This window comes from Camelus bactrianus, chromosome 11 (assembly GCF_048773025.1).
Source record: "Camelus bactrianus isolate YW-2024 breed Bactrian camel chromosome 11, ASM4877302v1, whole genome shotgun sequence".
In the NCBI taxonomy this organism is placed as follows: Eukaryota; Metazoa; Chordata; class Mammalia; order Artiodactyla; family Camelidae; genus Camelus; species Camelus bactrianus.
In genome coordinates this window covers 80,154,120-80,221,285 of record NC_133549.1, presented here as the reverse complement: position 1 = coordinate 80,221,285, position 67,166 = coordinate 80,154,120, and the positions used below count along the sequence as shown (strand labels likewise).

The following is a 67,166-nucleotide window of genomic DNA, read 5'->3' as shown; positions in this document are numbered from 1 at the left end:
TGACAATAATTATTAACTTTTTTTTACTGCATTATGAAAAGAATGATGCTAAAGAATTTTTTATAATCAATTAGTAAGAAAAAAAAATCTCAAACATGCTAGAGGAGACTTTCCCTTATCTCTTAAAGGAATTGTCATATGAAGAGATATCAAAAGGTATATAGCAGAAAATTGGAGGGAAAAAGTTAATTAAAAATATTTTGTTTTTCTAGATTTTTTAGGTTTGTAGTATTTTTAGCTTTTATAAATTTATAATTTTCTGTTATTTCTTCTGTCATTCTAAATAAATATTCATTACTGAACCTAATTTTGTATTTTTTAAAAAATAAGTACTCCTGAATTTTATAAGCTTAAGACTAGATAAAATCTGGATCTTCTGTTATTGGTAGCTGACTTTTAAACAAAAATAATAAAAGTCAATAATATTTTAAATGGTTCAGAAAAATTATTACTTACCTTAAACTCCAGCAATATCCAGCAAAGAATAGCCTATATAAATGAAAGTGAAATGAATGCTTTTTCAGGGGGGAAAAAAACCAACATTTATCACCAGTAGACCCACACTGAAAAATATACAGAGGGTGTACTTTCAGCTGAAGAAAAATGATCCCAGATGGAAGTTAAGAGATGCAGTAAGGAATAGAGAGTGATGAAAAAGTTATTTGATTGTATAAAGGAATCATCATCATCATCATCATCTTCATCATTATCTTTTCATTATTCTCACTGTCACTTAGTAAGTATTAATATTATTAGGGCAAGTTCCCCTCCATCAGAAACCCTCATCCTTGCCCTACCCTCATTCTCTCCTTTTTTCAAAATCCTCTTAGTCATTCTTGGTCTTTTATTTCTCCATATAACTTTTTAAATCAGTATGAGAAGCTCCTAAAAGTTCACTTGGAATTTTTGTCATTATATTAAATGTATATATTAATTTGCAGGCATCTGTCATCTTTGTAATGTTAACTTGTACCGTATATAAGCATAGTGTTCTTCGTATTTATTTGGTCTTTAAAGTATTTTGTCAGAGATACACGTCTCCAAAAATGATTTGTGCGTTCTTCATTAAGTGGATTTCTAGATAACCTACAATTTATGTTACCATTGTGAATGGTATCTTAATATTTGAAAAGAAAGCTATTGTTTTTTACAGTTGCCTTGTAATCAAGTACCTGGCTTAGTTTCTCTTCTTTTTCCCCTTTAATGAAGGTACTGGGGATTGAACCCAGGACCTCACACATGCTAAGCATACACTCTACCACTGAGCTATTACTGCCTCCCTTCCTTTTTTAATTTTCACAACTTTATCTTCTGTCGAGGTGTCTATTCAGATAGTCATTTCATTTAGAAGTATTAAGAGTTTTGCTTCTTCCATTTCAATACAAATCACTCTTTTTGTTTGTTTTTAAAAATCATAACCAGGGATTGGACTTTATTAAATGTATTTTCTGTATCTATTCAGATGATCATGTAATTTTCCTCCTTTGATCCACAAATAGAGTGATTCCACAGCAAGATTTTTCTGATTTTAAACCATTCTTGAATTCCTTGGATAAACCCTATTTGGTCACAGTTTATCGGTTGTTTTAAAAGTAAACAGTTGACATGATTTGTTAACACTTCATGTAGAAATTCTACATCTATATTCACATGTGGATGTCGTTTTTATATTGCCCTTATCTGGTTTTGGCATGAGTAGTATGAGTTTTTATTAAAATGAGTAGGACAGATTTTACTCAATTATTTTCTGTAAATATTGATGTAAGAATTATTTGTTTCCATTGAATTTGGCAGAATTCACTTATAAGATCATATAAACACGGGCTCCTTAAAGATGGAATGTCTTTGATCACCTTTTCAATTTTTGGATTGCTATTGGTATCTTTAATTTGTCTATTTTTGGGGTGCCAATTTTGGCATTTTATATTTTTTCCAATTTTTGTTCATTCTTTGAGGTTTTTAATTTGCTCATGCAGATCTTTATAACATTTTAAAAACTCTCAATTATATCGTAGTATCTTATTTATTTTTGTGTTATTTCTCTTTAACTCTTAGGTAAATCTTGCTAGAGGTCTACTGCATTAGTACTTGCAGAGAATCAGTGTTTTATTAATCATTGGTATTGTGTGGGTTTTTCTCCCTTTCTACCTTAACAATAAATCCTTCAATTTGATGCAGGGCACATAAATGAAAGACTTTACTTCCCAGCCTCTTTGAAGTTAAGTCTGGTCATGTGATTAATTTTGGCCAATGAGATGTGAGAGGAAATGAGCTACAAAATTCATATTCTTTCTTTGTTGACTGTAAGTGTGTTAGTATGAGCTTATTTACATGTTATTCAAACTGTTTACTTCTTGCTTATTTTTGTCTACTTGATATTCCAGTCTCTAAAATAGATGTATGGCAGTCTCCAACTATAATTATTTATTTCTCTCTGTAATTCTTTAGCTGTTCCCTTATATATTTTGAGATTATATTTTTTGGTGCCTACATGTTCATGATTATTACATTTTCTTCCTTTCTTCTTACCCCTATGTATAACTTCCATCTTTCCCCTCATGTTATTTGGCACCTTAAATTCTGTTTTATGCAATATTAAAATCACTACCCTGTTTTTTTGTATTTGTCTACTATATTTTTTAAAATATATGTTTTATTGAAGTATAGTCAGTTTACAATGTTGTGTCAATTTCTGGTGTACAGCACAATGCTTCAGTCATATGGCAACATACATATATATTCGTTTTCATATTCTTTTTCACTATTAATTACTACAAGATATTGAATATAGTTCCCTGTGCAATACAGTATGAACTTGTTTTTCTATTTTATATATAATAGTATCTGCAAATCTTGAACTCCCGATTTGTCCCTTCCCACCTCCTTCCCCCAAGTCTGCTGTATTTTTTGTTTCTTATTTTCAATTTTATGAATTTCTTTCTGAAGTAATGTCTTTGTTTAACAACATGAACTACATAATGCAGAATTTTAAAAAATTCAGTATATTTGTCTTATAGTTACTCTATTTACATATTTAAATTTTTATTGAAGTTCAATAGGCATACAGAAAATGTATATACGTAAATAGAGAGCTAAGAGAATTTTTTTAAAAGCCTAGCTCATCCCCAACACTGTTTCTCCCTCCAAAATCTTTGGCTTCTTCCTTATCTCAAGTCTTACTGTTTTGTAAGCAATATCCTGGCAGGAATATTACCCATGTATTTAGGTCTTTGGGCTTGTGTAAGGAAAGAGACATTCCATTTTCAGGATATTTATTTATATGATAACATTTACTAACACAAAGGAATTGGTGTTTATACTAAGTTCTTGTGATTTCAGGGCAGAATCTTATCTGTCAATTGAAAATTTGTAGGTGACTCAAGGCTTACTTCCTAGGCAGAGAAGCCAGGAAAGATTTTAATTCCTCCTGAGAAAATAAGGTGGAGGGTAAGACTTCCAAAGTTTGTCTAGCATTCTCTAAGCAGCTTCTTGCATCACCTGAGATGCCCAGATAGCAGACAGACCTTTACTCAAGACTGAAGTTAAGAAACAGGCACCGGGGTGGTTTGCATTTTTGCTGGTCTTCAAATTTGATAAATGCCAACTTCTGATACCTTCTAAGAAATATGGGCTGAAAGTGAAATCCTTTTTTAAAGTGAAGGAAACACTGCATACACCATATTTTCTTAATTCTCACACAGCTTTCAGATGGCCAAGTATGGATGAAATTGGATGCCCAGCCTGAGAAAGATGTCTCTGTCCCCAGATCTCCTTTGAACTGGGCTTTTAGCAAGCATGTCTAGGTTTCTTTGGCCGGGATCCCCTGAGCCACAGAGGTTTTGTCTGTCGAACATGGTGCACGTGGCTTCTCCAAAGTCACACCAGTGGATGCCCAGCTCCTTAGCTTTCCTGGGGCCCTGGAAAAAACTTGAGAGTGAAAGTTGCTTTTCGGTTTTGGTGGTTTCATTATTTCAAAATTGATTACTTTAATAATGAATTTTGCATCAGTACCTGGCCATATTTGGGAAAATTTAGAATTGTAATATTATTCTTGGGTCAGCAACAGAACTCTGTATAGCTATACAGAGATAGGGGAAGAAATTAAGCCATATGTATGTTAAGGCTAAATATAATTTTTATAATCAGGAAATAATATTAAAACAATACCATATATATGTATTGATGGTAAGATTGGATCACATTTATGTGATAAGATTCCCTGTGGCTTGCCCCCAAATGCACATATATCCTTACTTTACCTTATTACTTCTGCTAACCGCATTCCAACGTTGCAACGTTCTTTAACTGCAAAAGATTTTGGACAAGAGTGCTGCACCACTGACCATGTGTGCCTACAACTTTTCCCTGTCTTCCTTCCCTTGAAACAGGTATCTACACCAATTTGCTTATTGAAATTCAAGTGAGATGCTGAAGGTGAAGGCACACATTCGCTGATGTATGTCCTTCTGTCTCTTTACTGTTTCATTAAAGACATGTGCTAATTTAGATTGGTCCCTGGCTTTAACTTATCGTTCTGATTTTTAATTTTCAAAAATAGTATGGTGAGCATCCTTAGATATACATACTTCATCCTAGGCACTCTAGGATGCCTCAGCTATACATCTGCCTTATTTATACATTTGTTCAATTCTTGCTTTAAACTGTGTTTCTAAAAGTGGGATTCATGGGTCAAAGCTTGTGTAAACTTTTAAAGCTGTTGATACTTCTGACCAGAATGGTTGAAATGATTTCAGTTTCTATCAGCACAACCATGCTAGTATTCACAGTTATTTTAATTACATTTTATATGTGATCTTTAACCAACATCAAATTCTACATAACATATGTGGATTATGAATAAGAAGATAAATAACTGTTATCGAGTCCAAACTCATTTTGCTCGCTACACAAAAGGCCAATAAATCGGGAGACAGGGTGTTAGGGCAAGGAATAAGGACTTTATTCAGAAAGTGAGCAGATCCAGAAGATGGAAGACTAATGTCCCAGAGAGCCATCTGAGACGCATTCAGTCTCCTAAAAAGAGGAGGGGGTGTGGTTTGTTGTAAATTTCTTGGTGTCGGAATTCTTTGTTCTTGCCGGAATTCTTTGTTCTTGCAGCTGTTCACTTAAGTCAGGTCATGATGCTCCTGTAAACCTCTAACAAGACAGATGTTATTCTCTGTTCTGCAACTTTTTATCTCTATATGAGTGAAAAAGTGTTATACTGTTTTTTGTTTGTTGTTTGGTTTTTGTTTTTTTTTCCTCCCATCAAAAGAAAAAGTGTTATACTCTTAAAGGTCAGAGTCTTGAGAATGCGCTATCCTGTGTATTTCAGGTTATAGGCAACATTCTTTTACAAAAAATGCAGAATCAGCATGACAAAAGCACAGAAAATAGAGCACAGTGTGAGAGATAAAGGAAGAGATCTAAGATGAAGTCAGAGTTGTTCTTCCCTATTATGTAATTACAATCCAAATCTTTTGGCCTTTGTCAAACTTTTGGGAGTGAAAGTGATGCTATTATAATTACACAAAGATAATGGATATAAAGCAGGACTTACCTGGGAAAAACTTGGCATACGATCTTCCTACTAATGAAGCGTAATAACAACACAGATACCCATGCGCCAGCTCAAAATGAAACAGCTGGAACCTTACCTCTGCTGCCAACCTGTGTGTTCCTTCCCTTACCCTTCTCTCTCCTGAATTTTGTGTTTATCATTCCAATGATTTTTAAAGTATTATTCAATGAAAAATATGTCTGTATTCTCTAGATTTTTTGTTGTTTGGTTTTGCTTGTTTCTGTGTTTTATGAAAATGGCATGATTCTGCTTGTCATCTTTTGCAATTTGACTTTCCACACATTGTGTATGATTTATCCAAGTTGTCTCTGTTGCTGTAATTCATTTATAGTTACATAATATTCCATTGGAAAATTCATCATGAATTATTTCTCTGTTCTCCTATTGATGGATTTTATAGTCCTTTCAAGGTCTATTTGCTATTACAAACCAGGCTCTATGAATATTCGTCTCTGTGTCTCTGAATGTACAGGTGTAAAAGTATCCCTGGTTTTAGCTCCAGGAGTAGAATGGTTGGATCACATGATAAATATTCAGCTCTACCAGAGAATTAAAAATTGTCTTCAGAGATGTTACAGCATATTTTCTCACCTTCTCAATGTAACTTCAGCATTACCCAAGAGTTTCCCCTCATCTTCACTGAACGATAATCGACAAATAAAACTCTGAGACATTTAAGGTGTGCAACTTGGTGTTTTGATATATGTATACACTGTGAAATAATTCCAGTCAAGCTAATGAACATATCCAGCACCTCCCATAGTTACCATTGTGTGTGTGTGTGCTTGTTGAATCCACTTAAAATTTACCCTCTTAGCAAATTTTAAGCACACACTACAGTACTGTTAACTCTATTCACACTGCTGTACATCAGAGCTCCAGAACTTATCCATCTTGCATAACTGAGACTTTGTACCTCTAAACCACCATCTCCCCATGTCCCTTTCCTGTCCATTCCTAATTTTAATTAGATTTTTTTTTATCATGAATGGAAATGGGTAATAGATTTTACCAAATATTTTTCTGCATCATTGAGATAATTGTATTTCTTTTTATTTAATATTAAAATATACGTCCCCTATTTATCCTTTTTTTTTATTATTGAAGTATAGTCAGTTTACAATGTTGTGTCAATTTCTAGTGTACAGCAAAGTGTTTCAGTCATACATGTACATACATATGTTCCTTTTCATAATCTTTTTCATTATAGGTTACTACAAGATATTGAATATAGTTCCTTGCGTTATACAGAAGAAACTTGTTTATTTTATATGTAGTAGTTAATATCTGCAAATCTTGAACTCCCAATTTATCCCTTTCTACTCTCTTCCCCCCAACCCCAGTAACCATAAGTTTGTCTTCTATGCCTGTGAGTCTGTTTCTGTTTTGGAAATAAGCCCCCTATTTATTCTTAATTTTATTTTTGGCCTCTCTTTTTCTTATCTACTCAATGAGAATCTTGTCATATTACTAGTGCTTTAAAGATAAACTTTAAGACTTGTTGACCTCCCTGTTGAATCTTTGCTTTCTGGTCACTCATTTCTGCTCTCAGATTGATTTTCTTCTCTTGCTTTTTTAAAGTTTTATTCTTTTGCCACTTCTCAGTGGTTGCTTAGCTCATTTCTTTTTTAGTGCTTCTTTTTTAAGTATTTACATCTGTAATTTCCGTTTGTTATTTTACTTGCAAGCCACAGTCTGATAGGAGACATTTTCATTATCATTCAGTTCTAGCTATTTTTAATTTTCACTGTAATTGACTTATAAGTTGATTTATGAGTTAATCAAAAGTGCATGTTTGACTTAAGAGTTACTTAGAAGTGCATTTTTAAGTTTCCAAACAGATGGAAATTTAAACTATTTTTGGCTACTGTTAACCTGATTCAGTTGCACTGTGGTATGACACGTGATCTACATGTCACTTCTTTTGTGAAATTTTTGAGTTACTTCGTGGCCCAGATGTGTTTTTTATTTTTCTGTAAACATTGTATGAATGTCTGAGAAGATTATTTTCTATCTGTTGGGTGCAGCATTCTATTGAAGTGTTATCCATCAATTTATGTTTAAAATTTTCCCTAGCTTTGATTTTTTAGAAAGTCTCCTGTAACGGTGGTGGATTTGACAGTTTCTCCCAACTTGCAGACACATTAGGCAAGAATCCTGCACTCTGAGGCTGGTGCTGAGGTGCTAGGGGAGGACTGAGGCTTCCAAGATTTGACCTTGACCGTGCTGGGGGAGGGGCAGCAGCCTGCAGAATACCAGAGCATCTGGCTTCTTCTCTTCTGATTGGCAGAGTCACCTCCCAACCACAGGTAAGGTTCACAACCTTCTCGCTCAAACCTGGAGGCTGAGCTGGCTCAGCCTGAGTGTGAGCTAAGTCAGCCAACTGATTTCTTTATTTAATACAAGCTATTGAGACTTTGTGCTGTATCAGGCACAAGGTTGGGTGCTCTGGTCTCCGACCTCACAGGCTCGCAGTCTCTTGGGAGTCATCCCAATGCCTGTGAAGGAGCAGCCTCAGGTTACCAACGTGGCATTTATTACAGGGACATGGAGTAGGGCACACATCCTGGCTGGGGTCACCATATCACACTGAGACAGCCAATCGCACCCAGGTACACTGGCTAGATAGCAGGCTGTCTTTTCAGATTCTAGCTTATGGGACCATTTTGAGCTTCTGTATTTCCCCCTTCTCCACTCAAGTAGGTAGCAGATGCTGCATTTTCTGGTCTCAGGAGGTTGTGGTGGGATGAAAAGCAGAAGTTGCTGCAGAAACTTCCCTTCCTAGGTTTATATATGAAAGTCTGAGCCCTGGAACAGGTCTCGAGAGGTATTCTAGAGCAGAATACACACGGTTGTTTGGTTTGACCTGCCACATGTGAAAACATTTTGAAAGTAGTTGCCAAAAATTAGAAAATCAGTGGTTTCACGTCAACCTGGGACCTCTTTGTGCACCTGAACGCTCCGGGCTTGCCCGCAGCTCCCCTGGTGTGTTTCCCGCGGTCCCCAGCCACTGCCCACAGATTGTGGCACCTGCACTGGCGTTTTCTTACAGTTCACTTAGGGGCAAGTGAAATATTTCTCCTACAAACGTCCCCACCTTGTGGGATAAAAATTTGAAAAGTCCATGTGTTTTGAGAGAAGCACGACAGAGTATGTTTCCTGGTGAAGACTGACCCAAAGTGTTTAATATGAAATAAAGTGGGTCTGGGTAAAAGTAAGAGAGGTGATTAGACAGGCTTACTGACCCTGACCAGCTTCTGACAAGAGGGAGAGAGTGCCAGGCTGATGAAAGGCAGGACATTTCTCTTATCCCACAGCTGGCTCTTTGGTTCCAAGGACATAGCCATACAGTGGGACATTTTCTGTCCTGCAGCTGCTGCATTAGTTCCAAGGGCATCCCCCAGTATTTCTTTCTTTGTTCTCTTCCCCCTTCACCCCCTGAAGTTCCTATTTTAGGGCTGAGCTCCACGGGAGAAAAGAGCCAACAGTAAATGACTGGCACCACCAGAATGAAGGTCACATTGGCAGAGCCTTCCAGTAAAAGACCCCGAAGCCCAGTCACAGGTTGGATCTGTCTCTACCTAGCTGATGGCTCCCTGCTTGAATGTTTTCTTTCCTTTCTCTCTCTCTGAGCAATAAAGGCAGGTCTTTTTAAAACTCTTCCTCTATTGAGAATTCTTTCTCGGTCAGCGGGCAAGGACCCACACATTTGGTGGGCTTTCCAATTTGGAGGGTCCTTCTATCTGCTAACAAAAGGATGAAACCTTAAGACACCAAAATGTAGCAAACCGCTTTCCCCAGAAACAGGCATCTCCATTCAGGTCTGTCCTTTACATGAGACGCAGGAGCAAAATGGCCATTCTGAAGGGACCCAGTCAGTGGGTGTCAGTGGCCACCAGGGCAACCTAACGGCCTCTGGCTGGATGCCTGGACCTCGGCAGTAAGTGGTACCCACCCACAGAGGGCACAGCACAGTATGAGGGGCACAGGCTGTCAGCTAATGGCCTGGGCTCAATGCCCAGCTGAGTGGACCTAGGGGTGCCACATCCCCCTGCCACGTAGCTTTCTCCTCTGTCTAAAGAAGGTGGTGCTAACCCTTAACTTGTAGGGCTGGGATGGAAGACCAAATAAACTCCCATTCTACGGGAGGGCTGGGCCTGGTAGGAGGTGCTCAGTGAGTGAGCTGTGTTAGGGATTTGGCTGAGGGAGTGCAAGGATACAAAGAGTTCTGGTTCTGCCAGCTCATTTAGATGGGGCTCAACCTTTGTCATTAAGTTGATTTCTGTTTTTACAAAGTGATGTTTCTTGCACACTGAGGTCGATGGTTTGACAGTCAAACGGGTGTCAAGGAGAACCATGGAAACACGTGGCCCCAGTTCTGCAGTTGGAGCCTGGAACCCAGGGTCCTCCGGGGTAGGGCACTTGATCTGGAATCTGTGAATTTTGGCTGGGACATATTACAGCTCTGCCCTCAAACCTCTAATGGAAACTTAGCATTTCCTTCTAACTGTGAGTGCAGCCAACCAACCACAGCGCCATTGCCACATGGATGATCTGATTACTGGTAGGAACTGCATTTCCATCTATATCCCAGTTGCTAGAGATATCGCTAAATACCGTTTATATTCATCACGACGTCAAGATGGTGGTAGGATTTTCACCTGCTGCTAATCTTGCTATTTCCTGTGTGGGTAAAGGAGCCCATGTGTTTCTGTATCACAAGGCTGTTTTTTAAATATTTTTATAACTGTATTTCAAAATAACTAGTTTCTTTTATAACCCCTATGTACTTTATTCTGGACATTTAACAATGTTATTCTGAGAAGAGAGTCATAGGCTGCCCCAGATGTAAAGGAGTCTATGGCACAAAAACAGTGATGGGGCAGTGCTGTGGGCTCGGGGGCACTTCCTGTCTCTGCCCCACAAAGCCATGGGGGCCACTGTAGGAGTTAGACATCCCAGCAAACAAAATTTGCCCACATCCCTTTCTGAGACTTACGGGCTGGGGTCTTTGGGCAAGGAACTGCACCCAGCCCCACTTGGGTTTGGCGCTGAGTGAGGAAGATTACAGGAGATAATGTTGAGTGAGGACCAGCACCCATCCCCCTTCCCCCTGCCCCACCACACCACGGTGAACCCTCATTGTGGGCCAGCTCCCTCCTGCCACTTCACAGACGAGGGTGACAGGGCAGAGAGGAACTGAGCAGTGTTGGGCTGTGGTGGCAGCTTCCTTCCCCATCTGTCATGTGAGGCTTGGCTTCTGTCCCCACCGAGGCGGGCCACTCAGCCCGCCCTGCCTGCCCTGCCCTCCCTTTCAAGAAGCCAGGAGCAGACAGGCAGCATGGGCTTGGGGATCCGCATGCTGAGAGCCCTTGTCCTCCTCCTGGGTAAGTGAAGCATGCGGGAAGAGGGGTGCACGTTCCTGTTGCGTGGCAGGGGGTGCCTCGGTGACTGGGATACTGGGGCACGTTAGCTCATCGGGGCTCAGTCTCTAAGACATGCGTGTGTCCCTTTGGACAGATGGCTTTCCTTACTTTGACCAGACAGTAAGCAGCACTCCTGTCTGTCACATTCCAGCTGCAACTTACAAATGCTTCTGGGCCATTGGAGAACAGGAAGTTTCCTGTGGCAGAAAGATCTCTGGGCTCAGGACCTAGACAAATCTGGCTTTAAGCCATGGCTCCATTGCTGGCAAACAGAGCAAGCTTCCTTGAATCTCAGTTTCTGAGCCAATAAAAGAGAGGATGGTAATACTTACCTTGTAGGATCATGCGAAAATTAAGCTAAATTTAATTCAGTCAAATCAAAATAATTACATAAAATGAGAAAATGTAGCTACGTAGATGCCTCTCTGTCATTAATGGTGAATCCATCTTATTATGGAGTAAAGCAGGCTGGGAGTTACCCAGAAGAATCTTTATTTTTTAAAGTCATCTTTAATCCTGTGATCAAAAGAAGGAAGGAGGGAGAGAGGCAGAGACCAACAGAAAAGTAGGGCCAGATATAGCAGAAGAAATATCAGGTCAGAAAGGCAGAGAGGAAGAAGCCAAGACAGATAGAGATCAAGGTAGAGTGATGGTTAGAAATATGCATAGAGACAGATAGAAAAGGCAAAAGATCTTTGCAAAATCTCCTTTTAACATCAACCATTATTTCTTAAAAAGGCAATGGACATCTGTTGTATACACAGAGATGCTCTTTCCAAGAATTTGCACTGAGTCAAGGCTCAGAGGCCAGCAGGCTGTCTCTAGAATTAATGTTCTGTCTCTGGAGTGATAGCCTGTATCTTGGACATGGGTCAAATGATTCAGGACTCTGAAGCCTTTACCAAGCCCAGAGAGCTAGTATGTCAGACGGACAGCAGCCTCGGCGTCTATCAGTTTACATCCAGAAATGGGCATGTGTAACAAATGACGGAGGCAGTGAGGGGATGGCAAGAACTGGCAAGCAAGAACTAAGGACATGCAGGACAGATAATGCAAAGTGTACCTGGTAAGGTGGCAGATGTTCTAACAATTAATTCTGCTTTTGACCCATGTAAATACACAAACCACTCTGTCCTGGAAGAAAAAGTTTAAATTTATGAAACCTGATGAAAAAAAATGTGCAAATTATTTGAACAGACAATTCATCGAAGAATTGCAAATAGACAGTAAACCTATAAAGTGCTCAGGCTCACAAGTAATAAAAGAAATAGTAACAGCCAACATTTCTGAGTGCTTATGATACGCTGCATGTTCTGCTAAATAAACACTTCACATTAGCTCATGCAGTCCCCATGACGACTCTATGAAATAGGTCCCCCTATTATCTGCATTTTGTAGACAAGGTTTTAATCACTTGGTCAAGGTATCATAGCTAGTTAGTGTTTTGGATATTATTAGTAGAGATAGTAGTGGTTAAGCATGTGTAGTCTTCCTTCCAGTGCTCAGTTTTCCCATCTGTACCTTGGGTATAAAGATAGTACCAACCATGTGGAAAACAAACTATGGTTACCAAAGGGGAAAGAGATGGGGAGGGCTAATGTTCTGTACACCAGAAGTTGAGGCAACATTGTAGACTGACAAGACTTCAATTTAAAAAATAAAACAAAATAACCAAGACAGAAATAACCTGTGTATCCAACAACAGATGAAGGGCTAAAGATGTGGTATAAATATTACAATGGACTATTAGTCAGCCCTAAAAGAACAGAATGTTGCCATTTGCAACAATATGGATGGATGTGGAGGGTATTATGCTAAGTGAAATAAGTTAGACAGAGAAAGACAAACAGTGTGTGCTATCATTTACATGTCAACTCTAAGAAATAAAATAAATGGATGAATATAACAAATCTGAAACTATTTTTAAAGCCGAGATCCATGTAACAAATGTCCATTGACCCAATAGCCTGACTGTTAACACATTTAAAAATTTGGTTCTTTTTAAAGACACCTGTACATAAAAGGAGATAGAAAAATCAGCACATCCGTCAAAAACAGAGCATCAGAGATGGAGCTGGCTCGCCTCCTCTGTCTTGTTTTCCTCCCTCCCTCTCCAGAGGAAGCAGCACCCCTGCTTTGACTGTACTTACTTCCTGTGTTGCTTTCTAGGTGTTAAAATGTTGACCTGAGTACCACCATCGCATGGGTAACATCTGTGTCTTCTCCTCATTCTGAGCCTGTGAATCAAGCGTATTCATTTTAACCACCTCTGTGATTCTGCTGAAACACCACATCATAATTTCATTATCTATTCCAGTTTGACCAAATTTAGGTTGTTTCTTACTTTTTGCATGACCACGGAAGCTGCAGTGAGCCTTCTCAGTCCTACCTCCTAGAACCCACATGCATCTGTTTGCTTCCCTAGGAGGCACACCTGGAAGAGGAGTTACTGTGTCATTTGTATGTACGACTCTCTTATGGGAATTGCTCCCCATCAGTGCACTCTGGACTGTCTGTCTCCCTACTGATTCAGTAATCCTCGAAATTGTCAGACTTCTCTCTCTCTCTTTTTCTTTTGGTAGTCAGAGTTATAAAATATCACCTCCAAGTTTTTAGGCTCTGTGTTGCAGATGGCTAGTGAGAATAACCATTTCTCCTGTACTTACCAAACAGTCAGATTTCTTTTTCTGTAAACTTCCTGTTAGTTTCACTTGGTTATTGGTCTTTTCTGGATATTAGTTATTTGTGTCATGCATCGCAAATATTTTTCTCAGTTTGTTACTTATCTTTGATGTTTGCTCTGCAGAAGTCTCTAAATGTGATATAATCAAATTGATTGATCTTTTCCTTTTTGTGTGTTTTGTTTTCCTGTCTTGTCTAAGAAACTCTTTTTCTTTTAACTTGAAAGTGGTCGCATTTTTCATGACTAGGTCTTTAATTTATTTGGAAATTATTTTCGTGTATGGGCTAATTTTAGTTACGGAACATTCATTGTCCTATCATTTATTTAATAAGCTTTCCTTTGTCTCCTGCTTTGCAATGCTTCTTCTATTCTATACCTACTTAACACATGTTTGAACTGTTAATGGGCTTCCTATTCTGTGCTGCTTTTTGTATCCGTTTACACTGGGTTCATGTCACACTGTTTTATTTACTACAGCTTAGGAACCTTGTTTTCCTGTAGGTAAGATCCCTCCTCCTCCCCCTACTCCCCCCTCCCGCTCTCTCCCCATCCTACCCCCTCCCCCTCTCCCCCCTCTCTCCCCTCCCCCTCCCCTCCCTCCTCTCCTCCTCTCCTTCTTTTTCTTTTGTGCCTTAGATTCATCTTGGCTCTTTCCACACCCTTACTGTTGCATGTAGAGTAATTGTGTGCATTCCTTGACAAGCATCATAAAAGTCTGCTTCCTGTGACTCTGGTTTGGTGCTGCTCTCAGCATTTCTATGTAGACCTCGATCATTTCTCACAAACAGCCCACAAGGTAGACGTGCTTATCAATAACTAACTAGCCTCATCATTATGCCCATTTCACAGATCAGGAGACTGAGAGAAAGAGCAACAGAGTCGCTTACCAGAGATCCTGTAACCCAAAAGTGAGAATGCTGGGATTCAAATGGAAGCACCTGTTGCAGCAAAGTGTGTTACAGCTCAGTGCTACAGCTCAGTTGTGACAGCAACCTGGATCCAGGTGAAAGGCCAAGCAGCATTCGGAGGGTTGGAGAACTCAGGTTTATTACACCAGCAGGCCCAGAGGAGTTAACACTCCAAGCTCTGGACCCCATCTGTAGGATTACACAGGTTTTTATAGGCTACCAGTCTATACTTTGCAACATCATATATAAATAAGGTGTCACAAAATTGACTAATTAGGAATGAGCTTTATAGAAATGGACCAATCAGGAGTGATAGAAATGGACCAATCAGGAGTGAGCTCCATGCAAATGAGGCACTACAAATGGACCAATCAGGAGTTAGCTCAGGGAACCAATAGAACCTTAGGAGTAAGTCCCGCTTTCCTAGAAGTGAGCCTTTTCATAGTTAAAAACTGAGATAGTGCTTCTGGGCCAGGGAACTGAATGGTGCTGGCAACAGAGTAGTGGCCCTGCCCCTGGGTCCTGCCATCTTTTTCATGGGGTTTCCCACCCCTCTACCTGGATGCCCAAAGCCTATATTTTTAGCCCTAACACCAAACTGCCTCTCAGTGAGACTAGAAAGTGATATCAGCATGCAAAACTGATGTGACTTTTCAAACTCTTCATTCAGTTTATTTCTAAGTAATTTCAAATTGCAAGTTGCAAGAATAGGAATAGTAAAAAGCATGTTCGTGTGAGTTGCTGATTTCTTAAACAAATTCCCTCATATTCCTTATCTTATGTTCTCTGTCTCACCATCTTTCTCTCTAGGTATGTTCATATAATAAAGCAAATGTAGATATTTATATCTATAACTTATATCTATCTATATAGAGATATATAGGGAAAATATAGAGATATATTTATATAAAACAAATCTCTCCATATATAGAGTTTTTTTCTGAGCCATTTACAATTAACTTGTACCCATCACTTTTTTTTAAACCCCTAAATACATTAATGTGCATTTCTTCAGCATAAAGAGAATCTCTCACATAATCACAGTCCCAGGACAGTTATCAACTTCAGGAAATTTAATGTTGACAAAATGTTTTCACATAATCTATCATAGCCCAATGTTTTCAGCGGCCCCAACAATGCCCTTTGCAGTTTTCATTGCATCTAAGCCAAGGAGCCAGGGGTGGGGAGGAGCAGGTGCTGTGTTTGGTAACCGTGTCTCTTCAGCCTTCTTTAACCTGGAACACCCCCACAGCTTTTGTTCAGCATTTATGACACTGATGTTTGAGAAGCTTCCATCTCCCTTTTCTCGTGGAACATCCCTCATTTCGGGGTTTGCCTGATATCCTACTGACCAGATTCTGGGGGTCCATTTCCCACCAGAAAACTCTAGAACTGAACTTCTGTCCTCAGGGTTCACATTGGGAGGCCCAGGACAGCTTCCTGGGGAAGGCTGATGTACTTTTGACATAATGATAAAAACTTCAGGACCGGGATTTGGATTATGATTGTCACAATTCTAAATAAATTATTTGCCACTTAACCGCCAACTGATCAATATTTTAAAATTTTGCTAAAATACTGCTCTAACAAGAGCTATTGAAAATATCTGGTGAAATTTCAAAGCATTTTATTAGAGGTTTGCATTTTCCTTTTTAAGAAGCTGCCATGCAAAATATTCCTGTGGACTCTAATTCTAACCAAAATGTCGGCCATCTGTCTTCGTTTTAATTCCATTGGAAAGCACCCGCTGAAATCTATGTATTATTATAATACAATATCACTTTAATTATGTTCCAGGGCCTAAAACATTCTTCACTGAAGGAGCCAGAGTTATTGAAGAGAGATTTCTCCTCCCCTTAATTTATAATGAAAAGATGGCAGAGGCCGGGGTAAAGAGAATTAAATTCGTTTTTATCTTACAAGTCAAAGTCATCACTTTATTCCTTGGCACTTAGTCCCTGAGATCTTTGTAAAAATCTTTCCTGACAGCTTTTCCTCAGCCCTAGATTCCTGCCAAGACGATATTTCAGAATCATGTGGTGTGTGGATTCCAGGGAAAAAGAATTCCTGCTGTCTTCGTTTTCTTTGGCTGTGTAACAAGTTACCACAAATACAGCAAAAGAAAACGTGCACGAGGGTCTCTCAGAAAGTCAGCGGAGGGTAAAGGAAGAGGCTAAGGACCCTGGGAGGCAAGCAGAAATTTCCTGATAGAGTCGCAATTCTCTTTATGATTTTTCACCCATTTCCTAATTTGATTGCTTGTCTTTTGTTTTGTTTTGTTTTGTTTGTTTGTTTGTTTTTGCTGTTGAATTTTAAGAGTTCTTAATATATTTTGGACTTGAGTTCTTTGTCAATTATGTGTTTTGCAGGTAGTTTCTCTCAGTCTTCAGCTTGTCTGTTCCTCATCACAGGGCCTCTCACAGAGCAAGTTACTTAATTTTAACTAAGTCTAATTTACTGATCTTTTTCTTGTATGGATCATGCTTTTAATATTGTGTCTGAGGAGTTTTCACCAAGCCCTAATTCGCAAAGATTTTATCTGACATGTTCTCCTGAAAGTTACATAGATTTATATTTTGCACTTAAATCTGATCTTCATTTGTGAATTTAGATCTGGGTAATATTTTTTTCTTTTCCTTTCCTTTTTTCCTTCCGTCCATCCATCCTTCCTTCCTTCCTCTTTTTCTCGCTCTTTCTTTCTTTGCCTAAGGATACTCAATTGCTCCTGCACCATGGGTTGATAAAACTATTCTTCTATTGAATTGATTTTGCTCCCTCATCAAAATATCAGTTGACCATACCTGTGTGGACATTTTTCTGGGTTATCTTTTCTTTCCATTGATGTACGTGTTCACCCCTTTGCCAACACCACAGAGTCTTGATTTCTGTTCGTATATAGGTTTCACCGTGGTAGAGCAACCCTTCCTACTGCAGTCTTAGCTTTCAAAAAAAAGTTTCTAGCAAGTCTGGTTCCTTTACCTTTCTGTGTAAATTGTGGAATAATCTTATCTCTATCAATAAAAAATCTTGCTGGACTTTTGCTAGGAATTACGTTAAATCTATAGGTCAATTTGGGGAGATTTGACATCTTTATTATGCTGAGTTTTCCATGAACTCAGTGTGTATTTCTATTTATTAAGGTGCTTTTTTATTTCTTTCAGTGTTGCGGTGTTTTTAAGATGAGACCTGTACGTGTGTTGTTAGATTTTCACCTAAGTATTTTTTGAGCAATTATAAATTGTATGATATTTAAATTTTATCTTTCTAGGTGTAACTTTTAGTGTATAGGAGTGGAATTGACTTGTGTGTGTAGATCTTGTTATCCTGCCCCTTCGCCGAACTCACTTATTAGTTCTAGGAGTTAATTTTTAGATCCCTTGAGATTTTCCACATAGACCATGATAACATCTGCAAATGGGGACAGTTTTATTTCTTCCTTTCTGAAAAGCATGCCTTTTATTTCCTTTTCTTGCCTTACTGGACTGGCAGGAGCTTCCAGTACTGTGTTACACAGGTATGTTCTCCATCTTAGTGGGAAAACATCCCGTTTTTCACCATTATGATATTAGCTGTAGGGTTTTTTTGGTAAATGTATTTTGGTAGATTTTTTTTTTTTATCAAGCTGAAGGAACTTCCCTCTATTCCTCCATTCTGAGAGTGTATGAGTGGGTGTAGAATTCTGTCAAATGCTTTTCTTGCATCACTTGATATGGTCATTGATTCCTTCTTCGTTAGCTTGTTAATGTGATGGATTACATCGATGGATTTTTTAATATCAAACCAGCCTTATATCCCTAAATAAACTCTATTTAATCATAATATATAATCCTTTTAACTTGCGGATTCTACCTGATAATATTTTAGTAAGAATTTTTGAATCTTTCTTCATGAGGGACACTGGTGTGTAGTTTCTTTTTATTTTATTTTCTTTAAAAAATTTTTTCTTTAAAAAAATTTTATCTGGTTTTAATGTCACAGTAATGCTGGCTTCATAAAATCAATTAGGAAGTGTTTCCTCCCATTCTATTTTCTGGGTGGGATTGTGTAGAATTGGTGCTGATTTTTCTTTACGCATTAGCTAGGCTTCTCCCATGGAACTGAACCTGGAGATTTCTTTTTTGGGAGTTTGTAGATTATGAATTCAATTTCCTTAATAAGCTAAGGGCTATTTCAAAGGAAAGGACTTAACAGGAAAAGGCTATTCAAAGTATTCTTTTGTGTTGAGTAAGTCATGATATTTGTAATTGTTGAGGAATTTGTCCATTTTATCTAAGTCATCAGGATTTTACATGTGAAGTTTTTTGTGGCATTCTCATTATCTTTCTCGTGTCTGTAGGATCTGTGATACTGTTTCATTTCTGTTATTGGTAATTGATGTTTTCCCTCTTTTTTCCTTTGTCAGTCTGGTTAGAGGTCTGTCAACTTTATTGGTCTTTTCAAAGAACCAGGTTTTTGTTTCACTGTTTTTCTCTATTATTTTTGTTTTCAATCTCATTGATTTCTGCTCTAATCTTTATTGTTTATTTCCTTCTGCTGGATTTGGCTTTATTTTGATGTTTTTTTTCTGGTTTCTTCAAGAGGGATATTAGATTATTGACTTATGACGAGAGGTTCTCATCTTTTCCAATGTAAGCATTTTAGTGCTATCAATTGCCCTCTCAGCACTGCTTTAGCTGTGTCCTACAAATTTTGATATGCATGTTTTCATTTTCATTTAGTTAATACATTTGTAACTTTCCTTTCAGACTTGCTTTTTGACCCATGAATTATTTAGAAGTGTTGTTAGTTTCTTAGTGTTTGGCAATTTTCCTGTTATCTTTCTATTATTATTTTTAGTTGAGTCCATTATGATCAGAGAACACTCTTTGTATGATGTAAATTCTTCTAAATTTGTTGAGGTTTGACCCAGAGTATAGACTATCTTAGTATATCTTGTCTGAGCACTTAAAGAGGATGTGCATTCTGCTGGTGTTGGGTCTTACTGCTTGATAGTATGGTTGAATTTTTTTTTTTAAATATTATTGTTGATTTTCTGTCTAGCTATTTGATCAATTATTGAGAGAGGGTTGTTAAAGCCTTCAGCTATAATTGTACATTTGTCTATTTTTTTCTTTCAGTTTTATCAGTTTTTGTTTTATACATTTTGCAACTTTGTTGTCCGATCTATAGACATTTATGATTACTGTGTCTATTTGGTGGATGGACTCTTTCATCACTTTGTAATGTAGCATATAATCACTCCTTCTTTCTGTTTATTAATGCTTGCATGACATCTATTTTTCTATCCTTTTAATTTCAACCTACCTGTGTAACATTTGGAGGGAGTTTCTTGTAGAGAGCCTCTAGCTCAGTTGTTTTTTAAATTGACCTTGAAAATTTGTTTTTTTCTCTTTTTTCTTTTATGAGGTGGGGGTAATTGGGCTTATTTATTTATATTTGGAGGAGGTACTGGGAATTGAACCCAGGACCTCATGCCTGCTAAGCATGCATTCTACCACTTGAGCTATACCCTCTGCCCCAAAATCTGTTTTTTAATTGGCAAATTTAGGCAATTTACTCTTAATGTTGTTATCAATATGTCTGAGCATTCAGTCCGCCATTTTATATTTTGACTTCTAATCACTCTCTGTTTTTCATTTACTTTTCTCCAGTGTGTTACTGGACCATTTTTTAAGAATTCCGTTTTGATTTGTCTGTAGTGTTTTTGAGTATATTGCTTTTCATAGCTTTTTGAGTGGTTGCTCTGGATATTACATTATATATATACATATTTATGTAAAATGTATTACCATCTACTGGTGTCAACATTTTATCATTTCATGTGAAGTGTAGAAATTGTGCCTCTGTATCCCTTTACTCTCTTAAATATTTCTTCTACATATATTGAGAACTATATAAGACATGTGTCAGTTTTTAGCTTTAACTGTCAAACAGTTTAGAAATCTTAGAGGAGAATAAAAATCTGGTTGATTGACTAATATTTTTAAGAGTCAGACACTATGAGACAGACATCAATGACTCAGCCACACACGACCTCTGGCCACATGCTACTTCCAGGGGACTCCCCCAAGGTCCTCAGCCAGTTTGCCTTCCCGTCTCCCCCTTTCAGGATAGATCTTCTTATGTGGATTTTTAATATACTATCTAGGGTTTTTTGCTCTACTTAGTGAGAAGACACGGGAAGAGTAAGCTTAGCCCATTTTCTCAGGAAAGGAAGTCTGAAAGGAGTTTGTAAGAGCCCAGAGGATGGGTGATTCAGAAGGATGCTCTTTGGGAAGGGGCTCTGGGCCACCTAACATCTCTCAGACACACGTTCCTGATCCAAGAGACTCCTGAAGGGGTGAAATGCCCCTTGAGGTGAAGGCAGGAGGGGCGACCCTGTACCCTGGGTGGGAGCTACCGCCGAGAGGCTCAGAACCAGAGCTGATCTGGCTGACACACTTTTCAGCAGACTTTTTCACTCTCTCCCAAATTAAACCACCATGCTTCCTCTTTAAAGTCCTGTAAGCATCTCTGTCACACCCAGACCCTCATTTATCCACCAGAATTGCTTGAACTGCTCCTTTTATTAAATTTGATTCCATTAAATAACTGGCTAATGGTTCTCAGTAAGATGAACTGGGCTCTCTCTTCCCGCTTGTCTGAATGAAACAGATGAGCAGCTGGGGAATTTCTGCCTGGAACCTGGCTGCACCCACCTCAGAGACCTGTGCAAACCCTTGGGCCATGTCATTGAGGAGTTGATGTCCAGGGGACGAAGTGAAGATCCTAGAGATGGGCCCATAGGCTATGCCAGAAGACTGAGACACATGGACATCACTGCTTTCTCTTAAGTTAAGCAAATAGTGATTTTCACCAGACTCTGCTGAGACAAAAAAATAAGTGAGTCGGGTCCCAAGGAGTTGACGGTCTCTGGGGAAGATAGTTGCAGTGTGGTGTGTTAAGTACTGAGATGAGGCAACATGGACGGAAACAGAGGAGGAGCCCTTGATTCAAACTAGGGTATCCGGGAGGGCTTCTTGGAGGAGGAGTTTTGTTGAGAGCAAATTGATTATGCCTCTGCCTGGCTGACTCCTTCAGCAGCTTCCCACTGCTGCCAGGACAGATAAGCATTTACTGGGGCTACAGGGCCTCCCCAGCCCTGCTACAGGGCCCACCCCAGAGTTCTTGCTACCCAAATCTGATGGACACAGGAGGGATGCAGGGAGGGCAGCACAGGCTGGAGGGGAGTGTGGGATCAGGCTGGCAGGTGAGCGGAGGAGGGTGGGTGAGCCATGGGGAGGAAGATGGTCTTATCCTGAAGGGCATATCGAAGGAAGGAGAGCCCCCTGCATCTCAGTGTGGCCGACATCAGGCTGGCGATTAAGAGATTTCTTAGGAGAGGGAAGACAGCCTGGATTTGTCTAGGGCCATGCCAGCAGGGTCTAGGCTGGCTTCTGAGCCACACCACATGCTCGCCACTGGCAGCAGCACGTGGCCTGAGGTCGGGGCTGTGGGTGAAGAGGCGCGTCTGTCTCAGCCTGTCCCCAGGCTCCGCCCCACAGAAGACAACGCTGGACAGGGCCAGCCCGGGGCTGTGTGTTCACAGCCCGGGGCAGCTAAGCTGACCCAGGGAAGGCTCTGGAGATACTCAGAGAGGGTCCCTGAGGTGATCTTGGGTTACAAAGAGCTGAGGTCCTCCCGAGCCGGAGATGTGCACTAGTCACGTGACACGTTAAGAACCTGTGGTCCACTTAGGGCCCCTGTCCTCCCTGTGTGCTGGCGTGAGACTCTTCTGTGGAGCCTGGCTGGCCCAGCTTCAGACCCCGCAGCTCTCCTACTCGGTATGTGACCCTACAGGACACATCACCTGCCAGTACTTCCCAGTGAAATGAGGACTGTGTTCCCCGAGAGGGGCCCCGCCCCTCCCTGGCTTTGGAGGTTCCCCCCAGGTCACACACACCCAACCAAATGCAAAGATGGTTTTTCTTCTTGGTCTTCTCAGAAAGTCTCTGAGAGTTTGGGAGCTGGGTCAGGACACAGATGTAAGGGAGAGGGACTCAGATGTGGCTTGAGCAGCTGAAAGCGAGGGGAGGGGAAGTGCAGCTTGGTCGGGGGCTGGGAACTAGAGGGGGGTGGGGACAGCTTTTATTTCAATGATCAACGGGCATTCCTACGCAGACCCAGCTCCCAGATAACCACACTGCACTGCCTCCCTCCACTTGGCGGGCTAGTTTGAGGGCATCTCAACTCTGCCCAGGAGTCCAGTGGGAAAGTGAGGTGTTGGTGGGAGGCCCATCAGGGGCGTCAGACTGAGCCAGTCCCATCCCGAATCTGGAAGGGTCCGGTCTTTCCAGGAGGCCCAGGCCAGACCTGACTTGCCCCTACTCTGTTCAGAAGATCCTGGCAGGAGGAAGTGGGGAGAGTCCCCCTCCCGAAGGTGACCCCTGGGGAGTGGACTGCAGGGACCCCGCCAGTTGGGGGCCTTGGGGAGGGGTGGGGTCCTGTGTGTGGCTTGATCTCTAACTTTTAAATATTTAGATTGGTGATGCCCTGGGCTCTGTGAATGTTGGAAGCGGCCTTTAAAAAGATGACTAGGGTGGAAATGCCTGGCACAGACCTTGGCACACAGTAGGGCTCAGTGATGGAGGCAGATGGCTCTGTGTGGCCAAGGTTTCCGGGCTCTCGTTGGCCGGGTGTGGCTGTTTTCACTGCAGCATCACGGCCCCTTCCCCGAGGGCCAGGCCAGCTGTCATCCCACAGCCCCGCCCTCTGGGCACATGCGCTGCTCTGCCAGGTCCCCGAGGACTTTGGAGCGAAGCTTCACAGAGGCTGAAGAGCTCAGTATGAATATTGCATGAATAATAATAACCCCACCACTTAGCGGTTATGCAACGCTTTCCTCTTCCACAATACTTTACCATCATTAATTAGTTATTCTGCACTGCTTCCAGCCTCCCCTGCTCTCTCTGCAAAGGCAAGCCCAGAGACTCGCTCCTGAAAATGGCTCTTTGGTCTGAAGCCCCTGTGTTGAGTGGGTGGGCTGTCCCCCACCTGGAATTCCACAGCCTTCTAGAGGCAAGAACAGAGACCTGAGTCCTCGGCGGGGAGGACGTAAGTGCCTCCCCAGAGCCAGCTCCTGGTATGCTCTGCCCCCACCTATCCTGTGGCCCCCTGGAAAGCTGAGGCCCTGTGTCAAGTGGTGGCTGAGTGCCCTTGGAGGATGGCTCCTGCCTGCACCTCAGTCTGCTTCCACCCACCTGGGAGGGGGTCCCCGGAGCCACACTCTGTCGGTGGCCAGCAGGCTTCCGGTGGCCAGCCCCATCGCACAGGGGCCACTGAGCCAGAGGCCATGTCCCATCTGGCCCAAGGCCACGGGCTGAGCAGTGGCAGAGTGCGGACTCAGATGTTCTGGTTCCAAGTATCACTCCTGCCCACCCGCTGCGGGGGCAGAGGTGGGTTTCGCAACTCCGCAGAGACATTCATAGGTGGAGCAAAGCCCTCCAAGGGTGAGTGTAGTCAGCTGGGTGTCCCGGCTGCGGGTCCTCTGGCCGGGGCCTCCCTGGACATCATATCCACCCCACCAGGGCATCTCAGGCTACCTCTGGCTTCCACGCACTTCTAGCTCCCTTGAGGTTTCAGCAGCTCCCTGGCGAGGCATGATAGTGTGTACATGTCACCAGCTTCTGGCCAGCGTGGACCTGGGACTCCCGGGGTGGGGGGTGGGGGGGGCTTGCTGCTTTGGAAGCCCTCCCCGTGCCTGGAGCAGCCTTGGATCCACCTTGGGCCGGAGCCTGCTCTCTGCCTCCAGCCCCTCCATTAGCCTGGAAGGGTATTGATCAGTTCGGCTTCTGGAGCTGAGTGTTTTAATCCCAGTGTGTGAATCTTTAAGAATTAATTAGCAAAGGCTGCTCCGGAAAAACAAAGTGGGCAAAGGTTTTGATACCGTCTGGTCACCCACCATTATTGTCTTCCTCTTCATTATGAGGCTATTTCTGGAAGCTGCAGGCATTTCCCCTTGGTGTTTCGCTGTCTCAGGTCAGCACTCCATCCCTCCTGGTGGCCTCCTGTGGCCTCCTGCCTCCAGCTCCTGCCCGGGGCGGCCAGGTCCTGGCTGTCTGTCCTGTCCCCATCCTCTGCAAGGCTCTGAGGGCCTCAGCTTACCTGTGCCCCTTTGCCTCTCCGACCCACGGAGCCACCTTCTTGATTCCCAAGCCCTCACGCCCCCTCAGGCCTCCTGGCCTTGGCTGGTGTCTCTTTCTCTGCCTGGGCACCTTCCCCGCATGCCCCCATTCCCCACTCCCCCGCCATCTTCACTAACTCCTACTTGTCCCTTTGTTTTAATTTATATAGTGCTGCTGACTCCAGGAGACCTTCTCTGATGGCCCCAGGCTGGACTAGGTCTCCCTTGGTCCTCCTGGACAGCTGATGGCTGTGCGCTTCCGGGTATTAGCAGGGACCCCATGTGTGCAATCCCTTACTCACTACCCATCTCCCAGGAGTCAGGGCCCACTGCGGGCCAGGATCTGCGTGGTCCTGAGCTAGGTTTGGGAGCGAGCAATCTGTGTGGCTCCGGATGCTCTCTTGCCACGGATGGGGATCCATGGAAGCCAAGGAGGTGTCCCCAAGCTCCCACCCCATTGTGGAGGCATCTCTGCTTTGTTCCCCTGGCTCCTCTGTTGCCCTTCTGCTGTCCCTCGCAAACCTGCACAGCTTCGGGGTGGCTTCTGTCCCATGTCTAGGCACTCTCACAGGAAGAAAGGAATGCTGGTGCCCATGGGAGAGGCGCAGCAGTGTCCTGTTTACGTGAAGTTTGGCACCTGCAGCCTCTTTAATGAGACCGGAAGAGGGTATCGGGGAAGTGCAACTTCAGATGGTTTCTTAGCTTCTGAGCAGGAAGCATGAGGTCCTTGCAAGTCACAGCCGAGTCACAGGAAGGTTCTAGACCCCAGAACAAATATAGCAGCTGCTGGGAGCAGGGGTGCTGTATAACCCAGGCCAACTCAGAGTCCTCCGGCATCCTGCTCAGAATAGGACTGAAGTCTTCTTGCCATATCTGGACTTCATGTCCCTAATTTACAGCATCAAATAGCCCCAGGAGGAGCGACAGGGCCAGGGCCACTGACCTTGTTTTTCTGAGAAGCGGACCCATTGTGAGCTCTCAGGAGGAAAGGGGCCACCAGCACCCACAGCCCCCAAACCAGCCCAATTAGAAAAGGCTGCCCTGGGTTCTGCTGGGACTCCAAGGTCAGCTTCCATTGCAGAGAGGCTGGGGACAAACGGGCAAAAGAAAGAGCTTTCTCAGTACGTCCCTTCAACATGTCAGGGTCTGAAGGCCCCATTTTCAGGTGAGAAGAGTGAGGCCCAGGCTCAGACCATACTGTGAGGCATCACCGGCCTGTCCCCTTTCGCTCTGCACTTCCAGTCCCCTTTCTGATCCTCCCCTACAGTGGGGGCGGGCTGTGCTGTTCTTGGACCTGGTACGTCCGCAGCAATGGCAGCCACACGTGTCCATCTGTGTTCCACACGTGTTGCATGGGTGTCCCTGGTCTCAGAGTCACAGGAGCAATGCTGTCACTCAATTTCTCTATGGCTGAACTCCACTTCCTCCCGAGCCCTCATCATCGCTCAGCGCTACAAACTTGATCTTATCACCTCAAGCCACTTCCAGTTTAACAGTAATGCAGGGGGTACTTTCCCATCAGTTCAGGATGCTCCCCTTTCACCTTCTGCTTGAATCTGCCAGGAGGAGAAACTAACCTCCAAAGAAGTCTCACTTATCAGCCTGGGCCTGGGGAGAAACAGCTCACTTGGGGACTACCTGAAGTGTTTCCTTTGAGCCGGAGAACATTCTGTGGGGCTGGTGGCGGGAGGGTGGAGATCTTGAGCCAACAGAGACGAAGGGGAGTTCCAGAGGAGGTGGGTTTGTGCTAAGTCTTGAAGAGTAAGTAAGAGCTTTCTGTGGAGACAGGAGAGGCATTGCATCAACAAGAGCAGCGTGTGCAAAGGCCCAGTGGTACACAGGCTTGCTTAGCTTGTGGATCCCAGTTGGGTTTCTTTGAGACTGTGCTGTGACAGCTTCTCTTTGGCAGCCAGCACTCTCTGCTGTGTGAAGGACCTGCCACCTAAGTCATTAGGACTCTCTTGAATGTAGGTGACACTTACCTAGCTCAGATAAAACGAAGATAAAGAAGGTGTTTCCTTACTGAGCTGGCTGAAAAGTCAAGAAGGGATGCTTCAGGCAAGGCTGGATTCAGGGGCTCAAAAGCTATCTCAGACTTGATCTCTGCCTGACCCTCTTCTTTCCATGGGGGCTTCAGTCTCAGTGGGTTCCCTCCACCTCATGGACCATCCTCAGCCCCACAGTTACCAGTTCCAGAAGACACTCTTCTTTCTCAGTATTTGCTCCAAAGTCCCAGAGCTGAGTCTTACTGGCCTGTATTGGATCACCTGCCCCAACTCAACCAGTCACTGCTGACAGGAAGAAGTAATATCTCATTAACCAGGTGTGGTTCACACATTCATCCTGGAGCCAGCCTTGGGACCCAACGGAGATGGTTCCCCAAAGGAAAGCCAAGGTGCTGCCTGCAGCTGAGGGGTCAGGGGAGGTGGGTGGGCCACACAGCGAGTGTTCACCCCTCACACCCCCGTTCAGACTCCCTCCAGCTCTTGGAGACTGGGTTTGCAGGAAGATGCTGGACATTACCCATGACACTGATCTCTTCAGTGTAAATCTTGTCTCCCCATCACTCTGTAAGCTCCTTCACGGGGGACTGGGGTCCTGGGTGGCTCTTGGATCCCCCGAGGCACGAGGGCCACGCACACCGCAGGTACCTCATCCCTATGTGCAGACTCTGTTACGAGAAGTTGGATGCTGGTTCTAGACATTTGAAACCCCTTCCTCAAGCTGAGAATGTTGGAATGTATGCGATCTAAAGTTAGGAGCCATTCTGCAATATTTAAGTTCCAAGATGGAAATGGCCAGGCAGCAATTGACAAACACTTAGGGCGGCCTCTCCCTATTTTTAGGTCAGATACTTATAGAATGACATCTGCGGGCACGCACGCCCACTGCCCCACAACGGGAAACACACAGCCTGATTCTGCCCAAATAAGGGTGGTGAAGAGGGCTAGCCCCCATGGAGGGTGGGCCCAACAGGTGTGGACAGCACAGGAAGGCTGAACGTCAGGGATGGGCTCTCAGCGGGTCAGATTCCAACCCAGACGGGGCAGGCCACCCTGCGCTGTCCGCTTGCTCTCTACAGCAGCCCTGCCCATCTTCTCTGAAGGCTGCTCCCTCAGGACAGGGGGAGGGTGGCCCAGAGACCCTCCAGGCCTCAGGACGATTTACCCGTGCAGGAGATTCCTTCCTGGTGGGACATGACTTGCAGAGAGCAGACCCTGCTCTGCAGGACTGAGTGGGGAGGGGCTGCAGAGAGGTGGGACAGGAGCCTGGCTATTTTGCAGGGAGGGGTGGAGTGTCTGGGCAGTCAGCACATGGTCCAAACAGGACATGAGGAAGCAGCAGAGAGTCTAGACTCGGAGCCGTGATGGTGTCTTTGTGCATCTTAGAAAAAGGCACCATCCCCTAGGCAGGTGTAGCCTCAGGTATGTGGCTTGATGAGAGCTCCTGGGTGCAGGGACCCACCTGGGCACACGGAGACTGTGTGGGTGGAGGCTGCCCTGGACCCTCAGTGGTCCACCCAGAGGCAGTCCCCAAGCTTTCTGCTCTTGGCAGCGGCAAGGGCTGTGCCCCAGGACTTTGGCTTCTGCCCTCTGTGCCTGCCCGGCTCAGTGTGGACAGTCTGAGCGAGGAGTGCCAGTGATCAAGCCAGACTTGGGCAGCACTGTACCTACTACAGCTTTCTGAATCTACTGGTCAACAGGGTCCCTGACCCCCAGGACCCCTGCCTTGGTACTGTCCCCCGGGTCTGAGAGCCCCCTTGGACTGGCCCCCGGGTCTGAGAGACTGTCGTCTGGATGCTAAGTTCCTACTTCATGTCTGCATGAGAGAACACGGAGAATTCCAGCAAAGAGAGCGCAGCGTGGCCTCCTCCTGGGGCTCTCACAGACCTGAAGGCAGGAGCGCTCCGCAGGCCTCTGGCTGCTCCTGCAGACCAGCTCTGCTCGGGCCATCCATCTCCAGCTACTTTGCAGAGTCAGGGGAGATCGGTGCTGGGGGCTCACAGGGATCTATGGTCCAGGAGGGACTCCCCCAGCCCATGACCCTGGCAGGAGACAAAGATGGGGGTGGCTGGGGCATAAGTGTGTTTATGACGGATTCTCACCCGGGGGCTCCTTAGAGCTCAGGGCGGAGACGCAGAGCTCAGTGGGGAGGGCGGTGGAGGATTTCCCTCCCCGAGGAGGGGAAAGGCTGCCGCCGAGTGGCCGTCTGGCTGGCTAGCAGGAATTACCGGGATGGGATATGGCCTGGTGGAGCACACAGCATGGCCCATGCCCCAGGTTTGTCACTTACAGCTGTGAGAACAGTGCCCCCATGGAGAGCACTCTCTCAGTCCCTGACCTGGGGCAGGAGAGCCCCTCTGGGGCCAGGGACTGGGGCAGCCTCCCGGCTAGGAGCGTGGAGGGTGGTATCTAAGGAGTCGATGCATTTGGTGGGCGAGGCTGATGAAGGATGCTGGCAGCCTGGTGATGACTGGGGCCTGGTGCTGTCAGGGAGGGCAGGGCCAGGCATTTTTGGATGCTAGACATCCAAAATCTTTCTCCCCTTTCCTCCCCAGCCCTCCTGCCAGCAGTCTGAGCTTCTCAGAGCCGAGAAGCGGTGTGTGTCCCTCTGTCCGCATGTCTCCTTGTGTCTCTCTGGTTCTCCAGCTCTTTCCATCTTGCTCTTTCTGACCTGTGTCCTTTCTGTTTCCTCTGTTCAAGTTTCATCTTGGGCTCATATAAAGCTTTTATGCTGCAAGATGGTCAAGGTGATGGTCATCAGGGGAAAGATCCCCAAGGAGGGGACCGAAGAACGATGTCTGTGTGTGAGTGGGGCAGGGGAAAAGACTGTCCCTTAGTGGGCCTGGCTCCATGCACCGGTGCCCTGCTCTGCCCTGTCCCCTGCCTTCTGCCTGATAAAGGCACTGAGGGGCCAGACAAGTCAGAAAGGCCCCAGTGAGAGCGTGTAGCTCACGTAGCTCAGACTTTCTGGCATCAGCCCGGAAGTCAGCTCCGTTCAGTGGCGGGAGCAGTCCAGCCCTACCATGTGCAAAGTACCTTGTCCCACCCTTGAAATGGTTTTCAACCTAGCTGGAGCGGCGGGATTAATGTAAGAATTAATGTAAAGAAACAATGGATCTCATTCAAAGAACTGACAAAACCAGGATCATATCTGTGGTGTGTGGGTGGGTGGACGGGCCCCACGTGGGCCCATGGGGGACAGAGGTCACCAGATCTCCAAGAAGACTTGGAATTAGAACAAGGTTTGGCCCCTGACCCCCTGGCCTGATCACGGCCAGCAGCTCTGTTCTAACCAGACTCTGGGTTTTCGGTCTTCGCAGATGTTGCAGGAGCTCAAGTGTTAGCAACGGGCAAGTCTGCTGGGACCGAAACTGGTAGGTGGCTGCCTGGCTGATTCTGGGTGCAGGGCTGAGGGGCGGGAGGAGGCACTCTGGTGGGGTGTCCTGATATGCGTCTCCTGCCAGTCATCACAAAACCAGAGCAGTGCCCCCTCCAGGGCTGCCTGAGTGGCTAACACAGCTTCATCCCGGGGGCATGCTGCAAGAGAGACTGCCCTCAAAGGGGACATGAGTCATCAGGGCCACCTCCGTCCACTCTCTATGAGATGATTTTTTTTTAATTTGTTGAAAGACGTTTTATTTGCACCTACAGTGCCCTGCACTGCAGCCGTGAGCCCCTAGGCAGTGGGCTCTGCCTGGCTTCCATGCCCTCGCCAGCCCCTCCCTCCACCTCAGGGATCAGCTCACCTAGCACAGTGCAGCTTGCCGGTCACCCTCTCTGGGAAGGCTCCTGGCTCCCACACCGGCCCACCCCTGTCACCTGGCATTAGAGTGAGCTCTTGTCCTCTGCCTCTGAAGGCAGGCTCCTCAAGATGGACTCGAAGGCTTAGTCTCTTGCCTTCAGTGTTCACTACAGAGCAAGCCATCAAAACATACTCCATAAATGAACTGATGCAGAGATAAGTGAGGACGGCTAAAGGAGGCCAGAGAAATGAGGCATCAGCCACTCAGGAATGGTTTCCTCAGCTAAGGGATCAGAGATGGGGTTCCAGGAAGAGGAGACAGGGTGCAGGTGGAAGGGCAGGGAGGCAGTGTGCTCCCAGGAGAGTGGAAAATGAGGCTGGCCTCAGCGGGTTGGAGCATGGAATGTTAAGGTGCATGAATCTGAACTCCATCCTAGCATAAGAGGAGCCGTAGAAGACATTTGCAAGGTGGTGACTGATCGCAGCCCCTGGTTCATTTCCTCCCTGCCCATCAGATATCAAATACGCCCTCATCGGGACTGCTCTGGGCATCGCCATCTTGGCCAGCTTCCTGGCCCTGAAGATTTGCATGATCAGGAAGCACCTGTTTGATAACGATTCCTCAGACTTGAGAAGCACAAACGTGGGCTTCAACGGTAAGGAAACGGTGGTGGTCAACCCCAGCTCCACTCCTGCCCGACACAAGATGTATCCCGGGCAACCGCCCAGCGGGAGGCTCCCAGGGCCATGCCAGCTGGAGAGAGATTAAGAAACATGGGTTGAAAAGAAATGCAGTGACCTCTCTGTGTCTCTGTCTGTCTGCCCACCATCCCCCCTTCTCCCGTATTTTTCCATTTAGTCACTCTTGTTCTTCCTAAGAATCAGCTTTCCTGGAGAAAGGTGGAGAAGAGAGCTGAGTTGGCTTCAGACAGAAATGTCTATTCTTTTATGCAAATAGTGTGATCAGATGAAATTGATGGCAGGAGGTGACTAGGCTGATCCTAGCATGGCTGGGTGGTGGTGGGTGCAGCCGGCGCCGATGGTGTGGGCTAAGCTGCATTTTTCTTCGTAAACTGAGCAAGCCTACTCCGAGCAGTGCTGAGTGTATCCTCATGATCCAGACACTCAGTTTCTGAGTTTTGAAAGTAAAATGTGACATTGATTCACACCCTCTTTCTCTGAAAGTGTGACCCACAAAAACCATTCCCCGTAGTCGGGTGGTGTATAGCTCAAGTGGTAGAGCGCGTGCTTAGCATGCATGAGGTTCTGGGTTCAGTCCCTGGTACCTCCTCTAAGAATAAATTAAAAACCTAATTGCCTCCCCACACCAAAAAAAAAGAAAGATTCCCTGTGTAAGACTGCTTCATGGTATGATGAGGCAGTTTGCTGTGAGGTTTTCCTGAAGATGAGGAGGAAGGAGCCTCACCACATCTCTGGAAAATGTGATTATCATCTGCAAAGATGTGCAGAAGGGAATGGGGCAGGGAGAGGAGGAGACACAGCACTTAGGGGCCTGTCCAATTGCACAAGGAGTTTGATTGGTCGTAGGGGCTTGTTCGCCGTTGATTCTGTATCTCTAGGAATAAGCAGGGAGAAGAAACAGCCTCTCCATCACACAGCAGGACACGTTCTGGGTCTCCTAAGGGCAAGAGAGCCCAGGATCTGCAAGGAGGCGGGAGGAGAGGAGCAACTGGAGTTGGGGGTGGATGCACATTGTTACCTGTGTGCTGAGCCAGGGGCTCAGTGATCGGACCCAGAGAGAGAAGCGCCAACAGTGCCAAAGGGGAGGGGGTAGAGCACTGAGCCCAGGACTGTTCCTCCAGTGGCCCCAACCCAGGGAGCCTCTCAGCGCGACAGGTGGGATGGGCTCTGACCCTCTCCTGCTTGCCTGGCACTGAGCGAGCTGCACCACCGTCACAGCGCCCCCTGGCTGTCCCCAAACAAAAGTTTGTGTTCCCGATGCACTATGAGGCTAAACAAACCTAAATGTCAGTTTGGAGCAGAGGAAAGTTTATGGCAGAGCCAAGCAAGGAGGATGGAGTGGCTCATGCCCCAGAAAACCCCGAACTCCCTGACAGGTTTCAGCAAAGTTTACTTGAAGGCCAGGTAAGGGAGGGGGTCACAGGGCATGTGATCAGCTTGTGCACAATTCTTTGGTTGATGTAAAGGTAACAGGGTGACCAACACTGTCAACTCCTAGGCGCCAGGAGGTCTGGGGGCCATGTGCTCTCGATCATCAAGTAGTTAATTTCTTCCCTTTGGTGGTGGTTTTTGGCTACTGAAAAACTCAGGAAATGTACATGAGATACTCTTATCTGAGTACTTCAAAGAGAAGCAACAGCAGAGGATATAGGGGAGGGGGTCTGTCCTGGGAAGTCACCACAGGGTCCTGTTCAGTTACCTGCCTAATATCCTGCTTTCTCTGTTTAGACACCATCTCGCTAAAGAAGAGAACCCCAAGGTAAGGTCACCGCTGTCTTGTGACTGGTACCATTTTCCCTCCTGTTTTATCTATATTCTCTCACCTGACATCCTAGCCCCTTTCTCCACTTTGAAATGTTTCCTAGGGGACTAGAATGCACCCTGGGTCCCCTCCTTTGGGCAGTAGGCAGGTGTCATGAGCACGAGACCCACAGGGTACAGTAACCAAAGGGAGCTTGGGCTGGCTTCTGCACACCAAGAGTTAGGATCTCCCCTCCCCCTCAGATTCCACCCCCCTCCCCCGCCACCAGTGCATCCCTGACTCTCAGGGTGACATCTTCAGCTCCTGCCATGACCCAGTTAGGAAGCCACATGTGTTCTGCTCCAGGCTACCTGGCTTGCCTGCTGCCACCCAGCCTCAGTGCTCTTCCTCATAAAGCTAATGGCCTCTAAGCACAATACTACCTCAGGACCTTTGCACTTGCTGTTTTCTGTCATATGAAATGCTTTTGCCCAGATAGCTGCAAGCTTTGCCCTTCATTTCCTTCACATCTCTGCTTTCCATGTCACCATTTTGTCTTAGATAGCCTGCTTAAAATAGAACCCTCTCCCCACTTCTCCAGTTATTCTCTTTCCCTTACTTGGCCTTATTTTTCTTCATAGTACTTTCCACTTGCTGACAGTATATGATATATCGATTTGTCTATTTCTTTTGACTGTTTCCCCCTTAATATGTAAGGTCCTTTAAGGTGGGATCCTCTTCATCTCTGTAGCCCCAGCACATAGCACAGAGCCTAGAACAGAGGAGGCACTCATGATACTCAGATGTGAATGAATGAATGAGCATTAAGGTGTGGGCTAGGCGGTGAGAATTAAGAAAAGAGAAGACAGCTTCCCTTACAGTCTACTGGGGAGACGGACACATTATAGATCCTTGTCGCCTGGTATTGGGGCCAGGGGGTGCTGTGACAGGGCTAAGTGTGTGTTGCTTTGTGCCCTGGGGGTGCAGAAGGGTGCATTATCCAGCAAAGAAGCAGGATGTCTGGGAGCACAGGTTGAGACCGGGACTGTATGTGGAAGGATGAGGAGAAGTTCACTGGGGGAGCAAGGATCTGAGCTATACCAAGGATGCAGATGGCCCAAGACCTGGGAGCAGAGTGAAGATGCTGCAGGAGGAGAGGAAGGAATCCAAGAACAGCCAGCATCTGCTGGGGGGGGGAAGTCCTGGCTGGGTGGTGCCCTTGGAGGAGTAGGTGGTAGATCAGGTGTGGGCAGTGGGCCGTGGGGGTATGTTGGCGACTACTTTTTTGAACACTGTTAATCTGAGGCTTCTGAAGCCTTCCAAATAGAGATGTTCAGGAAGTGGCTGGTATTCAGGGTAGAATCTGGGCTGAGACAGGGTGGTGGGCTTTGAGAAGGAACCGGAAGCACAGTCTCCCCCTCCGGTCAGTCCCTGGGACCTGGGACTTACAAAGTAGTGTCTCTTGAAGGAATGGATGGATTCATGGATGAAGAAGAGATGAGGGTGTGGCACACTGTGATCAGGGGGATGCCCAGGGGGTGAGCTGGAAATGGACTTTCCTAAGAAGTTCACTTTCTTGAGGATCTGCCCTCCTTCGGATGTTCTGATTTCTGGCAATGATCTCTGAGTTGTGAGGCCCTAAAGGATGTTTCATCAACTCTGTCTCCAAGCATCACCTCTCTGTTTCTGACTCAGTATTTTTCGGTCTCTCTCTCTCTGTCCCATCCCCTGTCCTCCCCCTCCACCACCTGGCTGGCCAGCCCACTGGCCTAGGGGAGACAGGTGTGAATAGGGTGACTGTTTACCTTACCATCAAATGTGGACTTTTTGAGAGTGGAGAAGAGACACAACTAATAATTATGTCAGGACGATGGGCATAAACCCGGACCATCCTGGGAAAACCGGAGCATGTGGTCGTCCTAGGTGTGGTGGGCGGTGGTCTCTGGGTCCTGGGGTGGCCATACAGCTCTCCTCTCACTGACAATGTCACCTCCTCTTGCACCTGGGGTTCTCAAAGCCGGGGGGGGGGGCAGGTCCCCAGCCCCAGGAGGCTTTTGGAAATGTGTGGTGGAATTGGGGGCTTTTGAGACTGGGGGACCACGGAGGCCACGTGTCCCATCTCACACACACACGCTCACACACTCCCAGACCCACCCTGGCTAACTTGTCATGTTTCTTTTTCTAAAAGAAACGTGCTGAACAGCTCCCGACTGCTACCAAATTCATGACCCACTCATGCAGGAAAGTGGAATTCCAGGTCAGCTAATGCCCTCCCTTTCTTCACCCTAAAGGGTGCCTTCTCCCTGGGGAAGCTCTGTCTTCTTCCAGCCCTTGCAGGAAGGTGTTCTCCCAGCTCAGCCAGGGCTATACTCTGATTACTCTGGTTGGAGCTGCCCCATACTGTCCCACTGTAGAATCAGGCAGACTGAACTTCATCGGGATTTCTACCAGGGCTTTTGACAGACTGGGGTGTGGGAGGCCACGGACTGAGTCTGGAAGGATGAGAAGGATTAGCTTTTGATGGCAGGGGTGAGGGAATGCAAAGGTGAACCCCAGGTCCAGAACCTGCACTGCCTTTGGGGGCCCAGCTGGTCTCTGTGGTGGGGAGTGCAGGATGGGGGACAGTTTGGGATGGATGGACTGTGCCTGCAATGGCAAAGACTTTGCCCACAGCGTGGCCTCGGGGGCCCTCTGCTGGGTGGCTGAGGCACCCTGGCGTGTGGCCATAGGCTGCCGTGGCCGGCTCAGGCCCTGTGTCAGGGCGATCGAGTGGGCAGGTGGAAATTCCAGCAGAGTGATCTTGTCACCACCCACAGTGAGAGATGCTGACTTGGCCATCCAAACAGCCCACACACATCCGGGGGCCCGTGGGATTAAGGCATTGTGTTTTGAAAGCTCCAGTGCCCTTGAAAGTTTCCAGAACTGTTGCAAACCCTGAATCAGGGACATCTTAGTTTGGAATTCATAAATCTGAAGGATTTCACAAAGCCCAGTGCTTGCTTCATCCTGGTGCGTGCGGACATGCATGCATGCGTGCGTGCGAGGGGTGAGGGGTTGGGAGAAGCAGTGATGACTCATAATGAAGGCCTGGCACACACATGCGTGCGCATGAAGCTGTTGCTGTGAACAATAACACACACGCCAATTCAAAGCCTTGTTGCATGAACAATCACTGTGGTTTTATGCTCCTATGTATGATCGATCGTGTCAGAGGAGTGTCTCAGTTTTGTGTGTGTTTGGAGGGTCTGGATTATTTTAATACATTGCAGCAATAGGAGGAAATTTACATAATCCAGGCGAGGCTGAAACATTGTGAGAGTGACGTGCAGGAAAAGGATGGAGAAGGGTGCAGGAGGAAGGCAGCGGGTGGAGGAAGGGAAGGAAGAAATGAAAGAGGGGGAGAAGTGCGTGGCTGGGAGTTAATGGCTGGACCGGACTCTGCCCCCGCCCATTCTCCCCGCATCCATTCCCCAACCGTGTACAGGGAACTGTTCTTGGCACGTATCACGTCGGAGCTCCTCTACAGAGAAGGGAGACACAATTCAAGTTTCCAAAACTGACACTAGATGGAGTCAGGCTTGAGTCAGGAAGAAGTTAGACCTGAAAGAAAAAGCTAGGGCCAAGCAAGCTGTTCTCCTGTAGCGGAACTTTGCATGTGCTGTCACCTAGGAATGATTTAGTGAACATCCTGTCCTCCAGTTCTGCAGGTTAAAATTCGGTTTCTCTGAAAGGTGAGTTGTAAGAGGGATCCAATGGCTCTTACTGAAAGGAGGAAAGGCAGTCCCTCTGGTCTCCTGCACTGGCTGGCGGCTCCCCTGAGCGCCTCCCACAGGAAGAGAGGGGGATTGCTAGCCATGGTCCTTTAGAAGTCCTTGTGCCAGGAAGGCTGTGAGACCAGGAATCAGCATCTCTTTGGGACATGTGCAGAAAAACCCTAAAACAGTGGTACTCTGACAAGATTTTAAATGAAGCTGTGGGGCATTTGCCTGATTAGAGCTAAGAAACCTGGGTTTTAACAGCAAGATAATTAAATTTTATTTTCTATTTTATTTAATTTTACTGTATTTTATTTACCAAGAATGGAAATGGATGTTAATTCGATAGTATCATCAATTACGCAGCCCGTATTCAAATTTCTCCGATCAGTTTCACAAGTATCTTTTAGAGCTCTGTTTTTCCAAGTCAGGAGCCATTGTCTTTGATTTTGTCTCTTTTTTTTTAAGTCTCTCTCGATGTTGCCTTCTCTCTCAGCAGCATTGTCGATTTTGAAGTACCTCAGCCAGTCATCTTGTATGCTGTCCCGTTTTCCAGATTGGCCAATTCCCTCCTGAGTAGATTCGCATTGAGAATTTTGTCAGGATTACTGCAGAGGTGACATTGCATGTGTATCTTTCAGTGAATTGCATTCAGTGCATCCGGAGGCACACGACGCCAGGCTCACTTACTGTTGGTGATACTGCTTTTGATTGCTTTTTAAGGAAGTGTCAGCTAGATCTCTGTACTGTAGAGAGAAAATCCCCCCTTTGTAATTAGTAAATAATCGAATTTGAGACCTTAAGAACATCCTGACCCGAGCAATTCTTTACCCAGTGATTTAACATCTATTCCATGTCCATGTTTGAATCAGTTACTGCACTGAGGATTACAGAGAGCTGAGTTTCTAATTCCAGCATTCCTCCTACATTTAATAGCTGGCATTCTTCTACAAAAAAGACCGTCCTTTCTCCTTTTCTCTTTCTTTTACGGACTTCAATGCATTATAATTCATCACCATCATGAATCTTTTTGATGCTCACATTGTCCCAAGTTGTCAGTACAGGTCACTTCTTGGTGGCTTTAGACAGGATCCCAGTAGTTGTTGAGCATTTCCTAGACTTGTGGCACAACACAGTGTCCCAGGCTCACCTTGTACTGTCCCTGTCCAGACCTGGAGTCACCCATTTTCCCTAGATCCGTGTTTTCTTCCTTCTCTTCCTCCTCCTTCTTTCTGATGTGGAATAGCTTTTAGAAACCAAGATCTGGGCACAGTGAGTGCTCAGGGACATTCAGGCATCATCGTCTACCAGCCCTCTTAACGGACAGTCAGCAAATGCCTATTTATTTATTTAATTTTTTTATTGAAGTGTAGTTCATTTACAATGTTAGCTTCAGGTATACAGCGAAGTGATTCAGTTATACATATACATGCATATATAAATAGATATTTTTCAGATTCTTTTCCATTATAGATTATTACAAGAAATTGAATATAGTTCCCTATGCTATGCAGTAGGTCCTTGTTGTTTATCTGTTTTATATATAGTAATGTGTATCTGTTAATCACAAACTCCTAATATATCCCTCCCCGCACCTGCCTTTCCCCTTTGGTAACCATAGTTTCTTTTCTATGTCTGTGAATCTATTTCTGGTTTGTAAGTGAAATTTGAAAATTTTTTTGGATTCCGCATATAAGTGATATCATATATTTGTCTTTCTTGGTCTGACTTAATGCACTTCATATGATAATCTCTAAGTCCATCTGTGTTGCTGTAAATGGCAATATTTCATTCTTTTATATGGCTGAATAGTATTCCATTGTATAAATACACCACAGCTTCTTTATCCATTCATCTGTAGATAAGACATTTAGGTTGTTTCCATGTCTTGGTTATTGTAAATAGTGTTGCTATAGCAAATGTATATTTAAATTAAAAACTCAATACCATAAGTGTCTTCTTAAGAGTTCTTATTTTGTATTTCTACTTTGCTTCCTCTAAAGTGAAAACCCTATTACCCAACTGTATAAATATTTTTACCCATTTGCTCCATCCTATAATATGCACTAAATATGTACTTCCAGGATTACAACACTATACAACTACAAACTCGCTTAAAAATTTCTTTTTGTTCTTAGAACTGAGCCCTCCATGTGAACAGAGCATTGTGTTCAAATTGAATTATTCTCTCAGTGTGGTTATGCTATCAACTTGATACAGAGTGAGAGATGTTTGTTTCAGTGCATATGCTATTTTATGTCTCCTTTCTTAATCCTTTGAGTTTAATTTTATTTTTGCATATGTAAATCACGTATCTGGTTCAAAACTAAAAACGTAAACAGGTAAACTCAGAGACATTTTACTCTCTTTCTGTCCTCTCCACCCTGCTCCCACCCACTGCTTTGACGTGATTAATCTCAATATTCCCACTTTATCCTTTCTGTGTTCCTTTTACAAAAATATATTTAATTAAAATTTTTCTGCATATATATAATTTTTATAAAATTAGATAAATATTTATATATACACCTATGTATATATAAATATAAATAAATAAATAAATATACATATATATATATAATTCTGGTTCTCACGTGGGTTTATTTTTATTTGGATCTCTGATTCATTTGGTGTGGTGTGTGGTATGAGACATAGATCCAATTTTATTTTTTTCCCAAATAGCAATCCACTTATTTCAATATCATTTTTAAAACACCCTACTTTCCCCAGCGTTTTATTTGACATCTTTCTCCTGTTCTAAATTTCCACGTATACTTGGACTATTTCTAGATTTTGTATTATTCTCCAATGATATTTATGATTATTCACGTGCTATTACCACACTTGTGTGGTGGCATCAAGAAAGCCTGTTACCTGGCGGGGCTGCTTCCCACGCACCCTGGTTTTCTTTTCTAGCTGTTCTTGTGTGTTTGTTTTTCCATACAAGCTTTACAGTCAGTTTCAGAATGTAGCTACAGAAACAAACATCTTACTATTTTCACTGGGATTGAATTACGTTCATGTATTAATTTGAAGACGATTGACTTCTTTATGACAGTAAGCAGTCCTTCATGGACAAGAAATATGTATATTTTACAAGTCTGTGTTTTTGTGTGTGTCTTAGGAGAGCTTTTGTATTTTACCCTTATGGATTTTTCACATTTCTGGTCAAGTTTATTCCTAAATATTTTATGGTTTTGTTTCTTTTGTAAATGGAACGTCCCATTATGTCTCCTACTTGGTAATAGATTGCCTATGAATTTTTTTTTTTTTTTGGTGTGTTAACATGATAGCAGCTGCCTTATTGAATGCTTTTATAGTTTTGTTTGTTTTCTTCTGGAGCTCCTTGAGTTTTCATCATATCATGTCATCTGCCAAATTATAGATCTTCTCTCCTAATTCTTAAGTCTCTAATTGTTTCCTCCTCTCTGACTGCATTGGCTAAAACCACCAATACAGTGTGAGTATCCCTGTCATGTTCCTGATCTTGGTGGAAAATCCACTAGTGGTTTTCATTAAGTGAGGTGTTAGCTTTAGAACCAGGTACACATGTTTTCATCATGTTAAGGAAACACTCATCAATTCCTATTTTACTGAGTTTTCAAAGTCAGGAAAGTGTGTGGGATTTGGTCAAGAGACTTTCAGCATTAGCAGGCATTAACTTATCCTCAGCAGATCTACCCTGGAATGGTCCCAGGCAAACCAGGAAATATAGGCACCCTTGTTACCAGTTAAGTTTATTTTTCTCCTTCTCTTCTTGTTGGTCTGTATGATTTTTGGAGGATGGGGTGGAAGATTTGGGTGTAAGCAGCCACTATAATCCCAGAGTCTCCAAAAGTCTCTTTCTCTTTCCCTTGATACCCAGCCCAGGTCCGCAGCCTGATTCACTTACTAGTCCTGCCAGCAGGTGCTGTCCCAGCGTCTGTCCAGCTAATCTTTCCCTATAGATTGTGTCTGATTATCTAGGGGCTGGTGGTGCACCCATCTGTAGAGGAATCTCTATCCTGTCAGAGAACAGTTCCTCAGTGGGGTAGCTCACGGGTGCCACTTCCCAGCTCCGGGACATCAGGGGTGGGACGCAGCTGCTCTCCTGGTCTTCCCATCTTCTCTGGCATCAGTATCTCAGGTGCAAATGCTGGCTATTCCAGATACTTTAGATCCTCTCATTAGCAACACCCAAAGGGACCCTTTTAACTCAAGACTTTGTAAAGATAATAGGAGGGATAAACTTTCTGTTGAGCTCCCGGACCTCCAGAGTAGCCAACTCAAACTCTTTGTTTTTCTGGACCCACCATCCTTTAAAGGAGAAACACAAAACCCTGACCGCATTTGAGGCTTTGAATCCTTTCTTCCTCCTCTCTCTCACTATCCTTGCCTTGCTTGTCTTCCATGTTGGCTCTGCTGCCATCAAGCTTTGTAACCCTGACCCCAACCTGAGCCCTTCGTCCTCCACACGGGGTGTTCGCTATGCATATGCTGTCCTTTTTATGGATGTTGTCTTGGCTCATCCCATTGATGCTTCATCCTGCCCTGTCTGTCTGCTGTTTCTGCCCCTTCTCTCCTGGGGAAATGTCAGACGTCAAGATATTGGGACTGAAGACGCACAATGAAATGGCATAAACAAGTATGCAGTGTTGGCATAAATGTGCCCAGCTATTAGATCTGTGGATAATGTTGATGTGAAACTGCCATGAATTGTTGGTGTAAATTTGATCTCCACATGAAAGTGTTGGTGACACCCTTGGCCAAGAGTGGCCACAGCAGGTTCTCTGCCTGACTTTCAGCCCAAGATTTTCTGTATCAGGGTCTAGTTTGGTGTCCATCTTTTCTTCTGTGTTCCTAGTTTTTAATGTATGTCTATGCTGCCATTCCCTCCTGTCAAAACTGGTCCACTAAGTACGGAGAAGTCTCATCCTCTGTAACAGCATATAGTTCAGACGTGAAGGTATCAGTTTCTAGTTACATTCTCGTAGGTCTGTCTACCTTGTTCCTTGTAGCACCTGTTCAGATCAATGCCAACGGAATGCCAAGGTCAATGCCAAGATCAAGATCAATGCCAAGATCAGGCAATGGAATGACTTCTTCCCTTTTTGTCACCAAAGTGGATGAAGTTGTGTGGCTTTGATCTGGCAGAAAAAACCTCTAGGTTGTGCTCGATCTGAAAAACTCTCCCCTTCACCTAGAGCCGCTGGTCTTCAGGTCCCTTTCTATGTTGCACGAGGACCTGTTCCACTTTGCTAGGATTGGCTGATGGGCTCTTTCATACCCGTTTAACTGTGTGGGTTGCCTAGGCGTACGCCATGATTAGTTAGAACATAGTCACTCTGTCAGTAAGTCTCCCAGATGGTTCTTTTCCTTTCCAGAAATGCAGCAGTGATTGAGCTCTGAGTGAGCAACCTCTTCGGGAGGGGATCGGCAGCCTGGACTGCTGCCCAAGATTGCAGTCTTGGAGACTTGAATTTAAGCATCCAAAGCTGGTAATGGACCTTTGCATGGAACTCAAAATCCAGGGCAAATAATAGAAGGAACAGAATCTATGACAGTGCTTCTGTCTCAAAGGAAAATATTGCTTCTCTTCTGCAAGAAACTGAGGGCACAGAGGGATGCATGAGCACTCTTTCCAGCAGTGAAAAAAGATGGAAGCCAGGAAATCTTCCCTGCCTATCCTGGTTCCCATGTCAGAGCTGGTCACGCTCCGTGATGGCGTTGTGTCCATGGCAATGGAATCTACCTGCAGCAAACGGCTCATGGAATAAGAAGCAAACTCAGGGCTACAGTCTTTTTAGCATCACCATCTTACTAACAGGTGGGCAGCATTTTCCAGAACTGCTGACCTCACTTTCTTAGCTGCCAGAAGAATCTCCCTGTCAAAATTCAGGGGCCCTGAAACATGGCAACCATGGGGCAGTCTTCATCCCTGCGAATGAAAGATAGACCTTCCAAAGGATGAAATGGCTGGAGTGGGAGGATGTTGGCTCTGCAAACAGTGGAGCCAACAAAGGTTTAAAGGACAAAGCAGACGCCTGCCTTGTAGAGAGCTGTACAAATGCAAGGGATTATTAATATGCTTTTAGATTTTGTGGTGACTATTACAATGTGCATACCTGATCACGGACAATGCAACTGGCAGAGACTTAGGAAACTCACATCTTTTTATTATTGCCGTAAACCTAAGGCTCTGTGGCCCAGACCCCACTCATGTTTATCTCCATGTAATATTAACCTTGTATTTCCACTCCGTTATGGAACACTGTTGGCCTTTTAATTCAACAGAAATCTGGGTGGCTGTGCAGACTGGTTCCCCTTGGATTACTCTCCTTGTATGCGATGAGAGCTGAGCTATCTTTTAAAACAAAGTGCTGTGTTATAATAATTTGCCTGGATTCCCAGGGCGTCTTTTATCTGACTTGATAACAATGTAGTTCATTAGCAGCCTTTGTTAACTGATAACCTAAAGCGGTAATGTGATAACTCGTCAGCAATTTTCTGTGTGGAAGATAGAATAAACCATCTTGTAAGGTATCTGTTAATTGATTTGCTTCCTTTAACATCATTTTAATTAAGACATCTGGTTGTGAATGGAAGGTGAATGCTTCTGGGTTCTCTGGAATCATTTTAATTTCTATAGACACAAGAGAACGTGGGGTCCTCTCCCCGACCCCACGTCATGCATGGCACATTTTCCCAGCACCACTCCTGGGCTCAGGCTTTGTTTGAGCTCCACACAAGGTCCCCTGTGTGAAGAAACAGTGTCTGAAGACCAGGGTCTTCAGCTTGTAGAGGCAGATGTGCTGTGGGAGCCGGAATGGGCTGGGGAGGTCTATGCAGTTGGTCTCCTTGGCTGACACCCCATATCCAAACTCAGTGACTTCTTTCTGTGGCAGTCCTACTGGAAGCCCTCTGATGCCTCTTTCAACAGCCCCTCTCCATGGGATCAGCTTCCGGGGATAGAGGTGCCATTGGGCAAGGGCTCTTGGATGTGGTTTTGAAGCATCCACAAGAAATCATTGTGTCTGTGTGTGCACTGTCTTGAGTGAGGGTCATTCTCACTGCCCCACCTCATGGTTTGGAAGAATGCTAGCAGAGGCCAGGGGCTCGGATAAACCCTGCCCCTCCCAGTCCAGTAGGCCTTGGGGCCCTCAGAACACATACAGATCCCAGACAGCCCATCTCAACAGGCAGAACACCCTGCCCAAAGGCAAAAGGACAGATGACACCAGAAGGAAAAGCCATCCCTACATGGGTGGATAAAGCCACAGATGGCAGCAGCCTGCCAGGATCTAAAGGCAGAGTGGTGGTTTGCTGCCTCCAAGACTCAGCACCTGGAGGAGACGGTGAGATGTAAGAGGGTTATCTGGCAAGATCATCAAATTCCAAATAGGTATCAATCTCTAGATCCATAAATTAGAAACATATTTACATTGAATCTGTAGAGTAAAATCAACACATAAAAATTAAATAAATACATGTATGTAATCTCTTTGTGTTAAAAGTATGCATATCATAGAATTCTGATATAGTCTATCATAGAATACATGGGGGGTTGAATAAGTGAGTAAATAATGGTCCTTTCCGTCATCCAAGTTTGGAGACAGCTGAGAAGTAGGAAACAAGTTAGGCAGATGGAGATTAAAGTGTCAGAGTTATTCTGATCTTCAAAGGAGGCATGACATGTCAATATCACGCTACAGACCCCTAGGGCCATGCTTGGTGTCCTTGCCCCAGTCCAAGCAAAGGGTGAGCGTGGCTGGGGGTGGAGTGCCTGCTGGCAGCAAAGATGCAGAGGACGGATGGGTTTGGGATGGTCCCCTCTCTGCGCGGTGTAGAGTATGTAGGCTTTGAAGCCAAATGCCGCTTTGTGAGCAGGACACATTATTTACCTTTGCTGTGCCTCAGTTTCCTCATTTGTAAAATGTAATAGCTGCACCTTCCCTGTGGGATCTTTGTCAGCATTAAATAAGGTGATGCATGTGAAGCTCTCAGGACACCGGCATGTAGGCCACCAGGGAAGTGGGTCAGAGCTCGCAGTATTTTCTTAGCAAAAAAAAAAAAAAAAAAAAAAAAAGCCCATAAGGAAGTCTTTCAATGGGTTTCTGATTTTTTTTGTCGTTGTTGTTCTTTCCTGAGTTTAAATCAGGAGATGGTTCTTAATCACCGGCAACAAATTGTGAGTCAAGCACAGTGGTTGACCAACCAACAAAGAATTAAAACCACATCCAAGGATTACCCTAAGCATATTCTGATGGGGCGTTTGCAGCCAGCAGCAAGGGCTCAGCTCTGCGTCCCCAGTAGACTTGCCCCAAGGGGAGACGTTCTGAGGACTCTGCCCCATCATCCAGGTGACTCCACCTGCCGCTGATGTGATGATGCTCCCCTCACCTCCGTCAGCCCTGGGAAGTCAGGTGGCCTTGATGCCTCCTACCTCCACATCAGGCCTTGATCTGCGCTCATTCAGGTTGGGCAGAAGTGGGGCTGAGGTCGTGAGGAAAGGCTGATCTCAGGAGGAAAATCAGACACAATAGGACAGGAAAAATCTTTCTCAGTCCAGGCTTTGTGGACACTTCATCCATTTAAATTGTATCTGCATGTCCAAGCCTAGCTTTTTTAGATGTAGGTGCGCTCAGTGTAACAACCACTGGGCTCCTCGCTGATGGAATTAAGAACAAGGGTTCTCATCTAGATGGCTGAGCTCTAACCCCTCCTGTGTGTCACTTACTCCCTGTGGGTGACCTCCGGCTAGGCCCTCAACTTTGTCTTAGTTTCCTCATCTGTCACCTGGAGCTGGTGACCACAGAGAGTTGCCAGGATTCCCTGATGAGTTATTAGATGTGGCACAGCTTTGAACAGTGTCCAAAACTTCTAAATGTCCTATCAATGTTACCTATTATCAGACACTATGGGAAAAAAAACAGGGGACAGAGATGTGGTCCTTAAGTAGGGGAAACTGCAGGCAAACGGGGTAAGCAAGGATTGCTTTGGAGATGTGTTGTTGGAGCCCAGAAAAAGAGAAAATCCTAGTTGCTAGCAGAGTGATCTCCCAGCCTGGATGGGAGGAGTCTGAGTCAGGGAGGAGGGTGGAACATTCTGGAACCCGGTCTGCCAATAGCCAGGAGTAGAAAAGACCATGGCGAAGCTAAGGAAGGGCAAAACAACCCCTGTGCCTGGGTCTATGCTGTGCGGGAGGAAGTGCAGGATTCTGTGATACATAGTGTTCTGCTGTTTGCTTGTCTGGATTTGTGCAGTCTGTTTTCTTTGCAAAGTAGGAAGATAGTAAGTGAGTATATGAAATAGAAGTTCAGAGATATAAGGAAAGACCCAGAAGTCCTAATACTCATTTACTAGATGTTCTAGACGGGGAGAGCAGGCAGAACAACAACAGCAAAAAAGGACATATAAAAAGACAGAGAATGAAATGGACCAGAGCTGCAGAAAGATACCAGAACTTGACCTAAAAGCAAGGATCTAGTGAGATAAATGCAAAACTGACTATATCCAGCAAAATCAAAGTAAAATTTGAGAGGACCAAGAACATAGAAATCCAATGACCTATAAAAATATGAGAATGTGACTAAAATTAGACTTCTTATTTGTAGAACTGAATGAAAGAAGATGGAGAAGCAATATTTTCAAAATTCTCAGGGGAAATGTTTAGGCAATGTAGTATTCAATACCCAAACAAACTACCATTCAAGTGAAGAGGAAAAAGAAATCAAAAACCTCAAAAAATTGACTATCCAAAACTTTTTTCTGAAAAAAAAACAATGCTTAGAAGATGAACTTCAGCACAATGAAAACTGACTTAAGAGGAATATGTGAGATTAAAAAAAAGTAGCAGTGAGCAAAGAAATTAGTAAAATTTATATTTAAGTTTAAATAAGTAATGATTGTTATAAAAATTGTGGTACTGTTACTATACATCAGAATTCCACCTGACCTCAATATGGGTGGTCATACGAGAGAAAAAGAAGGGACAGATGTAAGATCACTATATTGCTCAGGGACATAATATAGAATATTGATGAATTCTCAATATTGATAGAAAAATATAGTACTGAATTTGTATACTGCAAATTCAGGAAGAGTCCTAGAATTTAAAAAAAAAAAAAAAAGATAAGGGGAGGATGGGAAACAGTTACAAGCAATTACAAGCCACAGGGCAGGAGGAAATAAAAAAAGAGAAAGAGAAAAAGCAGAAGGAGGAGGAAGAGGCTGTCAGAAGGGGAGGAATAAACAAGAAAGTATCATAAACAGATAACAAATCAGGGTAGCAAAAATAAGCATAATTACATAAAAATAAATGTGAATTAGTTAAAATCACTAAATTCACCCACTTAAAACAAACATTTATTTTGACTTAAAAATTCGGCTGCATGCTATTATAAACATAATTGAAGCAAAAACTACAATAAGATTAAAAATAAAGGGATGAAAAAAGTTATACCAGGCAAATGCTAACAAAAAATATGACAGATGTAAAAAGAGTAATATCAGGAAAAAACTGAATTCAAGTAAAAAGCTAGACAAAAGACAGAGAAGGATATTTGACAGTGATATTAAAAGCATCATGAAGCTTTGTGTACCTGACAACATAGCTCTGAAATAAAAATAAAGCATAGTACCCACAGAGGGAAGTAGCGGGAAGTTTTAAACCAGCTCTCCAAGCATCAACATGTCAAGTTGGGATCTTCCATTAGGCCACAGAGAAGCAAAAATAATCTCAACAGATTATAAAGGATTGAGATTATGTGCTCTACTTTTACTGACCCCAGTCAAATAAAAATCTGAAAATTTTGAAAATACTAGTACAAAAATATTTCTTTGCTTGGAAATGTTAAAATATGAAAAAACAAAGCAAAATAAAAATCCTGAGGGATTCTGAAGCTGGAAATAACAGAGGAGTGTATCATTCAAACCCTTCTCCTAATAATATTATAGGCTCAGTACAAAATACAATGAAGTAATACCAAATGGAAAGGCACCGCAGAGCCCCCTACAGCAGATGGAGGAGGGAACCTGACCCTAGAAAGAAGAAGGTAGCCTCCTCATTTATCCGGCTCTGCTCCTGAGGGCACATCCAGTCTACACGGCGAACAGGGCAATAGAACAGTTTAAGCAGAAAGTGGCTGTCTTACTGGGATGGGAAAACAAAGATTGGGACTTGAAGCTGTCATAGTGGCCACAAATTTAGGAGAACAATCCTCTAAAGGAAGCAGCCTTAGAGGTGGAGCCCCGAAATCTGCTTTAAAATTTCCCTTACATCCTTGGCTGACTTCTAAACTGGGCATGTGCAGGGTGAAATTGCCAAGGCGCTCAGTGGAGGACCACAGCTGGAAGGCTAAAAAGAGCTGGGCAGAGATTCCAGCAGCTGTCCTGCCATTGAGAGAGAATTTGAAGATCAAATCTGGCCAAATTAAAGGGATGTGGTGTGATGGTTAATTTTGTGTCAACTTGACTGGGCCACAGTGTCTGGATGTGCGGGCAGACATTATTCTGGATGTTTCTGTGATGGTGTTTTTGGATGAGATTAATATTTAAATTGGTGGACTTTGAAGTAAAGCAGATTGCCTCTCATGATGAGGGTGGGCCTCATCCAATCAGTTGAAGGCCTGACGAACAAAAGACAGATTGCCCTGGAGTAAGAGGGAATTTGGCCAGCATACAGCCTTCAGACTTCAACTGCAGCATTGGCTCCCCAACACTTTTTGCCTTTTAAGCATTTTGTCATGCTTTTATTGCTTAAAATCATTTCCAAGGTCCTACTCAGTTTTTTCATGGGTACTATTTAAAAGTTTTTATTACTATAAACTACACATAATGAAAATTCTTGTGTGCCTTCTTTTGGCACAGACCTGAGAATTTCTCTAGGGCAGACACAATTTTTATTCCTAAAACCGCGGTGTGCGTGTGTGTGGCATGGCCAGTGTGAAAATGGTCTGAGTAATAGTATGATGTATAATGATATTATCCCCTAATATTTGGGGAAGCCTGGTCTCCAAGGCTGCTGTATCCAGGTATTTGAATGGAAGCACACCCTACTCTGGCCTCTTTGTCCTGGTTTGCACCTGGCTCCGATGCCAGAATGCCCTTGGAGAGAGTGAGAGAAATTAGAGCTGCTTCTGCCAGCCTGAGGGGCAGCCTCCAGTGGTCGTGGCCAAGAAAGCCCTCAGGGAGGGAAGCAAAGTGGACAGAATGAACTGTGAGATCGCTTTGGCAGAAAGAGCACCAACATGGTAGAAACAAGAGTGGGGAAAGGACAGCCCAGTGCCTGGGAGAGGCTGGGTGAGGCCGGGGCTGGGGACACTGGGAGGGCAGCGGCAGGTACGGGCTGAGTCAGGCTGAGGGAGACCTGTGGGTGTCAGGAGAGGTGGTGTGAACGAAAAATACTGCAAGCCGTGTCGGTAAACAAAGAGTGCTGAAGACATCAAGTCATCAGCCACTGCCGCCACCCGCCACAGTGAGCTCAGACAAGCCTGCAGTCCAGCTTCTGCAGCCACCCACAATGGTACCCTCTGAAGGGACTCAGAATAAGAAAGGACAGGATACTGGCCCTAGGTAGCTAGGTGCTTGTCAAAGGAACGATTTCAATGATCCCAAATGTTTGCTCTTTCCTATATATAGAAAAGCACTAAATTCTTTAACTTGAGATGCCTGGTTTTCTTTACCAGTGATCTTTAATGTTCCGATTACCTGGTCTTTGTTGTAAAACTCCTATATATCCTGGCACTGCCCCTACCTCTTCGGTGCAGGCTCTCAGAGCGATCTGGGAAGCTGTCATCCCAGGCTCGAAGGGGTTCGAGTCCTTGAAAACATCTGCCAAATAAAACATAACTCTCAACATTTAGGCTGTGCATTTTATTTCAGTCGACAGTGGGATAAGCAGGAGGACCGGCAAGGCTACACTTCTGTCTCTTCTCTGCTTTGGGAGGAGTAGCTAGCTTGGAGATGATGGCTGTCATTTCTGTCAGCGGGATGCTGTGATATGGAATAGGCCTTCAATCAGAATAGGACTCACAGGAGTGATGGCAGGCATGGACCCCAGACACTCTCAGCTTGTCATAGGGACTGTGAGTCTACTCCTGGCTCATCCCTGAAAGAACCAGCAGTGCTGGAGAGGACCACGTGGAGGGTTTTATGCACCTGGATGGCAGAAGCTTCCCCTCCCAAGACACTCCAGGCAGAAGGGCCTGACTCCACTTCCCCACAGAGGGCAGTGGGCAGGAGAGCAGAATGGCTGGAAGGGAATTTGCCCCTCAAAGAGAAGTTTTCCTAGGCAAGTGAAACTTTTTAGAGAGAAAATAATATCTAAAGAAGCTTTTTTGGAAGTTGAGCCACGTCAAACCCTTGATGTTCCGACACAGAATAATGGATGCCAGCCAGGATGGATACGATGGGGCCTCAAGCAGACTAAAATCATCTCCTTTCATTGACTTCTTATGTGAGGATGACAATGACTCACCAGATGACAGAAGAGGGGTGAGAAGGGGGAGGAGGAACGGGCACAATCCCAGGGTGGTGACAGGAGGGGATTGACACCTGGGCCCTGCAGCTAGGGGCTGGTCACGCTCTCAGACATCATCTGGTCCTGAAGGAATGCCTCCATCACCTCCCCCATTCCCAGTGGGGATCCCGTGTCTCTGCTCTGAAAGCGATGAGGGAGAGGAACAAAAAGTCAGATTCAGGCCAAGGACAAGAGAGAAAACTTAAGTGGAGTGTAACTTGTAAGCTTCAGCTATTGTTCATGAAATCATCCAGGCATTTTGGCTCCAAAGGGAAACATCTCTTCAAATTAAGGATCATTTACAACGTGTGCTTAGCATTTGCCTGGCACAACTTGAACATTGTAAAGCTGCCTCAGCCTTTACGAGATTGAAATGGTGCCCAGGTTGGGGCGCGTGCTTGGTCTTGAAGGGGCTCAGTTGCTCCGGAGGGATGGATGGCGGTGGGTGGAGGAGCTGAGGGCTGCAACAGTTGTCCAGAGCGGGTGGGAAGGGACATGGAGGTGATTCTGGTGGGGACTGATGACAACCCCGCTTGCTGTGATGGGGAAAGTCTGCACCCTGCAGACGGACACAGGTCCTAGGTTGGACACCTGGTTTACAGCCTCGCAGCTACTTGACCTTGGGCAAGTTAGACAGGAAAACTGGCGGGAGTGGAGGGGCTGGGGGTTCTCCAGGACCCTCATAAGGATTAAACAATGTAAGGAAATGCATTGCGCTGTGATGGGTTGGTGGTAAATAGATGCTTGTTTTTTTAAATTTTTTATTGACCTGTAGTTGATTTACAATGTTAGTTTCAGGTATACAGCCAAGTGATTCAGTTATACGTATACATACATATATATTTTTTCTTTTCAGATTATCTTCCATTACATGTTATTACAAGAAATTGAATATAGTTCTCTGTGCTATACAGTAGGTGGATGCTCATTTTTTCTGTTTTACGAACTTGGAGTCGAGAAGACAGAATCTTGGGTGGGCTTTCTGCCCATTAGGCAACCAGAACAGCTAATTCAGGTCTCAAAGTGCTTGAAGCCCAGTCATGGTCAGGTTCCTCATGCTCAGTCTCTCCAGCAGCCCCCAGGGCCACAGAGGCTGCCCTGCCCGGCCCCCAGGCCCACCCAGCCCAGCCGGGCTCCTGCCTGACCCCAGGCCTCCCTCCTCTTCCCAGCAGCATCCCGGGGCCTGCTTGCCCAGCTGGCTTTGATCAGCCTCTCACTGAGCCACTTTTCTGTTTTCCTTCCTCCTTGTTTATGTTTCCCTGCAAACAAATGTCATGTCTTTCCCACGGGCTTCTCTCTAGCCAGTTTGTTTTAACCCCGCGCAAACAGCGCCAAGTTTCTGCTCTTCATCCCAGCCTCATTTTCTGCACCCATTGAGCCCAGTGCTGCCCTCTGACCCAGAGACTGACACCAGTCCTGAGGTCCTGGGTGCAGGGACGTGCCCGTGGGACCTGATCTGAAGCATCCTGGGGATGGAGGGGCAGGATCCATGGGGTTTTGCAAAATCTTACTTGTGGGCCTTGTATATTTTTTAAAATTTCATTAGTATTTAAGTAAAACCAGAAGTAATTTATTGCTTCTTTTCTTACACGTTTATAGTCCAAAAATTAGAAATAAAGGATCACCGAAAGGATGGTGGAACCTCTTTTCCAAAGATAAATGTTGTTCACTCTTCGGTATGTATTGTTCCAGAATTTATATACGTGAGCAGATACATTTCTATATACTAGGTTCACATAACTGGGATTGCATGGTACAGTGGACCTTTGAACAATACGGATTTGAACTACGTGGGTCCACCTATCTGCAGATTTTTTTCAATAGTAAATATTACAGCTGGTTGACTCCGTGGATGGGGAAACTCTGATATAGGGGGCTGATGGATTGTAAGTTATACTCCTATTTTCAACTGTGTGGGGGATGGGTGCTCCCACCCCACTGCGTTGTTCAAGGGTCAACTGTATACGTTACTGTACTGGGAACATATTGTTTTGGTGCTCTTCATGAACTGCATTGCAAACCTTTGTTTAGTTGTCCCATATTTTATTCAACCCAGGGGCTCTCAAACTCTAGCCTGCATCCAAGTCAGTCACAGAGAGGCTTATTTAAACCCAGATGGCTGGATGCATTGGGGGTAGAGCCCAAGAGTGTGCAGTTCTAATCAATTCCCAGGTGAGGCTAATGCGACCCAATCAATGTAACCTCCTTGCCTGGGACATTGGTTGTGTCTGAGCTCATGAACGTCAGTAGCACTGTGTTGAAAATGGGCCAGCAAAATCTTGGACACCCTTAAATCCTGAACGATACATTCCTAGAAGTGAGATTGCCGAGACTGAGGGTGTCACAGGTTTAAAGTTGTTGCTACATATTGCCAGAACTTTTGTCGCAATTTACATTTCCACCAGAGTATACCAGTTTGGACCCTGGGTTTACTTAATTATTTAAAAAATAAAATAAAATGTATTATGGAGGGAGGATATAGCTCAGTGGTAGAGTGCGTGCTTAGCACACACAAGGTCCTGGATTCAATCCCCAGTACATCCATTAAAAAATAAATAAATAAACCTAATTACCCCCTGTCTCCACAAAAATAAAATAAAATGTGTCCACCTGATCTAGCTAGCCTAGCTGAGAAAGCTAGCTTCTCATCCCACAGGCTGTGTGAACCCAGGAAACTTCCCCCACTGCTCCGGGTCTCAGTTTCTTCATCCATTTATGGGGAAAGAATACTCTTAGGTCAACCTTTCTAGGTTGATGTGAGGATCATAAAATGATGATGGGAGTCAACGCCCTTTCTACACTGTGACCCACGTGGAGGTGGCGAGGGTGGGGGGGTCTGAGCACTTCCTTGAAGGATTAAGATAGAGCCTCTATTGTGGAAACTTCCAGAAAGTTAGAATTACTGGGGAAATTTTACCTAAAAGGCTGGTCTTCACAGCCAGAACTGTGAGCTCCACTAACTGCATGTAGGAGCTTCCAGTGGTGAGATGGTAAACTGTTTAGCAACCTGCTCCCTGCCTGGGGTGATGGGGCAGCATGTTCAAAAGCCCTAGATTTTAGCCTTGGCCAATTACCATGATGTGGATACTGCCTCTAAACCGTCTTATAAGCTGCCCGAATGGCATACAATGTACTAAAATAATTAAGAATGAATAAATTTGGAATATTTATTACTTTTGTGTGTAACTTATTTACATTAAGTTTATATGATTTTAATTTTGACAATGACTGTGTTTCACAACTGGCTTGCAAAAAACATCCTTGCAAGATTTAACAACTGGCTTCCGTTAGTTAGCCAGTACTGGTGGGCCCCAGAACACCGCTGGAGGCTCCTTGGCTGTGAGCTCGTTAAAAATGCAAGTCATTTTTTCATCTTTATGGAGGAATAATGCCTGGTTAGCCAACTTCATTTTTTACATTCAGCTGTGGGCTACACCCTGGCAATCTGAATTATTAGGGTTCCAAACGTTTGGCATTTCTATGTTAAAATAGTCCAGCATTAGGCTTTGCGAGGACTGAGATCCGGGGTCCCGCTAGAACGTTTGGCTCTCATGCAAAGCCGTCAAGCTCCTCCTTCACACGACTCGTGCAGAAGGAAACCCAGCAATACAGGGGAAGCATGCGTTGTTTCCAGAACCTTATCAGTGAGGTCTGGAGAGATCCGTTTTCAATTGCTGCTATTCTTGCCAATTAATCATCTTTGCTGGGCTTTATTGTGATCAATTTAATTTGCTGTGGGTTGGATGGTGAATTGTACAGTGTGACGCCTCCTAATCGTATTACTGATGTTCATGGCCTGTCATTTCCCAATAAGCTGGCTTGAATTTGTGATCCGAATACAAGCTGGTCATACTTCTTTCACAAAGGCAGGTAAGTCATATAAGAAATTGCTTTTTGGCTTGTATAGTGCTATTTCATGGCGTGTACCACTGCCTGTGAACAGTGCCGTGTGCATAGCCTATTTGTGTTGTAGCTAATAAAGCAATAATAAATTGGCTAGGTTACCTTCAAGTTTTAGGGAATCATTTTAAACCTGTAAGTCAAAATTTAAATTTGATGGAGATGCTTGTAGTGTTCTCTTGCAAACAATAAATAATTCATGTGTGCTCCAGTCTGATCTTTATCATATTTGTTGAATTTCTAATGGCCAGGTAGACTTGGGATGGTGTCTGAGGGGAACTGTCTGTCTTTTGTGCAGTGAATCAATGTTGACCTTCTTCTCACCAATCCTAGCGAGGTTTCTCTTTCTCCCCAGGACTGGTACCCATAGAGCCCGGGATGCTGGCTGGTCCAGGTGGCAGGTGGTCGGGTGGGAGGCGCACCGCTCTCGCTACTTTCCGCCCATTCCCTGTGCGCTGTGGGCAGAACTCTGCCTCACTGGCCCTGAGGTCCTCCCTGAACACACTGATCACATGGAGCAGACGGTCCTTTAGAACCAGACCTGCCTAGCGGAGCAAAGTCAAGTGGAATTTATCCTGGGAATGCAAGGCTGGTTCAACATTTGAAAATCAAGGAATGGGATGTGCCACATTAATAGAATGAAGGGAAAACTCTCCACATAATCATGTCAATTGATGCAGAAAAAAAACATTCTACAAAAACCAACATCCTTCCATGAGAAAAGCACTCAGTAAACTAGGATTAGAAAGGAACTTCTTCAACATGAAAAAGGCCACATATAAAAGCCGGAAATATTCTCAATGAGAAAAAACTGAAAGCTTTCCCTGAAGATAAGGCACAAGACAAGGATGCCAGCTTTCACCAGGGCAATTCAACAGAGTACTGAAGTTCTTTCTAGAGCAATTAGGAAAGGCATCCACATTGAAAAGGAAAAAGGAAAACTGTCTCTATTTGCAGATGACGTGATCTTATGCATACAAAACCCTAAAGAATCCACACACACACACCCCAAACTATTAGCATTAATAAGCAAAATTCAACAAAACTGAATTTTAAAAAGTTGTATTTCTATACAACAGTAATGAACAATCTGAAAAAGACATCAATAAAGCAATGTCACTGACATAGCCTTGAAAAGAATAAAATACCCAGGAATCCATTTTAACAAAGGAAGACAGGGTTTGTACACTGAAAACACACACACACACACACACTATGGAGGGGGAGCTGGCCCTGGGCTCCCTCACTTCAGGGGTGCAGCCACAGCCAGCAGAGGATTGGTGTGGTTGAAGGGACTGCCTCATGTGCTGGCCCCTAAGTCTCGGCCTTGGGTTCTTTTCTCGGAAACTTTCCAATGGGAATTTCACACAGTCTGATCCAGCCTTTCCGGAAGTCCCCCCTTTACCCCCACTTCATTCCTGGAGGGTCTGGGATTGGCTGCAAGGCTTCGGGCGGTGTGCTGGGGAAGGGACAGTGGCTGGCTTCCCCTAGGATGCCTCTACTGTCCATCTCACAAAAGAGACACTTTCTCTGAAGGACCGGGGTAAGAAAAAGCCAGTCTTTAGCCAAGAGTCTGCAATAGCCATTCCAATGGTGGCCATGAAAAGAAGTCATCCCAGTTCAGCGCTAGTGATCTGTGAGCTGCTTTCCAGTGCGTGTTGCAAATGCCTTGGATGTGAGCTGAAGGCCACATGGGAGTAGTAAGCCCAGCACATTTGGAAACAGTGCTAACTCACTGTTGGCCTTTGGGGTCCTGCGATCTTCCCCTCTAAGCTGGAGCCATGCTTCCAGAGGGTTCACTCAGTATGAGTTGGCAACTGATGGCCTCAAAGTTGCATCTGAGGTGGCCTATGGCCAGCACATCTTGGACATAGAGAGAAGAAAGACCCATCCCTTTTTCCAGAGCTCCCAGCATGGCTCTCTAAGAACATTCAAAGGGAGTGACCAGCAGCTGGGACCCTGGAGATCCTGGGTCACATGCGTGGCCTTCAGCTGGGATGTCCTTCCTCCCAGCTGAGATCACTTTTCCAAGGAAACAGCTGTTGGAAAAAGACACTTCTGAATTCAAAAATCTCGAACATTTGCAGTCCCATGGAGCCAGAGCTGGACAGGAGGCACGGGGGCTGTGGGCCAAGTTGGGGCTCTGGGGCCTGGAGCACAGCCAGGGACATGCCCGAGGGCCCTGCCTGAGGGGTGTCCCCCTCCCTGCTCCCTGATGATGGGGGAGTCTTAGGCTGTTTGTGTGGGCATCCTGAGGTTAAGGTCAAAACCCCCAAGACAGCTCCAAGCAAACCACCGGGAAGCAGCAGCCTGTGATTAAGTCTGAAGGAAAACAAAAGCAAAGCTCCCATCCCCGTTTGCTTGGGGAGACTTCAGATTGCATTTCTCTGCGGCTGAGTTTTTTTCCTTCCATGGTCCACTGACTCACTTCTTTTTAAATAGTGACAAGAAGCAACCGAAAATGAACTCAAAAGATCATACTTCTCTCCTCTGATACTCAGCTTATCTTCTGGCACTTTCTCTGCAGGGTTAGCCCAAGGTTAAGGTGGTCATTAGTTCCCAGGAATTGGCTTTCACGAGGATGGACTCCCTAGTCTGGAGCCAGCCCTCTACGTGGCCCATAGCATCTGGGGCAGCTCGGCATTTCCCTGCCTCCCTCAGTGTTAAGTCTGATCATGGGGGTTTTTGGCGGGGGCTGGTACCCTCTCAGGGCACCCTATTGTCCAGGGCGAAAAGAGGCGTGTTGCCCACTTAAAACACTTTACACAGCAGCTCGGCCACAGAAATGCCACGACCCGTGCACCGCCCCGGGTCACGTCAGGCTCCTTGGCCAAGTGCACAGGCTATTTCTGGAAGCTCATCAGCTCTGGGGTGAATGATCTGATTCTCCCTGTAGCCTAGATTGTGGCACAAGCCGATCTCTGGAGTTAGAAGGGAAAGGAAGCGGGAGGTGGCGTCTGCTTCCTGCTGGGTCTGTGGCTGCTTTGTTTCCTGTTCACTTCTTCTCAGCTGAGGAAAAAAAAAAAAAAAAAGTGGGGGAGGGGGTGGGAAGAGGAGGTTTTGGAAGAGAAGTTGAGACTGGAAAATCCTCCAGGCTTGGATTTTGGGGAGGTTTCAGGCTCGCCTGTGATGTGTGAAATGAGTTGGCCGGGAGTCAGAGCTCCGAGAATGTGCTGCGTTGGTCCTTTTGGGGTTCTGCGCTCCATCCCTGCCGGCCTCGGAGTTCTTGGCGAGGCTGGAGACCCAGCTGGAAAACTGCAGGGGCTGGGACATAGGGGAATGGGTGAGCCTGGGCCATAACCATCCTCCCCAGCCTTCTCCCAGGAGGGCAGGAACCCCGTATGGGTGGCCTAGAGGATAAGTATCCCTGTGGAGCAGGAGGAGTGGCTGGGACAGAGGGTCTTTCTGTGGCTGGAAGCAGCCCAGAGGCCACATGAGGGTGAGGGACAGTGGCATATTTTGGTGGGGCTTTACTCTAAGTCTCCCCTGGGAAGCAACCCACGGGGGACAACCCCCCGCAGCCTGACAGAGCATCCCTGACTTGGGGCTTGAGATATCAGCACCCCACTTCATGTCTCCTACCTGCACCTTAACTAACCCCTTGGAGTCTCAACCTCCCTCCCTCTATAGTGGATGGTTAATGGTGCCACTCAGGTGGGATGGTTGAGAGGGTTAGAAAGAATATGTGTAGATTCGGGGGCAATAAGGGGCTGACCCCGAGTAACTTTGGAAAATAGTGTTGCTGACTAGGAACTGTAAGGCTAAAGACAAAAGGAACTGTGCAGAAACACGGTACTCTCGTCGGTAGCTTCCCAAGGGGGTACAGGTTAACAACCCTGCAGCTGCTGTGCTGAATACGGAGACTGAAAAAGTCAGTAAAAGGATGGAGGGTGGTGGGAGCCGCAGCAGGATGGTGCAGTGCAGTCCAGACGCCGGTCAATGAGCTGTCTCACCAGAACATACTTAAACACTGCATGGAAAATCAAAGTCTGTTAAATGACTATGGCTGAGTAACAAATTGCCCCAAAACTTAGGGCATGAAACTACACCTGCTTACATTCTCTGAGGGTCAGGAATTTAGGCAGGGCAGAATTTGTCTCTGCCCTGAAATGTCTGGCGCCCCAGCTCGAAGATTCAAAGGCTGGAAGCCAGAATCATCTGCAGGCTCGTTCACTCTCACATCTGGTGTTTGGCTGGGACCTTTGCCGGGACGTTGGCTGGAACACTTTCATATGGCCTGGGCTTCCTCCCACCGTGGTGGCTGAGTCCAAAGGAGAGCGGAGAGAGAGAGAGAGACAGAGAGAACCAAGGGGAAGTCATATTGTCTTTTATGACCTAGCATCAAAAGTCTCGAAGCATCGCTCTTCTGCATTCCACTGGTGGAAGTAGTTACAAAGTCCACCCTGGTTCAGGAAGAGGGACCCTGCCTCTCCATGGAAGAGTGTCACCTTCGCTTTTTAAGAAGAGCACATGGGATGGGGAATATATTGGTGTGGCCATGTTGGAAAATACCTACATTCTCTCACAGCCCTGCTAATCTTTCTCCCTTTCCCTGAGGTCACTACTGTTCCCTGCAGGGGTGCGATTACCTTTTCTGTGTCTTTGCACTCATTGACAGTATAGGCTTGGTTTAGGGCTTTGGGGGGAAGAGGGTAGCATATTTAGTTTATCTCTAAGTAGAATTCCCTTACATTTTGCTTTTTTTCACTAAACATGAATTATTAGTACATGCGGGTTTCTTTATTGCAGTATAATATTCCATGGCTTGCAATTATTTTGTAATAGATTTAGCTATTTCTTTACTTTGATGGATCTTTGAAACATATCCTTTTTTATATTATGGACAACCCTGTAGTCAATATTTCTCTACCTGCTATTTTAAATGCACATAGCACAAAATGTGATCGTTTTCCAGGAAAGGGAGGTTAAGTAAACTGCTGAGGGAAAGAGCATGCTTTTTTTTTTTTTTTTTTTACGCTTTTAATTGTAATGAGTATTACCAAAATTCCTTTGAGAAAGGCAGGTCACACTGTTACCAGCAGAGTACAAAAGTGTTCATTTTCTCTTGTTCTCACCAGCAACTGTCATTCTTTTTAATTCTTGCTTGCCTTGTGGGTGAAAACAATATACATATATCATGTGTTTTTAATTTGTAGCTTCCTTATTACAGCTAGGTTGAACATCTTCTCACATGTTTATCAGCCATCTGTCCTTCTTTTCCCAGGAATTGCCTGTTCATTTCCTTTACTGAACTATTCCTTTCGCTTTTACTAAAAAGCAGAGAAACGCAGATTGAAACAGTGAGGTTTTTTTTTCTTCAAGCAATGAAATTTAAAAAAAGACGACAAAGATTCTCAACGCTTGTGATGATTGATTCACTGTAGTTTAGAAAAGCCACCCTGTAATTACAAACGTTAACTTATATTTTCTTCCTAAACATTTAAAATTAAAATGCAACCCCAGAACCACATGGAAATATTCTTATTGGTTTTATATGCAGTGAGACAAAAATTGAGTTTTAAAAATAGTGAATAAAAGTTTTCAGCATCATTTATTGACTGAGTCTTTTTTTCTCTCCCAGACTTTTATTTATTTTCTCTCTTAAAAATTCAAATACATGATGTGATCTTCTCTTGGACAAACTTTGTCTTCCATTGATCTATTTACATTTTTGTGCTGCTATCCTTTGTTTTCATAAGACAAGTCTCTGGACTTATTAAGTAAAAAATATACAGGCAATGTGAGCATTATTTTCAGGATATTAGGATTATTTCAATCCATCATCTTTTGGAGCTGTATAGAATGCAGGATCCAGAGGAAATGAGTAGGTGAGATGAGCAGGGGTCTGGGGGGGGTATGGGGAGAAGTGTTTTGGAGGATGTGCGTTCAATTCCTAGGACATCCTGGAGCAGAGAGAGACAACAGGTAGGAAGGCATGCCCGAGTGATTGTGTGGAACGCAATTTGTGCAGGTGGAGAAACAGGAGGGGACGCTGAGTCGTGGGGTGAGAACCAGCCTGCCTCAGGGCTGCAGAGATCTGAGGTGCAGAGAGAAGGCAGCTTGCCTTGGTAGGCATGACCTCGCCAACCCATCCAAATACTGTCCAAAGTATTTATCATTTATTCATTCAATAATTTGACAATTATCTCTAGCATGCTTGTTAATATGCCAGTGTAGTCTAGATGCTAGTGACATAATGGGGGAAATGGATGACGTCTCTCTCTGACCTTTAAGGAGGAGATGGATGAGGAGAGCCATTATGCATATACACCACACAGGACAGAGTCTGAGGGGCATAGATGCGCTTGTGAAAAGTCAAGCAGGGTGGGTAAGAGAGAGATGGAGGGTGAGGAGTGCAGTTTCCCTGAGGATAAGTTCTGTCTCAGCAGAGGCTACAGTGACAGAGGGAGCCACGTGGAGCCCTGGGGGGAGGCGCTCCTGGCAGAAGGAGGGGGCGAATGCAAAGTGCCGAGCAGAATGAGAGTGAGCAGAGAAGGGGGAGACGTGGGGAGGCGACGCGGGACTCAGGAAGGGAGGGCCAAGGGAACTAGTGAGGCCAGGTTGGGACTTCGGAGCAGTGGGGAGGAGGGGAGATTTCTGGTCACCTGCTGCTTCCACAGTTCAAGGTAGGCCCACCTGGATGTTGGGTGATGACAGTACGTACGTGAGCGTGTGTGTGGTTAAGCAAATGTGGTCTGAGTTTGTATGTGTGTGAGTGTGTGTTTGTGTGTGTGTGTGCAGGCATCTGTGTGTTTATGTGTATTTGAGTGTACATGTGCCTGAGTGATGGCGTTTGTGTGCCGGTGTGGATGTACATGTGTTCATACGTGTCTGAGTGTCCATTTAGGTGTGTTGAAGTGTTTGTGAATCTATGTGTGTACAAGTGTTTACCTGTGTGTTTCTGTGCTTTGTTTGAGTCCCTGACAATACACAAGTCAGGAGAGGTCCAGAGGGGCAATGAGATCGTGGTGGGAAGCCTCCCCTGGCGTCCCAGAGGGGTCTCTGAACTCAGCATGGGTCACAGAACAGACCAATGTCACTGATGACATCATAGAATAAAGCCAGGAGCCTGGTGACCACGGGCGCCGAGCAGCCACTCGGGATGGGGCCAGCGGGGAGGGCTTCAGCCCCGCCCCTGCCAACTCTCACCCCACAGCTGGAGTCTGAGCCCCCAGGCACCGGTGTCCAGCCATGAAGCAGCACTTCAAGGACCAAAGGGGAGGACGGTCAGCAATGGACGGGGCTACCCTCAGCCTGGCCAGCCCAGAGTCCACGGAGGAGAGCGTGGAAGTGAGCTGGTCAGGTAGGCGGAGAGGGAGGGTGCGGCTGGTGTGTCCCTGAGAGGGAGGTCCTGGGAGGAGACGGATGCGGTGGGCGCCAGGTGGCCCCTGCTGCTGTTGCCAAAGTGCTTTGTTGGCCAGAAAAAATGGATGGTGGGTGTGACTGAGGCCGCTGTTGTGAGTGCATGAGGTGATTCCAGGAGGTGCAAGGATGAAAATATAAAATGTCAGTCGTTACATATTTTAATGTGCTTTGTGATGTGTTCTGTGATTTCAGCAATGATGTAAAAAGCTCTTTGATATTAAATGAACTACAGTCAGTCTAGGTCATCAGTTTGAAGACCACTATGAAGTGACCATGGGCAGCGCCTAAGGGTCACACCGGCCCTCGGGGTCGAGGGCCCAGCACCAGCTCTGCTCCATCAGTCATTTCAAAGCTCTGTGCCTCAGTTTCCTAATTTGGCAAAATTAATAACAATCCAATTTCTTAGGTTTTTTTTTTATATTACAGAAGTTAAAATATGGCAAGCCTTTAGCACGTATATATAGCGATGGGATCCAATGAGTGTTCGAGGAAAGGGTGAGATGCCTTTGGGGTTAGGCAAGACCCGTCACAAATGCCAGGGGAAGGCAGAGCTGGATGGCCCAGCCAAAGCACTTCCCATGCCTGGTTTTCTAAATGGGCTTTATCGAGCTGTGATTTACACACACAAACCTCACCAACTTTAAGTGTACAGTTTGAAAGATTTTGACATTTGTGTAACCATCACTGTGATCATGATGCAGAATATTTTCATCACCTTCTGAAAGTCCCTTGTGACCCTCTGCAGTCAGATCCCTCCCCCTTAGCTCCTGGTAACCCCTCCTCTGTTCTCTCTACCTGTAGTTTTGCCCTTTCTAGAGATTATCTAAATGGAATCAGGTATTCTATGGCTTCTGTACCCTGACTTCTTCTGTTTAGTGGAATGCACTATAGATTCACCCATGTTTTATACGTAACAGCTGTTCATTCCCTGCTATCAGCGAAGAGGATTGCACTGTATGGACATCCCACAATCTGTATTCACCAGTTGAATCAAAGGTTTGGTCAAGGGCTTGGATATTACATTCATACATTAGTTGAACCTCATCATTAAATCCAAAACTTACAGATACATCTGTTTATATATTTGATTCCTATCATCACCCCAAGAGAAATGTATATTATCCCCCACTTTATGGGGAACCAAGCACAGGGAGGTGCACCCTTTTGGAGTCCTCAGGTGGACCATGGCACTGATCCTTCCAGGGCACTGATGAAAATGTCCTTCCACCTTGCAGGGACCACAGAGAGAGAGGAGCCATCTCCGCAGCTGGGCCCGGCCACTCCCCACAAGGAGGACGTCTACTTTTCGGGCAAGGGCCGGAGAATGCTGAGCTGGAGCAGCTCACTGTTGTCCGAGTCCTCCTCCGAGTACCAGTCCTACTCCCAGGACCAGTCTTGCTACTCCTGCACATACAGCGACAAGGATGCTGCCCAGCAAAACATGTGCGCCTTCTATACCCACGTGAAGACCGTGCAGGGCGTGGCCGTGGCCTGGGAGACCGACAGTGGCTTCGAGCCGGTCAGCAGGCAGCCCCGCATCCACGAAGCCGAGTTTATCAGGAGGCAGAGGCAGAAAGGCTCCTCCTTTGAGATGGCGTCCAACACCGACCTGCGCTGGGAGCTGGAAGCCAGCAGGAACAACACCTGCTCAGAGCCGGACGACATGGAGCTGCTGGCGCCCCTGGAGTGCTGTCTGCAGGAGCTGCGGGACACCCCAGACTGGCTGGTCACCACCAACTACGGGCTGCGGTGCATGGCCTGCTGCCGGGTCTTCCCCACGCTGGAGGAGCTGCTGGAGCATGCCCAGTATGGCATCCAAGAGGGCTTCAGCTGCCAGATCTTTTTCGAGGAGATGCTGGAGAGAAGGCGGGCCCGGGGCCAAATGCAGGAGCAACAACCAGAGGAGGAGGAACAGAGCTGCTCAGACAGTAGCGAACGTCCAAGGTCCCATGTCAAGGTGCTTTCATCAGAGCCACAGACACGGCCGCAGAAGCAGTGAGCTGGGGGTGGTGCGCCCCGCCCTGCCCTCACTTCTGGCACCACAGTGGCTCCTTTCCCAGCCAGCAGGACCAAAGCCATCAGGGCAGGGAGAGAGGCTGAGGGCCGGGAAAGGATGCGAGTGGCATGTAGACCTGGGAGGGCTGTGAGAAGGGACAGGTAAGATGCCATCCCAAAGGGCACAGCATTTCAACCAGAGTCCATTTCAAAGCCAGAATCAAGTGTTTCTGACAGAGGGTGTAAGATCTGAAGCCCACAAGACTGTAGCCACAGGGATTTCTATTTTTGCCAGTGGTTTCAGTAGGTTATGACTCCCGGGAGAGGCAACTGCTAATGAAGCTTCAGCCCTATTTTTTTTTTTTTTTCATTGTTAGGAACCCGTCATATGCCCTAGTTTGATGTCTTATTTTAATGTGATTAAACTTAAATAACTCAATGTTTAAGGCAATGGCTAATTGAATGAATCACGTTATTGGGCTGGACCCATAGGAAATTGACATCTCTGTAGGTTACACACTGGCACAGGCATCCGAGATGGCAGGTGCCCAGAGGTAGAGACGGTGGCTGGCTAAGTTTTTTTGACCTATGAGTTCAGATATGTCAACTCTGGGTTTTAAAATGCTGCTACAAAATCTGTCTTCACCCTCTCAGGGGGCTGCATTCACTCAAGAAAACACACGATGGCTCAATGGGTGCTAAGCAGGCTGATGAAACGTGGACCCCAACCTTGCAGTGAGAGGCAGATAGAACAGGCAATTGCAAAGCAAAGGGAAGAATCACCTAAAGAAGGATTGGGGAGCCCAGTGGAGGGCCCCCAAACTCATGCTGGTTGATGAGGAGGGAAAACTTCCCAAAGAGGTTGAGGCTCCCAGAGGCTTGAAGGACAGAATTAGTGAGAATGGGAGCTTTTGTCAAAGTCAACAGAACTAAGATTGCTTCTAGGAGGGGTGAACAGTGTTAAATGTGGGAGTGAGCTGAAGATACAATATTTTTCCTTTCCTTTGGCATATGGAGGTTGCTGGTGGCTGTGATAAGAGCAGTGTCAGGGGCTGAGGGGGTCAGAGGCCAGACGGGCATGGAGCATAGTGGACATGAGAAAAACCACTGGACACAAGTATTAGACAACTCTGCTGGCAAGTTTGTCTAAAAAGAAAAACAATGATGGCTTAGCTGGACAGAAGGAAATGACAAATAGGCAAAGATGGGGAGAGAGCAAGTTTCTGTGCTGGTGGGAATGATTCAGAAGAGAGGGGGAGCCTGAGAATGCCAGAAAAATGGGGGGGATCTAAGAAGAGGAGTCAAGGAGGTGAGAGGAGACCGGATCTTGACCAGATACGAAGAAACCAGCCCCTGACAAGAGTGCCCTCGTGTTCTCTGCCGTAGGGTAGTTAGGTCAAGTAGATCTCTTTGGTGAACAGGGTCAAGAATGAGTGAGGCAGCATCACTGGTGACAAGGAGTTAAAGAGCTGGAGGCAGGATGCGTTGCATTCAAAGAGATTTAGGAGATGGAAATGACAGATCTTGGCTAGTGTTTGATGAAGGTGGTAAGAGAGGAAGTTGTCCAAAATGACTTCCAAGTTTGTTTGTTTTTTTTAAACCTGAGTGGTTGGTAAATGTTGGTGCCATCTGAAGACAGTGAAACAACAAAGGATGAGATTTGCTGGGACGCCAATGAGCCTTTTGAGGAAGCTCAGTTTGTGACAGAAACTTTCAGAAGGGAGCTAGTTAGAAGGATCTGGGTTTTGGAAGAGTGTTAAATGGGATGGAGATGGATTTGCAGTCATCTCTGTGTGTGTGGTTACCATGGGGCTTTCGTGGCCTTGTGTTAGATTCATTCTCTCTGCTGGTCCCAGTGCAACTTGGAAGCCATGGGATCACTTTAGAATGGATGTCCATCAGGGGAATGATAGCATATCACCATTTTCAAGATGCAGCAGAGTCACAGACTTCCTAAATTCCCCATGAAAAGGGATGGAAGTTCTTTAGGAAGAGAAAAGAGATAGGACAGTGATTCAGACTTTGTCAAGCTCTTCTCAGAAGAGCTATCTGGGGTTGAAGGGAGCTCAGAAGGAAGGGAGAATTCAAAGGCAACACAAGGGGAAGGGAGGCAGCTGAGCCAGAAAGAGCGAGCCCCAGTGATGAGAACATTTCTATTCAGAAATCAGTTGCAAGGGAAGAAAGATGAGGCATGACATCTAAGCTTTGGAATTTCAGCCTTTAAAACACGAGTGTATTTATGTGTTAAAATCACTGATATTCCAAGAGCCAAGCATTGTTCTAAACACCTTAGGAATCTTGAGTCATGTGATGCCCTTCACGATCCAATGTGGTGGGTCCAAGGATGAGTTCTGGTTTCTAGGTGAGGAAGTTAAGACCTTGTCAAGGTCATACAGCTGGTGTACAGCAGAGTCAGGCTTCACACCCAGGCAGCCTCATTCCAGAGCCTACGCTCTAACCATCACACCGAGAAGCAAAATACTCACGTCAAGACAGAGACAAGGTATTTAGGAAAAGCAAACATGTCAGCTGCACAGGTTGTATTTTCTTTAAATTAAGCAGAAGCAGCTGGAGATCGGGGGAAGGATGACGGGCGTTCAGGACAAATGAAAGATGACAAGAACTTTGGGTAAGCACGCTTTTCATGTAGAGGATAACTATAGCTGATCTGGATGGAATAAAGAAGGGATGAAATTGTTCTTAAGATAGTGACTTATTTTTATTCAAATAATTCTTTGCGGAGGGGGCGGAGGGGAGGTTAATTAGGTTTATTTATTTATTTATTATGTTTTTAACAGAGGTACTGGGGATTGAACCCAGGACCTCAAGCATGCTAAGCACACACTCTACCACTGAGCTGTACCCTCCCCTCCCCCAAGACAGTGACTTATTTTTTAAAACATAACTTAAACTCAGCTGAGTTTGTGGTTTAAATATTCATTTGTGGTTTAAACTCATCACTTTGTAGAGACCTGGGACCTCCAGCAAATAAGACCAGCATTATCATCCCTTGATCCTTCCAGAGGATGAAGGGACTTCAAACATTTTAGGTCTTGGACTACTCCACACACTTTATTTTCCCAGGCTATAGAGAAAGATGAAACTTGTTTTATGAAATTTATAGAAACATGATAACAAAGATGGCACTAAAAAAAGTAATATATTGATCTCACTTATAAACACAAAAGGATATCAAATCACATTTACAGAGCGAAAGGAACAATTCACCGTGACTGAGTCTGCGTCATCTCATGATTGTAAAGGGAAAATTGATTAAATCTAACAATATTTTGTATTGAAAGAAGGATCTTATGATAATCTCAGTAGATATTAAAAAGACAATATTCAAAATTAAGCCTATACATTTATGGCCAATTGATTTTTCAACTACGGTGCCAAGATAATTCAACGGGGGAAGGAATAATCTTTTCAGCAAATAGTGCTGGGACAACTGGCTACCTGTATGCAGAAGAGTGAAGTTGGATTTCTGCCTCACATCATATATAAAACATTTAAAAAAGACTTACATGTAAGAGTTAAAATGATAAAAATCTTAGAGGGAAACAGAGGTGTAAATCTTCATGATCTTGGATTACACAATGGTTTTTCTTAGCTGGGACGCCAAAAGCACAAGAAAACAGAAAAACACATAAATTGGACTTCCTCCAAATTAAAAACTTTTGTGTTCAAAGGATATTATGAAGA

At 45.1% G+C, this 67,166-nt stretch overlaps 1 protein-coding gene across 3 annotated transcripts; it reads left to right on the top strand.

Moving 5' to 3' along the window:
- The first annotated feature begins 10,756 nt into the window (after positions 1-10,756).
- Positions 10,757-66,165, top strand: TMEM273 (transmembrane protein 273). Of its 3 annotated transcripts, XM_010963490.3 has the most exons (5): positions 10,773-10,968; positions 30,084-30,137; positions 31,021-31,161; positions 32,936-32,966; positions 42,067-43,225. In XM_010963490.3, exons 1-5 carry the CDS (start codon positions 10,923-10,925, stop codon positions 42,089-42,091), a joined length of 297 nt encoding a protein of 98 aa, XP_010961792.2. In that variant the 5' UTR covers positions 10,773-10,922; the 3' UTR covers positions 42,092-43,225. The 3 variants fall into 3 exon arrangements, 2 of the variants coding, with proteins under 2 accessions (XP_074230472.1, XP_010961792.2); XR_012510345.1 differs by lacking the exons at positions 30,084-30,137; positions 31,021-31,161; positions 32,936-32,966 and having other exon boundaries at positions 10,757-10,968; XM_074374371.1 differs by lacking the exons at positions 30,084-30,137; positions 31,021-31,161; positions 32,936-32,966; positions 42,067-43,225 and adding an exon at positions 62,702-66,165 and having other exon boundaries at positions 10,757-10,968.
- Positions 66,166-67,166: the final 1,001 nt, after the last annotated feature.

Coding starts and splice junctions, on each gene's coding strand:
- TMEM273 (XM_074374371.1), top strand. CDS start 10,923: ATGGGCTTGGGGATCCGCATGCTGAGAGCCCTTGTCCTCCTCCTGG. Junction 10,969..62,701: donor AGCCCTTGTCCTCCTCCTGG/GTAAGTGAAGCA, acceptor TCCACCTTGCAG/GGACCACAGAGAGAGAGGAG.